This window comes from Pristis pectinata, chromosome 6 (genome assembly GCF_009764475.1).
Source record: "Pristis pectinata isolate sPriPec2 chromosome 6, sPriPec2.1.pri, whole genome shotgun sequence".
Taxonomy (NCBI): Eukaryota; Metazoa; Chordata; class Chondrichthyes; order Rhinopristiformes; family Pristidae; genus Pristis; species Pristis pectinata.
In genome coordinates, this window is record NC_067410.1 from 71,956,517 (window position 1) to 72,028,605 (window position 72,089).

Sequence of the window (72,089 nt, forward strand, 5' to 3'; positions counted from 1 at the left end):
GTCTCTGACTGTCCACTCGATCTATGCCTCCTATCATCTTGTACACCTCTATCGTCACCTCTCATCTTCCTTCTCTCCAAAGAGAAAAGCCCTAGCTCGCTCAACCTATCCTCATAAGACACTCGGACCTGGAGGCAGTAGGAGAATCACAGGTGGCTTGGGTGGAGTGGTTGGTTGAAGGATTGGTTGGGGAGATAATTGGGGAATGCATTGCCTGAATGCATTGAGTGTGGGTAGGTGGGAGTGGGTAGTGGTTGGGGAGAAATGAGTTAGGAGTAATTACCCATAATTAAATTTAAAAGAAACCACCTACCTGGATGAAGATGGTTCCCTTGGACTCCCTGACAGCAGTGCCGATTGGCACAGCACATTTAACTAAGACCTCCACATTCCAGTTAAGGACAAATGTAAAACCTTGATACTCCAGCACCCTTGGGACTTTGGTGGTGCTGGACTGGCCACTTTTCTGGAGTATTGGATGTTATTAATACCCAAACACATTTTTACCTCACACAGTACACGGTAGGATAATGAACTTCCCACTGCACCCAGTGAGCTCAGAGGGAGCAGGAAATATACAAGGGCTCTGGACCCGGGCTCTGGCTGCAAACCTACCCACGTTCCTGATCCCTCGCGTTCCGGACCCAACCCCGGCCACAGCCGCATTCCAGAACCCTGGATCACACTTCAGACTAACGAGTGAGCCAGATGCCAGACCGTCAGGATTTCTGAACAATCAGGTGCCAGGTTGTCGGAGTTTTACTTTACCTGGGTGTAGGTGAGGCTTGTCCTCTTATCAGGCCACATCTGCACCCTGCAGTTTCACGAAGAGGTATCAAAATGAGCCTTAAACACTGCCTCTCATTGCACATGCCCAGTGGCCTCTTTTGTGTATAAGTGCATTTTACATATGAAGGTCCCATACTTCAGTGCTGGAAGTAAAACTTTGCCACACAAAATGCACAATTGTGTCGGCAATCAGATTGATGATAAAATTCCACTGTGTCAAACACAAAGCCGTCATGCCACATAACAGAATAGCTAGGCCACCTTCTCTGACATATCGGACTTCCTCAGACTTCCTCTGAAGTCCCAGCCTGGATAATGTTCTCAAGCCACCGGAGTTGAACTTGAACCCACAAACTTCTAATTTAAAGCTGAGATTGCTTAATTTGCAGATGAGGCTAAATGCACGCTTCAGCTGGGTCAGAGGTCATTTGATGAAACATCCAGGAATAAATCCACAAAGATTTTGAAATACTTGCTGACAAGTTGAATGGAGAGCATTGGTTTTTCCAACAAGTTGCTGTCCAAAATTGATGTCACCCAGAGTAAATCAGGTTAACAGTCATCTCCAGGTGAAATTACGTCAATCACAAAAGTGAAACTGACACTTCAGATGACCTGCCCTGGGCCCAGTACATAGATGCAATCACAAAGAAGACATGCCAGCGTCTTTACCTTCTTAGAAGGTTAAGGAGGTTTGACATGTCACCTAACACTCTAACAAACTTCTACAGATGTATTGTCGAAAGTATCCTGACTGGTTGCATCATGGTCTGGTACGGCAATTCGAATGCGCAGGAATGCAAGAAACTGTAGAGGGTAGTGGACTCAGACCAATAGCTCACAGGCACATCCCTCCCCACCACTGTCAGTATCTACATGAGGTGCTACCTCAAGAAGGCAACATCTATCATCAAAGATCACCACCATCCAGGCCATGCCATCTTCTCGCAGTTACCACCTGGCAGGAGGTACAGAAGCCTGAAGTCCCACACCATCAGGTTCAAGAACAGCTACTTCCCTTCAACCATTCAGTTCTTGAACCAATCAGCACAACCCTAATCACTACCTCAGTATAGCAACACTATGACCACTTTGCACTGCAATGGACTGTTTTTTTTTGGTTCTAATTGTATGTTTCTTGTAAAAATTGTGTACAATTCATGTCTAATTTCTGTTTTTCTTGTGAATGCTGTGTATCTAATGCTATGTGCCTGTGATGCTGCTGCAAGTAAGTTCTTCATTTCACCTGTGCATTCACGTACTTGTGCATATGACATAAACTTGACTTTGACACTACTTTCACTACAATCTGATGCTTTCCTGATTCACACATGCACCTAATGACATCAATCATCATTTGGCTCACAAGAGGACACTTCACAAGGCAACACCCAAAACTCTGTTCCAACAAAAACTTTGTTTTGAAGAATGACTGAGGATTCATTTTATAGAGGCCTCCCTCAGTGGTTTCTCTTCCCATGATCCTCTTCTCCAGCTTGGTGTGGCACTGCGCACAAGGGGCACAACATCCGTGTGGGTGACGCCCCTCCTATTTCTGACAATCTGCAACATCAGCACCCTCAGATCTGAATTGCAATGTTGTGGGTTCAAGCTCCACTTTGGAAGCTTGATAACATAATCCAGGTTGATGACTTCAATGCAATACTGAGGGAGTGCTGAATATCAGAAAGAAGTATAATGTGTTAGAAACAAGTCATTTTCCCCACTAGCACTTTGTTTCAGGTTAGTCAGTGTGAATATACACAGCAACACTTACTTGTGGTCAGAACATATCTCCTGCACGTTTATATTTCAAGACAACCTCAAAAATTAATTCAATTCAGCAACATGCTCAAAAAGCACAAAGTAATAATTTGACTTTTGACTTACAGTCCGAGATAATCAAAAACATAGGATTTTAAAAGAAAAGACTAGTGCCTCAGTGGAAATGCAAGTATTGGTGAAAGTCAGCATTTATATGAGCAGCGAAAATTGAAAAGTAATTCCACAGAAGCAAAGAGAATACAGTTGGGAACCCACAATACAACACTTCTCTCTCAAAGCACTTCAACTATTTTGGAATAACATGACTGGAATCTTGGAGCACAATTGTTTAATGGTTTTGATGAACTTAACATTTTCTTTACAGCACAATGTCAAATTGCATTATTGTAATTTGGAGAAATGTGGTCACAGCTGGGGTGACACAGAATGAGATGCATCAGCAACTTACAGGGACAGATTTTCCACTGAACTGAGTTCAATGGCTGCCTATCCCTAGACTAACATCTTTCACCTGCTATGATCTGGAGAGCTGTCAGCGTACTGGTGAGGTCCAGTGCAGTTTGGGGCAGGTTTAGAGTTGAGAGAAAGACAAGTGAGACCTTGGCCCCAGGCTCATCAGCTATCAAAGCTGCCCCTGTTTTAAATGTTTGTGAAGGTCTTTGACATTCAAAAATCACACAGGACGTGTCAAAAATTGTCAAAACATTTATATTATTAAAAATTATTATATATATTAGAAGACTAAAATACTTAGGAACAATTAAGAACATTTAAAGTACTCCATTAATTCAAACATTTGACTTCTCCTGACAGTTGATCTTTTCAATTTATTGCAAAGGGCCCCTTGTACTTGCTCAAGAACAACCTGATCAAAGTTCAATGGGGACATGTTCCAGATCCAGCTACTTGAGGGTAAATGCTGTTTGAGGAAGAAGTTCAGCCGCGATCTGGTTGAATGGCAGAGCGTACTCGGGTGGCCGAACAGTCTACCCTGTTCCATTCCATTCCTTTTATCCAGACAGACATGTATCAACTTCTCCTTTTGCAGTTGAGGGGGATGGATGTGAGAGAGGAACTCCGAGAGATGAAGAGGCAAGTTGTGCTCTTTGCCTCAGAATCCTCCAAGATCATCTTCAGATCCAGCATCCGCTCCATAGAGCAGGGTGAGACGTGCTCACGTTTCTTCTTCCAAAAGTTTCACAGGGGAGCTCTGTGATCCACAGCCTTAAGGAAGAGGATGGCTCAGTAACATCCTCACGGACAGACACATTGAGGATCTGCAGATCCTTCTATGCCAGTCTGTATGACAGTAAGACCACAGAAAGCACAGCCTCCCAGAATTTCCTGTCCTCTATCACAGAGGTGCTAGATGACAGCAAGTGGGAGAGTCTGGATCAGTCACTGACCCTGGAGGAGCTGACTGGCTCCCTTGGCTTGAATAAAACTCCTGGAAGCAATAGCTTACTGGCAGAGATGTACTCGGCTCTGTGGGACTGGATGGGCTCAGACCTGCCGGAAGTGTACAATGCCAGACTCCACGAGTAAGGACATCATTACCCTCATCAACAAGCAAAAGGGGGAGAAGAAGGACATCAGGAATTGGAGACCCACCTTGCTGTTGAATGTAGATTATAAGATTCTGTCCAAGCCATTGCCAACTGGGTCAAGTCTGTTCTGAGTCCGGTGATCCACCCAGACCAAACCTGTGCAGTTCTTGACCGGAAAAACTTTGACAGCCTTGTGCTGCTCAGCTTGCGTGCAGGACAGAAGGATGGATGTCTGCCTGGTCAGCTTGGACCGGGAGAAAGCCTTTGACAGGATATCACACACATACATGATGAATGTGCACTCCAAAATGAGTACTGGGGAAGGAATCAGGAATTGGATCCAAATTCTCTACACAGCCGTCTGTAGTGTAGTTCAAATCAATGGATGGGAGACAGACAGCTTCCCCATCAAGTCTGGAATCAGACAGGGTTGTCCACTCTCTCCTTTCTTGTTTGTGTGCTCCATAGAACTTTTTGCTGAATCCATCAGGGGGCATGAGAACATAAGAGGGATGACGTTGCCAGGCAGTGGGGGAACCCAGGTAAAAACCTCCCTGTACACGGACGATGTCACCGTCTTCTGCTCGGATCCACGGTCAGTTCAAAGATTGATCAGCATCTGTGACCATCAGGGGCCAGAGTTAACCGTGTGAAGAGCAAGGCCATGCTCCAGCAACTGGCCTGATCGATCCAACTTCCCCTTCACTGTCAGGTCTGACTACCTGAAGGTGCTGGGGGTCTGGTTCAAAGGGGCTGGAGCATGTAACAAGAATTGGCTGGAGTGGATTGGGAAGTTCAAAGAAAAACTGGGTCTGTGGAAATGGCATTCTCTGTCAATAACTGGGAAGAATTTGGTCATCAGGTGCAATGTGCCCTCAGGGCTGCTGTACTTGGTGCAGGTGTGGCCTATTCCCCGCTCCTCCACCTCTGTAATCACCTGGGCCATCTTCTGGTTCATCTGGGGATCCAAGGTGGAGCGAGCCCAATGGGTCATGATGACAAGACCCCAGAGAATGGGGGCAGAAATGTACCCAATGTTGCTCTCATCCTGATGACCACATTTGTGTGTAGTCTCCATCAGGCTCTGGTGGAAGCAAAGTACATAGGCACCAAGTGTCACGACCTGATGAGGTTCTGTCTGTCCCTGGTGTTGTGGAGGATGGATCTGGCCCCATTGCCGTGCAAAGTCAGCTGGACATTGCTGCACTACCTGTCCTTTGTGGAAGATTTCTTCCAGGTAAACACCTTTGGCCACAAGTCCATTAGGCAGTGGTCAGCATGGAACGTCCTGCAGACACTGTGGGACAGGGTCCCTATGGATACTGTGGGGTGGTTCCCCAAGCAAGCTGTCCAAATCATCTGGCAGAATGCATCATCACCAGAACTCACCAACAAGCACTAAGACCTTGTTGTGCTGGCATTGACAGGGGCTATTCTAGTCAGATCCTTCCTGTACAGATGAAATATCACCCCCAAAGCACACCACCCTCTGGACAGCTGGGGTGGGGAAGAGAGGGTTACCCACCTCTTTGCAGACTGTGGATTTGCAAAGAGGGTGTGGAGACGGATGCAAGGGTCCGTGTCCAGGTTCATCCCCAGCAACTACATACAGAGGACTCTCTGATCTACGGGCCGTTCCCAGGGTCACTCACTGAGATAGACATCAAGTGCTGCAGGAAGGTCATCAGTTCGACGAAAGATGCTCTTTAATCTCTCCGAAACCTGTTGGTCTTTCAGCACAGCGAGATGTCCATAAGGGAATGCTGCTGACTGGCACAGTCCAGGCTGCAGGAGTACGTGCTGAAGGACGCACGGAAGCTGGGTGCAGCCAATGCTGAGGCTCTGTTGGGAAGAACCACAGTCTCAGCTCCTTCTGCTACTGCACATGGAGGGGCTGAGTTGGGTGGGGAAGCCCCTCGAACATTGAAAGGGTCTATCACCCCAGGGGGCCACATGGGTCACGATCGTACTATGGTTCAAAAATAAGTGTTAAACTACTGAATGTATTGACTGTTGTGACTGACTAAACTGAGCCACATGGAAGCTGTAACTGGGAGATATAAAAGTCTTTATTAAACACAGCAGCTCCTCTTGAGAGAATCTAGTTCACCACTCCAGACGCAATGTTTTATACATTTTAAACACAAAGACAATAATAAATGATTAACTACAGTTTCAATGGTTGCAATCACCTGCTTAATTTTAACATTTTGAATGTAGACATGTAACTTTGCAGAATTACATTTTGACAATGGTTGCACATCCGAACTAGCAGAATCGCTTTAAATATTCAATACTGGTGGCTGGTCAGCAAGCTTCTCAGCACAAACTCCAGACACCCAAAACTCCAGACTTTTGTTACAGTGTTGAGGTATGGGCCCATGAATATACAAGTAGTTCGAAAATTAAATGACAAAACAGACCTGTCCCTGAACTGCTCATTAAGTGGCAGGCCTTTAACAATGTGTTAACATGGGAGATGGTCACTTAATGCCTTCCATGATTTCATCCTGAAGTTTTCAATGACCACCAACATGAACATTCAGGATGATGCTAGAGGAACAGCAGGCCAAGCTGGAACCTAGATGAAAAACATCTAGCATCCTCCAGCATCATCGTGTTTTTCATCTAGATTCCAGCATCTGCAGTCCTTTGTTTCTCTAACATGAACATTCATCAATTATCTTCCCGTGTAGTTTCAATGGTACAGAATCAGAATATCCCAAGCCCAATGATTGGTTCAGCAGCCTTAAAGTATCAGTTGAAGTTAAACCGTGAACAGGTTTTACTTCCTGAAGACTGGTTCTGCAGTGTCTCTTGTCCTTGTTTTAATTAATATCTGTTATCCATAATTTCATAACTCTGGAATAACCTCCAATATATTGACCATATGACACTAACAATGTAAAAAGTTTTTTTGCACTGTGTTTATTCTTTTATATATTTTATTATAATTAAACTTTATTTTTTAAATGAAAATAAATCCTTTTATTCTTATGTTCCTGTGTCTGCCCTGTGGGTTCTCTGGACGCGGTCTGGAGACCATGGCGTGAGCGATCGCCGATGGAGCGCCTTGGTTTGCACCACAAGCACCATCCCTCTAGAGGGCGCTGTGTCTGGGCTTGAGCACAATGGCCAGAGCGGGCTCTCCCGCTGCACTGCGGGCGCTGCGCCTGCAGAGGGAGGTGCGTCCGGAGGGCGCTGCCCCTGCACTGTGGGCGCTGCGCCAGCAGAGGGAGGTATGTCCGCTGCCCCTGCACTGTGGGCGCTGCGCCTGCAGAGGGAGGTGTGTCCGGAGGGCGCTGCCCCTGCACTGCGGGCGCTGCGCCGGCAGAGGGAGGTGTATCCGGAGGGCGCTGCCCCTGCACTGCGGGCGCTGCGCCGGCAGAGGGAGGTGTATCCGGAGGACCACGGCAACCTCTCGCGAGTTTGCCCAAGTCTCGCCTTTCGTGGCAGAGGAGGAAGCTCCACGTCAGAGACCGACTGACCGAGCGGCCCGGCCCGGCCCGGCATCGGAGCGCAGCGGTTCAGCAGCCGAGGACATGGTGAGTACGGCGCGGTGACAGGTGCTGTTGCTGCTGTGAGGACGGGTCGGAGGCGGCCGGGTGTCTGCGGCCCGACCTGTGCCTGCGGAGGGGCGGCGGCCTGTCCGCTGGTCCGCCGGTGGGGCCCGCGGTTACGCGGAGCTGGTGGGTGACATCGGCGCCGTCCCAGCGCAGCTCTCCGTCGCTGTTGCCTTGAAGGACCGGCCCAAGTCTGAGTGTGGAGGCTTTTTGTACGTCCCCGAGGCCGAAGTGCTACGTCAATGAGCTTCAGTTCTCTGTGCACTAAAGGGTCTTCTGCAGAGCAACGAGCTGTTAATTCCGGATCAGTCCCACCAAGAGGTGTGAAACATGACAGGGCTCCTTGCATGTCCCTTTAAATCCCTTGTGAAGCTACTTTCAGTGTGAAATTTGAAATAGTAACTTTTCAGGTCCATGCTATAAGTTGGCATTATTGAAGTAAATTATGTATTTAGTGATGTTGCATTTCCTTAAATGCTCTGTCTGGAATGGCTATGCAATAACCAGATGCAAGACATCTCACCTTGGCTCCTCTTATTGCCGTTTGTTAAGTTCCTTAATGAAGGTGTAATTCTATGGAAAAACAAACTGGTATTTATGCTGCTATTTACACTGACCGTCCAGGGCCCTAAGTAGCACTTTCAGGTGAGGCAGCGTTTCACATGCGAACCTCCGGCGTTATTTATTGCAGGTGGTGCTCCTGTTGTGGCCTCCTCTACGTTGGTGAGATCGGACGCAATTTGGTGTCCGCTTTGCTGAGCACCTTGTGCCAGTGTGCCCGCCAGGATCTTGCGGTGACTCGCCGTTTTAATTCTGCTTCCCATTCCCAAACTGACACCTGTCCACGGCCACCTCCACTGCCGAGTCGAGGCTAAACACGAATTAGAGAAACAGCACCTCACATTCCACCTGGGTAGTCGACAACCTGGTGGCTTGAACGTCAAATTCTTAGACTTTGGATAACCATTTCCCCCCGTCCCTTTTCTGTTTTCTCTCTCCTCCTAATCCACCTGGGCCCCTATCTTTTCCCCTCCCCCCACACCATCTGCACTCCTCCCACTGGTTCCCCTCCCCACCGTTTTCCTTTTATTCCATGCTTCACCTTCCTCTCCTTTTCAGCCCTTTGTCATTTCCAACTATCACCTCCTAGCTTCAGACATCATTCCGATTCTCCCCCTTCCCTCATCTGCCTATCATCCCCCTCACCTGGATCCACCTATCACCTTCCAGACCTCCACCCCCTTCCCCCCCACCTTTTTCTACTGGTTATCTCCCCTCTCTCTTTGTCCAGATGAAGGGTTTTGACCCGAAACATTGACTCTCTATTTCCCTCCATGGATGCTGGCTGAACCAAAGTTCCTCCAGCACTTTATATGTTGCTTGTATTTATGCTTGACAGATGTTGCCTGACCTGCTGAATGATTCCAGCATTCTCAATAGTTATTGCATTTATGTAGTATCCTTTACAAATTTTGCAAGTCCCAAACAAGTAATCCTGCAAAATAGCAACTTTTCTAATGTTTTAGATTTTGCAAGAATCTGACCTGTGCAATTTTATTTCCTGCTAATAGCTGTTAAATAATCCTTTTATAGTGATGTTGATTGGGATGATATATGTTGGCCAGAACACCAGGGAGACTTCCCCACGATGTAAAGTTAGTGTAATGAATACTTCACAAACAAGTAAGGGGGCAGAGAAAGAGCTGGATTTACACTGATGGCTGGAAACCTTGTTTATGGTGGTGATGCAGCAGCTAAATTACCAAACCAGTCATCCTGATGCATGGATTTACAATGCTGAGACCCAGCTTCAAATCCCACCATTACAGCTGTGGAATTTAAATGCAGTTATTAATCTGACCCATACTTGATTCTATGCCCATGCCAACAGTTGATTCTTAAATACTCTCTGAAGTGACCTTCCAAGCCTACTGTGACTGCTGAGTTAAAACAGAGAAAGAATAATACTGGACGGACCGTCTGGATCAGCCGCAGGCATTGAATTCAGTCAGAGCAAAATCACTTGTAGCCTATTCGATCTGGCAAAGACTTCCTCACAAGCATCCCAGGACAGTTGTCTTAAGTTGGGAGGGCTGGCCCACAGGTGAGACAAGCAACAGCCAGATGCAATCCAACTAACAGAATCATACCTTACAGTTAATGTGCCAGACTCCTGGGTCTGTCTTGTCCCACCAGCAGTTTTTGAGGTGACAATACAGTGGTATACAGGCAGAATGGAGTAGCTGGAGTCTTTAATGTTGACTCCAGACCCCCCGCATCTAGAGGTTCCCCCCGAAGTAGTACACTATCCTGATTTGAAAATATATAATTGTTTCTTTATCATTGCTGGGCCTAAATCCTGGAACTGCCTGCAGTAGAGCACTGTGGAAATAGCCTCGCCAGAAGGATGGAAGCAGTTCAAGAAGGTACCTTGCCATCACCGTCTCAAGGGCAGTTAAAGCTGGACAATAAAATGGTGGCTTTGCCAGCAACACCCACGTCATGAAAAATGAATAAATATTAAAAATGCTGGCCAGCTCCAGTGTACACTTCAGAACCAAGAACCTTCTGACTCAGAGCCAGTGCTGACAATTGCAGCAAATCTTCTTTACTTTCATTCTCCTATTGTCCTTGTCTTCAAACTGGTTACATTGCCTGCATATTATTTAGGTGGTTATGTGTTAAATGGAGTAGGATAAAATGATTACTTGTGGATTTCTTTTAGTGTATTTACAAAAGTACTATTCTTGCAGAAAGCTTTTCTTTGATTACTCCATTTTAAATTAAAGGTTAGTGGAAGCTAATAGCCCAAAGCAGCTATAGGTATGAAGTTGAATCTGATTCCACGATAATTTATAATTTTGTTAAGTATGTCAAGTGCATTACAAATGTAATCATACATATAGTGTCAGTTTTATTTGCATGTCAAACAATGGAAAATGCTGTGCTTCAATTCTCCATTGGAACATCTCTTCCTTCCATTAAAGGCACTTCCTTGTTCAATGGTCCAATGCAGAAATCATAAGAGTTTCTGGTACAGGGGTGCAAGATGATGAGTAGAAAACTGGTGGCTGGAGCCCCAAAGAACCTTGGTGACCGGGCTTGGCCTACAGGAATTTGGAACATTTTTGTTATTGGAATCTCTATCATTTTACTCCTTTAAGGCAGGTTTGGTGGTGTGTGGATGGGCCAACCAAAGTGGACATGAAAGAGCATGAAGTTGTCTACAAGAAAATGGTAATCTCTTGGGCAGTCCGTGATAGTGTAGCAGATGCCAGGGTAGTTCCACTGTAGCGTGACAGCCAGGCCTCTAATGATTTGTGGCTGGAGTGATTTGACCCATTGTATTGTTATTGTACAAAGCTTCATTTTATAACTCATTTAAAAAAAAAATCTGCTATTTGTGCAAGGGTACATATTTCACATAGTAAAAAGGTTAATATATTAATTAGTCTATTAAATCTTCCTTTTCCATTGCCACAGATACTAGTAAACTATTGAAAGACTGTGATAGTGGACTTGTTTATTCTTCATTAGGTGCACCCGCTCAGGGTAAATGAATCATAAATGCTCTAAGACTGGAGACTGAATTAAATTTTGTGGATGAAGATAATATACAGTTGCAAAAGTAAAACAGCTGCCGTAAACCTCATTAATTGAGCCAAAGGAAATAATTTTACCACCAAATTGCCATCACTTTGAGAAGAACCTTTACCAAAAACAAAATTATATTGCGCCTTCACCTTTATAATTGGATACAAATAATCTTTGCCATGAATTAAGTGTTATTTTTGTGATGATTTGAAAATGTTGGAGAATAATTTGTCTTGGCTGAGAGTGCAGTTACTTTTGATGCGGTGTTCATTTAAAAAAAATGTCTAAATTCTGTGCTTTGGCTTAATGTGAATTTACTTTTGTTTTTTAGCCTTTGAGACTAGACATCAAGCGTAAGCTGACCGCTCGGTCTGACCGAGTGAAAAGTGTGGATTTGCACCCAACTGAGCCATGGATGTTGGCCAGTCTTTACAATGGCAGTGTCTGCGTGTGGAACCATGAATCCCAGGTATGACATTTTTATCCTCTTCCTGGTGAATGTTTTAATTCTTACAGAGTGTTAAATACAATATCTCTCTTGTCATGCTAGTTCACTGAGAGTTTTTCCTAAAATTGCTTTGCCATAGTGTTTCTATGTCCTAGAAGTAATATTTGACCTGGATTTTGCAGTTATAATGAAGGAAAAATCATCAGTGTTACTAGTTATAAATTTGACAGCAACATCAAGATTTCTCCATGTATATAGTTTAATGCAGAAATTGCTAAGTTGCTCTCAGTCATTCATTGTACCTCCATAAGCTTGCCTGCTTCACAGCTCTCTGCAAGTCAGCGAGTTGCTAAGTCTCAGGTATTTACTAACCATTCTCACTGCAAATGCTCTTTAAAGAAATAATTACATTTCATTGCAAGAAGTGAGTCCTTTTTTTAAAAAATTTTGCTGAGCCATAATTGTGGTTTTGCTGATTCTCAGCTGTAGTAAGTTCTTTTATCTATATGGGTTATCATTCCCTCTGTTTCAAAACCATTACCTTTTGTTTTAAAGTTCCTGATATTTCAGCTTAATTTTATCCGGATGCTCCAATCTTTGTCATACCTTGTAAGGTGTTTAAAGTATTAGCTCAAAAATTATGCATTTTCTTTCCTGGTGTTTTACCTATGAGAATTCTTTAGTCAGATTGATAGTTCATTCCTTGTGATGGAAGCATTGTTAGGTGCAAGGCATTTCTTTGAATTGATTTCTCATGTCAGAAAAAGTGTGTTCAGGCCACAGATCTAATAGCTTCTTAATGTTAGTATCACTTTCCTTCACTTTACTCTTTCCCAAAAAAAAATCTTTTTGCTGAAAAAGCTGATCTTTGTCCTTGTAAAGCTCTTAGATGTTTTTTGTGCAGCTTACTCTTTTAGTATCAGCTTTAAGCCTTAATAAATAATCAATGAATTCTTAAGTACAATGGAAGTATATCTCACTGCACAAAGTCTCAAAAGATATCTGTTACTTTCTTGTGTGTAATGCTACTGAGTAATAACACATACACGCAACTGTGTTCTTTGTGATGGTGCAATGAAATAGATTATAAATCTTCAATGAAAACTTAATCCTCAAGTGAAAGTTTAGATTCAAATGGATGCTGAGCAAGAATCAGAACAGCTACTGTAAACTGCTCAGATAATATCTGCTTTTACAGTGGCACATGGTGGGAAACACTGAGTAATCTATTGTCTTGTAGCAGGTGCTACTTTGAATATGATACCTGTATGTCAGACTTGTATCCCATCTCTGATATGGAATCCCATATTCAGGGGTGTAGAATACTGTAAGATATTTTAATTCTCCAGAGAAGTTAGTCAAATTAAATGAGTTTATCACTTAAATGTTCATGGATAAATAATTCCAACACATGCATCTACATATTTAATTATCTTCTGATGTGCTCTGACAGTGTGGTATAGGATTTGTATAATGTAAGTAAAAACTATAAATACGTACTATTGAGGTGAATGAATCATTAATAACATTTGTCAATGAAAGTGGGTTTTAAATACGTCATGTTTACATTTCTGTACTATTTGTGTGCACTTTTCCAGACTTTAGTGAAGACATTTGAGGTGTGTGATCTGCCTGTAAGAGCCTCCAAATTTGTGGCCCGTAAGAACTGGGTCATCACTGGAGCTGTAAGTATCTTTGGTTGTGACTGTCATGTACTGCTACCTAATTATGCTTATAACAAAGATGTGAATAAATTCCAAGGCTATGGAGCAATATGGGTCTTTGTTGAGCTAGTGAACATGACCAGGCAAATGTAGATTTGCCTCACAATATCCAGACAAAGGAAAAATTAGAAATGGTTGATTTTTCCTGTCACGCAATACCAGTGTGATAGACCATCTTTATTTAACAGCCTCTCATTGCCAAGGTTTGCATTCGAATGGTTACTTGGTTTGAAGTACCAGATGATGCTGACGACTGTAGAACCAATAAAAAGTCAGCATCCCTGGGTTAAAGGGCATGATTTTAAAGTCAAAACTGATTGATGAAGGAAACAAATTCTTCAAAATACTGTTTATGGTAAGTAAATGTTGCTTGAACTTACGATTTGACCTGACTTTGCTCAAAACATCATTTATTTATATGATACTGCTTAGAAAACACAGACGGTTGTCCATGTCAGGAAGGAAACAGTGGCTGAGGATTTTTTTTGCATGCTACTTTGGTAATATCTTTATTGCATGTTCTTTTTGCCTTGCAACATCTCATCCTGCAGATGAAATTATTAGTCGATCAAAGTTATGCCTACTGTTGGTGCAAGTATTAAGTAGATCATGGAAGAGTAAGAACAAATGGAGTTTCATTTGAAGTAATGAAATGAATTAAGTTGTGATTTTATGGATGTGCATACTGTTATAACTTCATTTGGGAAATAGAAAAGTATTATAATTACTGTGGTCATTACCTATTATTAGTACGGACTTAGGAATTATTAGCGGAAAAGTGTTACAATTAGAAGCAAGACTTGAAGTTCCCACCAAAGACATTTTTAGTATTTATACATCAACTTGGTAATCATTTTGTTCTAAAAGTTGATCTCCTGTTACACACTGTAGTTTGTGTGATCACTGTGGAGTCTGCTCCTCCATATGCTTGTGAGAGTAGAGGTGAAAGATTTAAAAAAAATGTCCAGTTTATTGCACATTTCTTGATTAAGCATCTTCACTTTATTTTGCGGCAGGTGGCCTCAAGCTTGCAAATCTTAAATTTTCAGCAGTGTTTAAGAACAAATAAAGCCAACTTCAAGAAGCTAATAATTTTTTTTTGGAATTTGTGTCATATTTGTTCTCTTGTAATTTAGGATGACATGCAAATCCGAGTTTTCAATTACAACACACTAGAGCGGGTTCACATGTTTGAAGCTCATTCAGATTACATCCGTTGCATTGCAGTTCACCCAACTCAGCCTTATATTTTGACCAGCAGTGGTGAGTGTTCATTATTTCAAACTAACACTAAAGAACAGATTTTTTTCTGAAGACTTTTCTTGCAGTGATTGTAGCTAAAATTATGGAATGATTTCAAAGATTGATTAATGTATTCCTTATTAGATGACATGCTCATCAAGTTGTGGGACTGGGAGAAGAAATGGACATGCAGCCAAGTATTTGAAGGACACACCCATTATGTTATGCAGATTGTCATCAATCCAAAGGATAACAACCAATTTGCAAGTGCATCTTTAGATAGGACAATTAAGGTACATGAGTAAACTTGAAGAGTGATGCAAAGCTATTTGGAAGGAAGAGCTGGGAAACCTTTCATATTATAGTTAAAATCATAAAGAGTAAAAGGGTGTACAGCTAATGTATTGAAAGTAATGAAATATTTATCTTGTAGTCTAAAATATGGAGATAATCAGATTACATTGAAGAAGTGTTGCACAGTTGGTTCAGAAATAATTGTAAAGTTTGTATTTTTATAGCAAATTTTATTTTTATATAGTAAATTGTGAGTTTGTATCAATCTAGGTATGGCAGCTTGGGTCATCCTCACCTAACTTCACCTTGGAGGGTCATGAAAAAGGAGTGAACTGCATTGACTACTACAGCGGTGGTGATAAGCCATACTTGATTTCTGGAGCTGATGATCGCCTAGTTAAAATCTGGGACTACCAGGTAAATATAATTAGATTAGTGAGTGTTTGGTCATAATCATTCAATTTATTTTATTGTAAAATACTAAATTGTATTTAATAACCACAGTTTGATTCTGCTAAATCATATAAACATTTGAAAAGTAAACTGCTTTTATGATAACATAGCCAAACTTCTGTATTGTTAAATTTTTCATTTGGTCAGAAAGCAAAACCTCTAACCATTTGAGCCAATAACTGATTAAACCACTGAACCTGCAGCAACATTCTACCAAAGCAAGGTAAAGCAATAAAGTACTTCAAATAAAATGGCATTCTCAATGTTTGCAAGGAAAACTGCACATTGCTGCACAGTCCAGTGAACCTGGTCGCCTTTACTTTATGCATTGATGGATGCATGTCTGAATCATTGTTAACGTGTATAGTTTTTTTTAGCCCTGAAATCAATAAGCATTGTAAGTTTTAACTATGTCATCCATAGAATAAGACATGTGTTCAGACACTGGAAGGTCATGCTCAGAATGTATCTTGTGTCAGCTTCCATCCTGAACTTCCAATTATCATCACTGGATCAGAGGATGGTGAGTATGATGTTTGTAATTGTAAGTACTAATTACGATGTCCCTAATACCTTGTACTACTTGGTCTTTAATCAAATAAATTAAAAAATTGTCCTCATATGGTAAGAGCTCATCCCAAAAGGGCAGGAAGGAGTTTGTCCCAAATCTGTAAACAAAATAATCTGTTTCAGCAGCAACTTTGTTTTCCTGATGTTTGCACATCTGGCTCACTGGGTCAGGTTTCCCACACTCCCTTTCAAGCTCATTGGCACCTTGTTTTGCATGCTTCATTCAAGCTCACTGGGGCCCTGTTTTACACTCTCCATTCAATCTTACCAGGGCCATGGTTCGTACACTCCTTTTAAGCTCACCAGGGCCCTATTTCACATGCTTCCTTTAAACACACCTATTCACTGGAAAATTTATTATGCCACTGTATAACGGACAAGAAAGGTGAATTAAGTGCATTGGGGTACTAACAGGAGTAACGTCCGATCGTCCAAGAATCCACTACTCCAATGCCACCAAAGTCACAAGGTTAACAGAATATTGGAGTTTTACTGTACTTAATAAAATGGAATATTCAAATCTTATCCTTCATTTAAGAGGACAAACATTTTCAGTGGCAAGGAAAGATGCATGTTCCCATTGGGTTATAATAATAAATTGCATCAGAATATTTTTTTAAAAATGAAAAGTTTGTTGTTTCATTTTTTGAAAGGTCAAATCTTCAGCATTTTTTGAAAATGCTATCATTGTTTTTGCCCATTTTATGTATTCGGAAAAGGAAATTAGTTGTTAAAGCAGCCCTATATTTGCAGGCAGTCGAGAAAGAAGTATGTTGTATTGTAAAGCCAGAGAAATGACTGAGGGAGAAAGGAGATGTACTTAGTGGCCTTAATGAGGCAGCAAGTCAAGTAGTATAGTTTTGCTATTGCAGTAATTATGGGTCTGATAAACAGGTATGGCATGGAGGAGAAAGCAAGTTTAAAAGAAGGACTGAATTAATTCCTATTAAAAAGAGATAAAGGGGCTATAGTTCAAGAACCATGTTTTCTTTAAATAAGACTTTTGGAAGTATGGACAAGAAGAACCAAAGTTCTCCAGCTTGAAAAGGTAATTGGACAATTGTATTTAATGTTTAAAGGTACTGTCCGTATCTGGCATTCAAGCACTTATCGATTAGAGAGTACGCTGAATTATGGAATGGAACGAGTCTGGTGTGTGGCAAGCCTGAGGGGCTCCAATAATGTGGCTCTTGGCTACGATGAAGGCAGCATCATCATTAAGGTATATGAGCTAAAATACATCTGTTTGTACAACAATCTGCAAAGTGGAAATGCAGTTCTTTTATATATGCACCAATCTTTTAATAGTAATTTGAATTTAAGTGATGTTTTTGCAGAGTAAAAGGCTAAACTAATAAGATAAAGTGAAATTAATTTTAAAGAGGTAGTACATATTTACTATCCCCAGTTATGTACCCCAAATGATCTGTTTGGAGTATCTGTTGGATTCTCAATTAGAGTGATATCAAAGGTGGGGTTGTCAACTTTCCATTTATTTCACTAATGTACACAGTTAAAAACAATTTTACATCTGAGTACATGTTTCTTTATGCAGTCATATCAATAGTTATACATATACTCTTATATCTGTGCTCTTCAAAGTGAGGAATGTAGTTGGGAATATAGCATGTTTATACTTTTGGCTCCCAGAGCATACATTAAATATTTTCAGTCAGATATCGATGCAATATGGAAACATGACAACATTTATGTTTTACCAAAAAATATATCTAAGTTACTTCACCAGCTTTGGAATAACTAACCATGCTGCCCCAGTATGAAATTTGTTGTTGCCTTTACCAGGTTATTCTATGCTCTGGGTGGTTAACCAGGTGGTGCACTAGATACGTGTCATGAAGCTATTGAATATCATTTTGTGAACTGCTTCCAATCAAATAAAAAGGAAGAATTTTATCTACTTGGTTTGCATTGAACCCAGAAGTTAGTAGAAAGAGGCCCATGCTAACTCATTGCTCCACAGATCTTCACTCTTCAGCCACAGACAAATTAAATACATTAGAATAGTTTTATCTTAATTAAGTAACTTTTTATTGCATACACTGCTCTCTCTTTGCTTTCAAATGTAAAGGATGAAGCTGGTATTTAATAAAATTTCCACAAATTTTAGCTTGGTCGAGAAGAACCAGCAATGTCCATGGATGCCAGTGGTAAAATTATTTGGGCCAAGCATTCTGAAGTTCAACAGGGTAACCTGAAAGCAATGGGTGATACTGAGATAAAAGACGGTGAAAGGCTACCTTTGGCTGTGAAGGACATGGGAAGCTGTGAGATCTATCCACAATCAATTCAACACAACCCCAATGGAAGGTATGTCTTTAACACCTTCTAGTTATTAAAAAAAACACTGTAGTATAAAATTGATTAAGACAATAGAATATTTTGTGTTAAGCTAAGAATTGGAACTCATCACAAACATGTTTTTAACTATCAGGTGAATAAATAACTTGCTATTTGGAACATAAAACAGGTTATGTTTTTATTAGTATACCATTAGAAATTATCATGTAAAATAATCACATTTATTGTAAAGGTTTTGTTTTTGTCATTATTATCAGGAAATAATATCATTAATAGTAGTATTGACATTTGCTACCTTTTATCTTGTTTCACCAATAAAGCTAAATGAAAACTGGTCTAATGAGGGGGTATAATATTCTCAATGCTGTGATTTGTTTCCATTCTTCAGTGCTAACTGATTTGTACAGATTTTATAAATGAGGCTTAAAGTTGTTGCCTGTCGTTCCAAGTACTACTTACTTTGCATTGATATTTAATCTGAGTGTTTGAACCATCTGTTTTCTTCATGTAAAATTTGTATTCGTAAATCAATTTCAATGTTGGTGTTTAGGTTTGTTGTGGTCTGTGGTGATGGTGAATACATTATCTACACTGCAATGGCTTTGCGAAACAAGAGCTTTGGATCCGCACAGGAGTTTGTATGGGCACACGATTCTTCCGAGTAAGTAAAATTCAAGATGTAAGATGACTTCAACTTTTGATCACACTCTGTGTAAAAAAAAACTTCCTCTGATATCTCCCTTGAACTTCCCACCCATTACTTTAAAGCCATGCCCTCTTGTATTGAGCATTGGTGCCCTGGGAAGGAGGGGCTGGCTGTCCACTCTATCTATTCCTCTTAATATTTTGTACACCTCTATCATGTCTCCTCTCATCTTCCTCCTCTCCAAAGAGTAAAGCCCTAGCTCCCTTAGTCTCTCCTCATAATGCATACTATCTAAACCAGGCAGCATCCTAGTAAATCTCCTTTGCACCCTTTCCAACACCTCCACATGCTTCCTATAATGAGGTGACCAGAACTGGACACAGTACTCTAATTGTGGTCTAACCAGAGTTTTATAGAGCTGCATCATTACCTCGCGGCTCTTAAACGTGATCCCTCGACTTATGAAAGCTAACACCCCATAAGCTTTCTTAACTACCCTATCCACCTGTGAGGCAACTTTCAGGGATCTGTGGATATGGACCCCCAGATCCCTCTGCTCCTCTACTCTACCAAGAAATGAATGAATGAATAACTAATGGATTTGCTTCCCTTTTCAGATACGCAATCAGGGAAAGCAACAGTGTGGTAAAGATCTTCAAGAATTTCAAAGAAAAAAAGTCATTTAAGCCTGATTTTGGAGCAGAAGGTAATTAGTTGCAGTATATATCGCACTTGAGTGTTTTTAAGGGAACTGATGGGCAGAGATAATAAAGGTCATTTTTCCTGCAGAGTTTTGAAAATTGTCCATTCTCCATTCAGTTATGAGCAGTTAATGGAACTTTCCTTTACCCTGTTTCCTCAAAAACAAACAGCATCTGTGTAACATATTTTATAAACTACAGTTGAGGATGTCCTCGCATCACGAGAATGAGTAAATTATATCATCATTTTTTCTGTAAAACCAGAAGGTCACCATTCATTAGGAATATAAATAAAAGATGTTGCATTTTTCTCTGTATGTACATAGTCTGTAATATGCATGGTGATTACGATTGAATGTAAAGAGGTTTTCTTTTTCACATAGAAAAGTTGATTTCTTTGGTGACCTGTATAGAGTGCTTTTTAATAAGTAATATGCTATTCATCAACTATGTAGCATCTTTAACTGCATTTCTTCAAAAATGTGAAGTGGATACTGAATGGTAGAAGACATCTATTTTATAGATGTGCTCTGAGTTGTATGAAAGGGGAAGCTGAGCATACGTCATGTTGATTGAGAGAAGATTACAAAGTCGATACAGTTGGAATGTATGTAGGCCAAGATGTGTAAGATATGGGATCAAAAAATGGGGTGTAAGAAGCAAACTGTGTCAGAAGAAAATACCACCATGTCAGCCTTGAATTTTTTTTCTGTCTGATTTCTCAGTGGCTCTAGCATGATGGCATAAACGCATTTTCTTCCAAATATTTTTACAAGCCTTTTGCCTTTATTCATATCCCATATTTTTTTAATTAAGGTCTAACGCTCTTGAACGTGCTAACTTCAAAGGTTTTCTTATTCATAGGTATTTATGGCGGTTTCCTCCTGGGAGTTCGGTCTATGAATGGCCTAGCATTTTATGACTGGGACACCACTGAACTCATACGTAGAATCGAAATACAGCCCAAATATGTAAGTGACATATCCGAACAATTGGGAACCACCATTAGTGACCAATAAGCGAGAATGCTCCAAGTTGAGAGCAGTGTCCAGCTCCATTAACTTATTGGGAATTTTAACTGAGTATGTTTCCCTTGGGAGTTGAGCAACCTACTTCTTAAAATGTGAATATATTCTGAGCTAATGATGCAAGTTGGTTGATATGATCGCTTGACAGTTGCAGCACAAGAGCAATTACCAAGTTGATTTATTGCTGAAGGTTTCTTAAATTGTTTGCCTTGTGCATCCTTGTCTATAGTTGGAGCTTGTTGGGCACAGTTGCTTACATTTTTCAGCCATGGGTGCTGGTGGGAGCCCAAGTGAAATGGATGGACTGTCATTGGAGTTGTGGCGTGAATACCTAGAGTGACCTGTGCACGTGATTGGAATTGCGGTGGAGAAAGAAATTGAAAGGAGAAGAGAGTTTTACTTGAGGGAGAGAGTGGCATTCAGCATGATCAATACAGCCTCTGAATTTTTGTAAATTATTCTGGATTTAACAGAAGTAGAGATACGTGATTGGTTCCAAGATAAATGGAAATGACCTAACTTCTGCATGATATTAAGCAGTGCGTTAAAGACATTCTCTTGCAGTTCTGGAGAGTGAGCTTAGGTATTTGCTACAGATTTCATTGGGTTATTGTCTGCCCTCTACCTTCTATTTTTCTTCCTTCTTTGAAAGAATTGATACATTTTAGAATAATGATTTATGGAGAGAGGGAGCATTCCCTTCAACTAGTCTTAACTGGCTCCCTTCAATCCAGACAGTGAGTGTTTGTCTGCTATCGGGGGCATCTTGGTCAACGCTGATCATGTTTTCACTTGTACATGTACATTTCTCTCAGAATCACTGGATAGTATCACAGGTAGAAATTCAAGACTGGTTTTCTCCATTGCATGGGCACTAAGAGTATTCAAACTGGAATTTGTGGTTTATATCATTTGATAGTACATTTTGTAGTAATGTTAATTATTTTGACACCAATTAACAAACTAGTTTTTTTTTCAGATATTCTGGTCAGATTCCGGTGAACTGGTTTGTATTGCCACAGAAGATTCCTTCTTCATATTGAAGTACCTTGCTGAAAAGGTGGCTGCAGCACAGGAAACACATGAAGGAGTTACAGAGGATGGCATTGAAGATGCCTTTGAGGCAAGTTGGTAGCATGTTAATGTAACAAATAGGAACTGACTAAAGTGAAAACTATTTGAATGGACTCTATTCTCAGTTACAGAAGACTGTAATTATGTTGCATAAATCCTTGATGTTCTTAACGTTTTGTTTTAATACTGAGGAAGGCTTTCATTGTTAAGTTACCAGATTTGTTTATTTCTTTGGTCATACCTTTTCTAGGTTCTTGGTGAAATTCAGGAAATTGTGAAGACAGGATTATGGGTTGGAGACTGTTTTATCTACACCAGCTCCGTGAACAGGCTTAATTACTATGTTGGTGGAGAGATTGTCACCATTGCCCATCTTGACAGGTGAGTTGCACAGTTTTAGGAAAGTTGTATGGAATTAATATTTTTTAAAAATGTCAAAATATTTCACAATATATTACGCAGAATGCTTTTACTAGTTTGGAAAAGGCTCCAGAGTACAAAGGGGTTGTATGCAAGCCCAGTCCTATTTTCACCTAGCTTTACTCACTTGCACTCTCAAGGTGCAGCAAATAATTGGGAATGCTAATTGAATTTCAGCTTGTATTGCAAGGGCTAAAGAGAATAAAAGTAGGGAAGTATTGCCGTAACTTTAAAAGGTGCTGGTGAGACAGCACTCAGGCAGGATATACTTGTACTAGAGGCAGTGAAGGTTACAACATCCTCCAATTTCAATCCCCAACCCCAGGAATCAGTCTACTGAATGAAAATCATACTCCCTCTAAGGCAAGTACATTGTTTCTTGGGCATGGAAATCAAAACTACACACCACATACTACATAGGTGTTCTATTAAGGCCCTATATGTTTGCATAAGTTTTCCCTTTGTACTATATTCCTTTGTAACAAAGGTTAGCATTATTGTTTGTTTTCCTTATTGTTTGCAATACCAGTGTGTTATTTGTTGGAAAGCACGGGCCACAGAAGGTTATCACTTTTCTACTTTTACTTGACTCATCCCACTAGGTTGCATTCCATGATTTCTTTAAAAGACCTCATCATTTGGTTTATAAAGGCAATGGTCCTTGTCTGATTTGAATGGAAGTAGTCCCAATAAAACAGATGTCTCTTTCCCGAATACTGATGCCACTAGCCCATGAATCAAATCTTTGTTTTCCACGCCATTCTTTCTCCTAATTTTTGAGCTAAAACTACTTTCCTCCCCTCTTGGGTAAAAATTTGGACATTGCTTTTAAAATCTGCGTTATAACTTCAGTCCTTGCTCCAAAAAAATCTCTCCTTCATTCTATGGCACTGATCTCCCTGCCTTTGCTCAAGCCCACTTTCATAAGGACCTATCCAGATTGTATAACGTTACAAAGTTTGTAACTTCAGATTGGCAATTCAGAGAACAACATCTCCCTGACAATACTGTTCCCTATCATGTACCTTTTCACCTCCAATTTGAATGACCTGCAGTACTTTGATATCCTGCAGACTTTTCCCTAACCAATGGAGACATCGAGATCTTTGTACCAATTGGAAAATGGCAAATACCTATAGAAAATTATTTACAAAATTCAGAACACCCATGTTTTTCATTAATTACTTATGTTAACACTATAATCCTACTTTCAATATTATCTTTTCAGGACTATGTATCTTCTGGGTTATATCCCAAAGGACAATCGATTGTATTTGGGAGACAAGGAGTTAAATATTGTCAGCTATTCACTACTGGTCTCTGTCCTTGAGTATCAGACAGCAGTCATGAGAAGGGATTTCTCCATGGCTGACAAGGTTCTTCCCACAATTCCAAAGGAGCAGAGGACAAGAGTGGCACACTTCCTAGAGAAGCAGGTTAGTTGGTACCAGACTATAGAAGTTGACCATGAACTCTCTGTAGATGCATTTTGTTTAACAGTGTTACTTCTGAGCAGAAATGGTACACCGCTTTCAGCCTCTGACTAGTTTATAACTACGTTAGAATAAAGAAGCAGTGAAATTAGTTCTTGTTGCTGTGGCTGCTGATAATTCTATATGAAACAAATGCAGAGTTTTTATTTGTGATGATATTATTAGTTATTTTGAATTGGATGATTTGAGGTTTTGTTCTTAGAAACTAAGGCTACCTCATTTCCAAAGACTATAAATTCAAATACATCTCACTGATTATTTTAATGGTTTAGGAATGGTTGATAGGGCCATTTAGTATCCTACCAAGAAATTAAGCAGTCAAAAATGAATGGAAAAGCTTGTTTGTGTTCATCCAGATTGTGTAAAGTAGTTTGGGATGAGGAAATCTAGATATCCAAGGCACAGGATCACAAAGATTCATATTTTGTTGTGAATTAGTTTATTTTGATAGGTATACCTGAACTCTCAAATCATTTCATTTTCGAAGTAGTTAGCCTTGTGAATCATTTTGCAGTATTTTCTTATGCTAAAGGTGTAATGCAAATACAAATTTTTTGTCTTTTAGGGTAAGGTAACTTATTCATTTATGCCCATGTAAATAAAAATGGTAGTTAAGGTCCAGAAGAATATAAAATAATGTATCAGTAGATTCTGCTGTAGAATAAATCAAATCTGCTACTTTTAGTCTGAACAGGAGCAAGACTGATAGAGAATACATCATTGGAGTTCACCACAATAAAAAATTCAGCCTGAAAGATTTCTTCTTTGGTATCTTGGGCAGGTTTGGAAATGAGAATGCATTTCTCACAAGAATCTTCAACTTGCTTTCTTTTCCTATTCACAGGGTTTCAAATCACAGGCTCTTGCTGTATCCACTGATCCAGAACACCGCTTTGAACTTGCACTACAGCTGGGTGAACTTAAGATCGCATATCAATTAGCTGTGGAAGCAGAGGTAATTCATGTCCCGCTCCTTTTATACTTATTAACACCAGAATTTGCAGCCACTTTGGATGATTGAATTCAATCAGAATATATACATTCTTATATGTTTAATTGCATTGCATTGAGCTAAATTATCATGCATTAATTATATTGTTTTTAAGGTAGTTTAGTACAATATCCAGAGAGCAATATTTGAACATTGGCGGTTCTGGGTTGCAGGAGGATATTAATGGACTTGTTAGGCCAGCACAGAAGTGGAATTCAGTCTGCAGAATTGATGTAATGTATTTGGGGATGACAGACAATATTTGAAGAGCAATCATATGTACATTGGACTCCATTTTTATATATAACAAAATTGGGGGTGACACAGTGGCTCAACGAGCAGAGCTGCTGCCTCACTTCTCAAGCAACTCAAATTCATTCCTGACCTAAGGTGTTGTCTGTGTGGAATTTTGCATTTTCTCCCTGTGAATGCATGGGTTTTCTTTTGGGTGCTCTGGTTTCCTCCCAAGTCTCATGGGTTGGTTGACTGATTGGCCACTTGTAAATTGCCCCTAATGTGTGGGTGAGGGGTGGAATCTTGGGGGATTTGATGTGAATGTGGGAGAATAAAATAGGATGTGTAAATAAGTGCTTGATGGTCAGTGTGAACTCGGTGGGATGAAGGCCGTGCTTCAATGCTTTATAACTCCAATACTCTATTGCTCTAATCTCAAAGCAAACATAAATTTTTAACCAATTATTTTCATGTTGTCATTTGTACAACTTCAAAATTCTCTTTCTAATTCCTTTGCCAGTTCTTATTTTAAGTGCAAATTTAGAACCATGGAACACTACAGCACAGAAAACAGGCCATTCGGCCCTTCTAGTCTGTGCCGAAACTTTATTCCATTAGTCCCATTGACCTGCACCCAGTCCATAACCCTCTCCCGTTCATGTATCTATCCAATTTATTCTTAAGAGTAAGCCCACATTTACCACATCAGATGGCAGCCCATTCCACACTCCCACCAGTCTCTGAGTGAAGAAGTTCCCCCAATGTTCCCCCTAAACCTTTCCCCTTTCACCCTAAAGCCATGTTCTCTCATGCTTATCTCTCTTAAGTACGTAAATTTAAAAACACACAATAGTTAAGAAGTTGTAAAAAAAAATAAACAAAAACAAGCTTAGGTAAACTTGCCTTTTAAATTAAAGTCAGTAACCACATTCAACTGAATGTACATAAATTTGTTAACTTTTGTCTGGGTTTCTGCCGATAAATTCACCTCAGCTCAGTAGCTTTGATTGTAAATCTATGTACGAGAACCTTGATGTAACATTCTGAGGTGTATTAAATCAATTTCATATTAACTCTTACTTTGTGGTGGGAAACATTTAGCTGGTTATTCAACGTCTGTACTGAGGCCGGGAAATGTTTCAGTTGCACAGCAAAATTTATCACAGATTAATATTATTTAACAAACAAAAAGAATGAAGGGAGGCAGCACTTAGATAAGGAAAATGTGACAAGAAGCATGCTGCTTAACCATAAAACAAAAGGTTAAAAGGCCTAAATGGGTATTAATATGAAGAAGTTCAAAAGGAATCACAACCAGTGTAATTAAAAACAATGCACCCAGAATGTGTGAATGTTTAGGATGGGGATTGTGATTAAGATGTGGAAATGGGAACACAATAAAAATAGCGTGGCCTAGGAAACTGGGAATTAAAGAATGTCGTTGGCAAATATGTTGTCATTTCTGCCAGTGCAGTGTTCCGGCTGAGGGTACATGCCTCAGCCAGCAGCCCCATGTAACTTTCACGTATCATTTCAGGCCTGACTTTGCACGATATTTCTGAAAATCTGCATAAACTACCAACAAATGTCCCATTTTGTCTTCACAGTCAGAACAGAAATGGAAGCAATTGGCAGAGCTTGCAATTAGCAAGTGCCAGTTTGCCCTTGCCCAGGAATGCTTACATCATGCTCAGGATTATGGTGGACTGTTGCTGCTGGCCACCGCTTCTGGCAATGCTCCAATGTTTAACAAATTAGCAGAAGTAGTTGAAAAAGATGGCAAAAACAATGTGGCCTTTATGACTTACTTCATGCAAGGAAAGTAAGTAATCTGGCTTATTGGCCTTAACGCTTTTTCTGTGAACAGACTTTTTTAAAGCTGCGGGTTATTTTAGAATGGTAGGTGCATTCATTTCATTTATTTTTTAAATACTAAGTTAACAAAGTATGTGTTACTGGGGTGTTATCAAAACCATGAACCAATGATTTCCATGGCTGTGTAGATCTAATGCTCCCTTTATCTGGATACTCCTATCAGAAATATTTCTGTCTACCCTTTCAAATTCTTTAGATGTTTTAATTATTTCTTTGATGCTGTGGTTTTAAATACCACTGTCATAACATCCTTGGATCTCTTATTCTCAAGGGAATGTGTGTCAGGTTTATACAAACTGGTGGTGAATCTGTTGCTTCACACTCAGAATCAATGTATTTTTTATGTTTGGGTGTCCGAAACTAAATGCAATACATAATGAAGAAGATGCAATACAGAAACAGACAAGTCTCAACTAGCTTCTGCTGATATTTATGGTGTGATGTGTGTAACCAACTCTTGAATTCCAGCCCAATTTGAGATGTGTTCATCATTCTTACCTGTATGTCTCCTAAATATCCATTCTTTATGAATATACCTAAACTAGTGGCAACCCACAATGACTTGACCCAGGGATGAGAAATTTCTGACATCTTGACAAATTCCTTCCTTCCATTGAATTTCAATCTTGTGAAGACTTTCTGACTACCTGGTCTGCCGTTTGTAGCTGTGGATCTCTCTGGGACTTGCCATCTTTTTCCCATCTGGCTGCTTACCTTGTTATCTGCTTTAGCTCATCTTCTGGGCCCCGAGTCCAGATTTCGCATCCAGCTCCAGGTGTGGGTACACTTGTACAGCTGGATGCAGATCTGTCACACTGGGCAATGGTACTGATGGCACATGTCACTCATTGGGAGTAAGTATGATTTCAAAGTGCTGATGCGAGCACAGTGGACTGCTAGGTTCTTTGAAGTGACATCCATCCATGTTCTCTCTTCCAGACTTTAATTTAGCCAGACAGGTACATGCACATGACCTTAAATACGGTAGTTCTTTATGATGGACAGAAAGGAAATGGGCTGGATTGCACTGACAAATACCTGGTTCAGCAGAGTGCCAGCTTGTTTTAGTGAGCAGGCCAGGGTTGTTCCCGAACTTTGCTTTGGCACATTGCAATATAGAAATGCAGAATGCACATCTGCCCTTCACCCTGAACACCATTGAGCTCAGGGACATTGCGTAGCAACAGATGTGCTTCTGTTGAATGTGGTTACTGAATTTAAAAGGCAAGTTTACCTAAGCTTGTTTTTGTTTATTTTTACAACTTTAACTATTTTGTGTTTTTAATTTTGTTTTATTAGTTTTAACTTTTAAACTCTCTATGGCATATTAACAAAATAATGACTTAGGCCACAAGTTGTATAAAAGCATTCAGGGTGATGCTGGAGGAAGGGCTTCAGGATCATGTCTAGAGGCCTAATTGCCTCGTGCATCCCACTCCACTCACGAGACAACTTCAAAACCAAAGCCTGGAGTTTATTGGGAGTTGTTAGGCTCCAAAATTTTAGTGCTGCTAATCTGGTTCAGTGTATCCAGCTTCCTGACTTGAAGGAGTGGGAAATGATTGCCCTCTGAGAGGAAGGCACAAACAGCTAGCACTTTTAAAAAAAAACACACTACCTTTCTGTATAATTTAGAATGGCTTGGATAAAATGTGTTTCTCATGAATGGCCCTTAGAAGTACTTTAGATTATAAATTTTGCCCTCCTGACAAAATAGTTTGCATTTTTGCATTGTGAGAGTCCTTAGCCCAGGCTGGGCTGCAGTGCTCCTGCCCACCACTGTGCTCAATCATACATGTTCAGATTTCTCTGCCTTAAGCTACTCTCAGCCAGGGCCTTCTCTGACGTCAACGTGTACCAAATGAACAGGCCACTTGATAACAAGCAAAAGTGTGAACTCTTTCCCCCTCCTGTCTGAGCTTCCTCCAGACTCTCTCCTCATCCTGCTAACAGTATTGCCCATTAATTTGTAGTTTCTCTCAAATGAACTAACTCCTTAGACTGTAGGGACTTTATGCATTTAATTTTTTTAATGATTTTATATCAAATTTTAATTAAAGTGTCTAAGTATGCCTAGGCACTCTGTATAAACTATTTTATCCATTTTTCTAAAAATCCACATAGGCTTGACAGTTGTCTGGAATTGCTGATAAAAACAGGACGCCTCCCAGAAGCTGCTTTTTTCTCGAGAACCTACTTGCCCAGTCAGGTTTCCAGGTATGAGTTACCAGATATAGTTCTTTTATACCCTAGTATAATACGTGTTTATGCACAAAAATGCACAACAAATGCAAATAGGTTCTGCTCTGATGTTCATTTTTCCCCTTTTAGAGTTGTGAAACTATGGAAGGAGAGCCTCTCTAAAATAAACCAAAAAGCCGCAGAGTCGCTTGCTGACCCCACGGAGTATGAAAACTTATTCCCAGGGCTAAAGGAGGCATTTGTGGCTGAGCAGTATTTGAAAGAAACCAGCAACACTAAACACAGACCTGCTCGGGATTACCCCCTTGTCACTGTAAATAAAAGCAGTTTTTTACATTTTAGAAATGCTGTGAATTTGAATTTGTGGACTTGCTGGTGTTCATCTTTTCCACTATTTTTGTTCATAAGCCAAATGAAGAAAGGAATGTTATTGAAGAATCAAAAGACTTCGTACCATCTCTGCATGGAACATCAGTGGAGGTAGCTGGATCTTAAATACTTGAGTTAGAAACTAATGTAAATTAAGTGTAAAATCGAAACCTATAAACCAAACCATGATTTTGAAAATATATATTATTTTGTGGTTAGAACTGATTCAACCTGAGGTTGGAAATACACTCTGTGATCCAGAGCCTGCAGGTGTAAGTTAAGTGGCTTAGTATAGGCTTTCAACTCTCAATGAGGCACACACAACAAACTCAGTGAGGGTCTCTGGTGGCAGAAACTGAGCCTTGCAGGATTATATATGCAGATAATTTTTTTTTAAAAAGTATATATATATTTGGACCTTTGTGTTATAAAATAGCTTCCTATTCTAGATGTATGCAAAATTACTTGCTAGTGATAAGATTACAATATCACCACATGATATAAATCTTTGATATTACAGAAATCTTCCATTGAAGTTGAAGAAGCAGTACCCGTAATGTCCACACTAATTACATCAGTGATAGCGGAAGCAAAAGCAGCATTAGAATCACCAACCGCTTCTGTGCCAGCTTCAGCTGACTCAGTGGACCTTCAAACTAAAAAGGTACTAAGCTGGAATATTATATGTACATATCTCATTTAAGCTATTCCTTGGATGTATAGATTTGCGAAGGCTTGATTTGGTGGGAAACATTGCAAACAAACATAATTGGCTAACAGTGGAAGTGGTACAGTTACTATAGCTGTGTTGATTTTTCAGAAAAGGATTTGACAAGGTGCCGTGCAGTAAGCTAAAAACTTCAGTAAAAATTGTCATTAATAATCTTGGTTTTACTAGTCACAAAAATTTAGTATGATGAAGGCATCAGGCAAAGCTGTCTACAGCTTCTCAAATGATATCATCAGTATAATGAATTAAGAGCAAAATAGATAAATGGATTATATGTAAATGTTCTTTTGATGCTTCTTTGACCTGAAATGTTAACTGTTTCTCTTCCCACAAGTGCTTTCTGGCCTACTGAGTGTTTTCATCTGTTTATTTTTTATTATTATTTCAGCTTTCTGGAGTTGCAGTTTTTTTTGATTTTCATTCATTGTTGTATTAACTGCCATATCTAAGTGTAATGGGGAAATAGACTTGCATTAGGCAGTTGGAATCTGGTATTGGAGGAAGTGTGTTAGCATGGAGTAAAAACTGATTATCATATCGAAAACAAGTTGGAAAAATTGGGTCTCTTTCAGATTGAAAGAATGTAACTAGTGGAGTACCCAGGGATGGGTTCTCAATTATTTTTGTGTGTGGGGGGGGGGACAGAATGCAAATTTGCTGATGATGTAAAAATGGGGGCAAGGGCATTTTGTCATGAGGATATTGTGATTCTGCAATGGGATAATGTGTGGCAGGCTTCTTCAATTGGCAAATGTATGTTACTCAAACTTAAACTGGATTAAATATCATTGACATATTGAACAAATTGCTGGCACATGCATTGAGTGTGGATTCATTGCAGAATCCAAAAGGGAGCTTGACAAAGTACAGAATGTGGGTAAAATAACTACATGTGGAGATAACTGTTAGAGAATGTGCCTCCCACTATGGTTCCCTTAAACTGATTCCCTCAGAGTAGGAGAATTCAGTTAAATCAGCTTGCTTTTCTCAAGAGATTGAAGCAATGAATTGGAAAATATTAGATGTAGTTGTCCTATTTGCAAGTTATGCCAGCTGTCTTGTTTTGTCCTTTTTGTGAAAATGCAATCCTGAAAATTTATTTTGTGGAGTAGATTTCATTCGAGTACAAATAAATTAGAGGTTGGGGAGTTATTGAAAAAGATTCCAAGCAATAGGATTAATCTGCACCTGGAAAGGCAGGGATTGATCAGAGGTAGTCGGCATAGCTTTGTCAGGGGGAGTTCCTATCTGCCTAATTTGGTTGAATTTTTTGAAGCAGTAACAAAGTATATTGATGAGGGCAGTACAGTTGACATACATGGACTTCAGCAATGCCTTTGACAAGGTCCTACATGGGAAACTAATCCAAAAATTTAGAGTCCATGGGATGCAGAGCAAGTTGGATACAAATTTGCCTTGATAATTAAGAGGTGGAGGGTGCTGGAGAGTTTTTTTTGGTGCTTGGATCCTTGCTGGTTGTTAGATACATTGAGTTTGGATATGAACATAGGAGGAATGGTTAGTAAGTTCCAGATGACGCAAAAATAGGTAGTGATAGTGAAGGTAATCTTTGGCTACTGCTGAGTTGATAAGATGGGCAGAGCAATGAAACAAATCCTTATTGTGAGGTGTATTTTGTGAAGACAAATAAGGCTAGGACATACGCAATGAATAATAGGTCCTAGGGACTATTGAGGAAAAGAGACCTTGGTGTACAAATCCAAGGATCCCTTAAGCTGGCAGCACAGGTAGATGAAGTGGTGAAGAAAGCAAATGGGATACTTGCCTTCATTAGTTGGGGTGTAGAATATAACAGCAGAGAGATTGTAGTAAGACTTTATAAAACATTGAATATTTTGGCTATGGCCATCACCAGAAGATTAATAGGAGATTTGCTAGGTTGTTGCCGTGTGTAGAGAGACTGGATAAACTGGGCTCGTTTTCCCTGGAGCTGAGGCTTGATAAAATTAAGCATAGATAGAGAATAGATAGGAGGAAACATTTCCCCATAGCAGAGGCATATAAAACCACAGGTTTAAGATAGAGGATAGTGTTTAAATTCAGAAGTGCTAACAGCTGCTGTCCTCTTGAAGTTAATGGAGGAGAATCCAGTATAGATTTTTTTTGAGTGGAATCCTCATCAAAAATACTACAGTGTTGTCACAACTTAATGCTCTGCCAACGGAATTCTGCAAAGCACAAATGGCAAAAAGCCAGATTGCACCCTTGAGACTTCTGTGTCTGTCCAAGTCCTGCCCACTGAAATACCTTTACTGGTGTCTGCAGACTTGATCATGCAAGCCATCTCTTTCTCTGTTAAGACTTGAAAAAATGGTTTTGATTCCTTCTGTAAATGTGAGCACAAGATATTTTTTTTTAAATTGTATTCTCTTGTTTTCAGTCTCTTACTGAGCTTGATGATGATTTGGATAACTTGGAGCTGGATGACATTGATACTTCTGATGTCAACTTGGATGAAGAGTTCCTGGATGATTAAGTTGAAAATCAATAATTTAAAATGACCAAATTTCTATTAAATGAATGAAAATTTGCCATTGCTTAACGAGAGATTTGCTAATTATTCAACTTTGGATAGTTCGAAAATTGTAAGAGCTAAGTTGGCAGCAATGTGACATGCCTAAGTGTATTTTGTCCCACACAATAGGTAGTGCTGTTGTTGGACCAGTTTATAAGATCACAAAGGTTGCATGGCTGCCATTAACCTACCTGTAAAGTAGTGGATTTAGTGTTTCATAACTGAATAGAAATGTTCATACTGCTGTGTTGTATTAACTCCAAATAAAAGATTACTTTTTTTTTTAAAGTGACTCTTGCATATTTGTACTTGTTCTTTTGGAGTATAATCTTCATTCCCAAAAAATTGAGTTGGTTTTCAGAGAAAAAGCCCGTGAAAGCACTTAACAGTAAAATTGATATCAAACTGCACTTAAGTCAATCATGCTTTTTATAAAATACCATCGTGAAATGTTTAAAATTAAAATTCTATAGGTATTTCAGGAAAGACTAGTCCAAATTTGCTGAAACAAATACGAACAAGTCTTTTGGAAAATTGTGCACCTTCATGATGATTTTACTATACATACATTCACCACTGATCTAAAACTCCTAAAACAGGCACTCAGGGCCAATTGTTTTTTTTCCAAGATTAGGAGAAACTGAATTGCTTCAGTCCATTTGTACATGCAAGTCGTGACACTCAGTTGTAACTCTACATTTAAAATCAATTTACAGAATAATCAGCTCAACTGTCAAATTACAACAATAGGCCAGACTGCTCTGCAAAACCAATGTTGAACTTTTCATACAATTATTTTTAAAAACAAAGGGCAACACTGTCCAGCCCTAATGATTGTAAACACAATCATGACTCCCCTGGCTCAATGTGTCCACTGACATAGGAAGGGGTTCAAAGGCAGCCAATAACAGTTAAATATTTATTAAATCACTTCCCCTGCAATAGAAAACCTTGAATTTTATAAGAAGGTAATGTCTGTACAAGTTGACCACAATGTTGCTACAGTGAATGATTTTTTTCCAAAAGCAAGTGGAATGGAAATTAAATGTTCTGCCATCAATTGTTTTCACAGGATCAAAACAGAGTAAAGTTGGATTAGATTAAGAGCAGTTTTGTTCTTCACTCCTGTGTAGATCCTGATTAGCAGAGCCGTTGAGTGTTTCCTGATAAACTTGCAAAGCTAATTCAATATAGCCTCCCTTCTTGGAATCAGTTTGTGAAAATACCTGGAAAAAAGAGTTTATTATGGTTTAATATGCCAGCTTTTCTTACATAATGTCTAGCAATAATTAAAGATCAGCTTTGAAATTTTGCATTAATGATTGTTTCACAAAAGGAATAAGACAAATAATCTCTAAAAAGACAACCATAATTACAAAAAATTTTCAAACTACTGCATTGGAACCTCAAGTCCCTGCTGTTGAATTTTGGAACCAATTTAGTTTCCTGTTTTTCAATAACTTTTTTCTATTATAATATTGATTTTTAATTCAACTTTTTAATTATACTTTTTCCAATAGGCACAGGCAAAGCATTTGCACAATTTTTGCTGTTTGGTGAGGCAATATCTCCATATATGTTTGTATAATGTGCAATATTTGGGCATCTAAGAATGGCTCAACTGCCTTGTTCCAAATAGTCTCCAAGTAAAAGGAAGTAAAACTGACATTTCAGCTGTCCAACTTAGTTAAATTCAGATCAATGTTCCTTTTCTAAAATCCTAATATCATGCCTTAAGTCAACACCTTTACCCTGCTTTTGCAATGGTATAATAGTACATTTCCCAGATTTGTACTCATGTAGATATTTTCAACAAAAATAATTTTCTTTGAGTCTTTTAAGTACCCAGGGGAGAAGACTTTCACCCCAGACAGACCTACGTTTGAGATTTCTATCATGTAACATGCAGATTGCCACTTAAAAAACACGATTCTACAATCTACAATAAATTCAGCATAGAGGAACTTTATAAAACTACCTTAATCAATTCGCTACCCTTGGCTTGCTGTTTGTTTGCCTCCTTTGCTGACTGGCACTCTGGATGGAGCAAGTGATACAGCCAAATCACACTTACAGCATCATCCATTCTGTAAAAAAAATATTCAGTGATTTAAATCTTTTACAATGAATTACAACAAAAGAGACCCAATATATTAAGTTTAGGAGAAATTCAACTATCTGTAGATCCATACTACAAAATTACAATTAACAATTTTGTTCCAAACCATTTCCCCATCTCCCACCCCCAATTCTTGATAGACATTATTAATTGTCCTACTGCTCCACAAGCTTCATCATATTGATCCATCAGCCAAGAGTCAGCATTAAAACATGAAGATATGAAATTGTAGGGTGCACTCCAGAAAGTGATTTGCTCATTCAAATGCATTTTAATAATATTAAATCTCAATGACAAATTTCCCGTCTGAAAATTTACAAAAACTAAATCACAATCTATCAGTTCTTAAAAATTGTTGGAAATTTAACTTGTATATACAGTACTTTCTCAAACCCATAGTTCTTTTGTTTTCTCTGCCATTTTATATTGGATATTCTAATGCAGTTCTGGGATTTTTTAAATCACTGGATTAAGAGGCACTGTTGCTTGATCAACAGATCACCTGTGGAGGTCACCATGCTGCTTACATATGTTGTTGCATGAAAGCTCACAAAGTCTCTGTATGAGTAATTGTGGGCAAAGGGAACGGCAAGCATGGTTAGTCTGCAGCAGCTGCAAGTTCCAGGACAAAACATATGGTCTTACATATTTGCCAAATAATTATCCAAACTTTGTTTGAAATGTTTCTCCCACTAGATGCTGCTGTTGCTTTAAAATAAATGCCTAAATTACTGTACCACTTTAGAATGGATAAAAAGTGATAATTTTGCAATTCTAAAGAAAACTACAAATTGTTGCATTTCAGTTCCATTAGTCCATAACTCAAATCTGTAATTCATTTGCATTCACTTTAACCACTTCCATTCATCATAGTTATTTGCTAAAATCGACCAGATCAACCCTATGCATATCACAGCTATAAACCACTTAGTAAGGTGGGTAGGAGTATGTTTATGGCAAGGCTGCTTGATAAACATCTGTAGGTCAATTGTGCTGCAAACTAACTGTACTGCAAGCCAAACCAATCTCCATGTTATGAAGGTCATTATGACTTGATGGTCCAACATGTTAGAAGTACGTCAAATTGGCAGATTATGACATTAGTCAGGGAGCAGTTTTGATCTGATACTAGCCAGGCCAGATTAGACTAAAACAATGCAGCTGAGACCCCTGTTCTTTGTGATTTTTATAAATGACTTGGATGAGGATGTGGAAGGGTAGGTTAGTAAGTTTGCCGATGATACAAAGGTTGGTGGTGTAGTGGATAGTGTAGACGGTTGCTGTAGATTACAACCGGATATTGATAAAATGCAGATCTGGGCTGAGAAGTGGCAGATGGAGCTCAACCCGGATAAGTGTGAAGTGATGCACTTTGGAAGATCGAATTTGAAAGCAGAATACAAGATTAATGGCAGGACTCTTAGCAGTGTGGAGGAACAGAGAGATCTTGGGGTCCACGTCCATAGATCCCTCAAGGTTGCCGCGCAGGTCAATAGGGTTGTTAAGAAGGCGCATGGAGTGTTGGCCTTCATTAGTCAGGGTATTGACCTCAAGAGTCGCAAGGTGATGTTGCAGCTCTGTAGAACTCTGGTCAGACCACACTTGGAGTGTTGTGTTCAGTTCTGGTCGCCTCATTACAGGAAGGATGTGGAACTGATAGAGAGGGTGCAGAGGAGAGTTATCAGGATTGGAGAGCTTGTCTTATGAGGATAGGTTGAGTGAGCTCGAGCTATTCTCTTTGGAGAGGAGGAGGATGATCAGTGACTTGATAGAGGCATACAAGATGTTAAGAGGCATAGATCGAGTGGACAGTCAGAGACATTTTCCCAGGGTGACAATGGCTAACACGAAGGGACATAATTTTAAAGTGATTGGAGGAAAGTATAAGGGGGATGTCAGGGGTAAGTTTTTTTTTTTACACAGAGAGTGGTGGGTGCATGGACCGCACTGCCGGCAGAGGTTAAGGGGGCAGATACATTAGGGACATTTAAGAGACTCTTAGATAGACACATGAATGATAGAGAAATGGGAGGGAAGGGTTAGATAGATATTAGAGCAGGATAAAATGTCGGCACAACATTGTGGGCCGAAGGGCCTGTACCATGCTGTAATGTACTATGTTCACACTGTTGTTTGTGGCTGAATAGCTGGCTGAATGTGCAAGCCGTGAGATATGGGTGTGGGGGGGTTGGAGTGGTGGAATGTGAGTAAGGATATGCTGAGTTATATGAAGGTTAAGTCCCAGCCCTCATTGATGGCAGTCATTGGTAGACGAGTGATGTTGGTGCAGTGCACTGATCAATATGTAAGGTTAGAAAGTAGCTGGTAAGCAGCATTTGAAGATACTTTTAATGAAACTACAAATGAAAGCACCAAACTTTTTGCAGCACTGTATTAAGCTCTTTGGATCTGGACTCCACATCTGTCTCCTCCTACTGATAAAAGGTCACTAACCTGAAGCATCAACTCAGATGCTGCCTGACCTGCTAAATATTTCCAGCATTGGTGGTTTTTGGGTGGTAGAGCAGCTGCTTCACAGCTCCAGCATTCTAGGCTCAAGTCTGGCCTCTGAGCAGTCAGCGTGACATTTGCACATTCTTCCTGGGACAGGCTGGGTTTCCTCCAGGTGCTCTGGTTTCCTCCCACATCTCAAAAATGTGCAGGTTGGTCGGTCAATTGGCCAGTGAATTGCCTCTGGTATAGATGAGTGGTAAAATCTGGAGGGGTGAGGCAGGGGAGTTGATGATAATATGGGGAGAATGACCTAAACTAGGTTAGGGCAGATTAGTATAGAAATGGGTGTTCGATGTCCGGTGTGGGCCAGAGGGCCCGGTTCTGTGCTACATCGCTCTGCAGGTCCTCCCTGGATTACGAACGCCCAACTGATAGACACTCATATGTACGAATCAGTGCTTGGGTGACCGGCGGGGTGGATTTGCCAGCTGCTGCTGGGCTGCAGACATCTTCTGCTAGTTGGGAACGAGGCACTTCCACTTGCCTTCTCTCCTCCCACCCCAAGCCACAACAGACGGGAGTTGGGTTGAGCCAAGCCTACTTACTTGCTCACTCACTGAGTAAGAAATCAGCTGATGGCCACTCAGTTGTTTCTGTAATCCTCTCCCGTGTAATGTTTTTCATTTCTGACTTACGGACAGTCTGGGATACGAACAGTTCTCAGGAACAGATCCCTGTCGTAACCCAGGGGACTGCTTGTATGACTATTTTGCAGTATTTTGCTCCTGTCTCTTCCAATTGTTGTGTGCCTGGAGGGCATTCCTGGTCCCATGGAAAGGTAAACCTCTCCCCTCCACATCAACCAAGGCCTCAGTGTGAGAAAATCTGGATGTCCAATTTCTGCTACTTCTGGAATGATTTCCATTCAATAGTTGCAGCCACAATGTGCCTTTCCTTTTAGGCATGGAAGCCGCGAGCTTGACTTAGTGCTAGCCACTTGCAAAACTGGGCCTCATGGTAATACACAGAGGCAAACAGGGAAGCTACTTAAATCACAATAACGAGCATGCAGCATAAAAGCTTGTGCACAGCCAGTACTAGATTGATTGGACATGGGTTAATCAGATAGTAGAAGCATAAAAAGGTGCTCAAGCCTGAATCATAAGATCATGGTGATTTGATCATTGGCCTTTACTCTACTTTCCTGCCTAATCTCCATAATCCCTATATCCTCTGCAGTCTAATAATCCAACAACAGCCTTGAATACACTTAAAGATTCAACATCCACCGCACTGTGATTTCTGCACACTTCCTAGTGCTATTGAAGTTAGCCCCCTCATGGACTGTGACTGGGCACCCAGATTCCTTCTTGTCAGAATATCCAAGAAATTCTGTGGAGATGATAGCCTGCTTGCATTCTATGCACTTAACTCACAATATTGTGTTCAACAGTGGAACTTTGGTGGGGATGTTCTAAAATGTAATAGTGTAGCGGTTAGCGTAATGCTCTACAGCGCCAGCGACTTGGGTTCAAATCCGGCCACTGTCTGTAAGGAGTTTGTACGTTCTCCCCGTGTCTGTGTGGGTTTCCTCCAGGTGCTCTGGTTTCCTCCCACATTCTAAAGACATACAGATTAGGTAGTTGTGGGCATGCTATGTTGGCACCAGAAGAGTGGCAACACTTGCTGGCTGCCCCCAGAACACTATGCAAAAAGATGTATTTCACTGTGTATTTCAATGTACATGTGACTAATAAAGATATCTTATCTTAAATGTACTCAATTTAACCAGAGTTGATATATTCAATGGCAGGACTGAACTCACCCGTTTCAATTCAAATTCCAGCCCCTAAGTTTCCTGTTAATTTAGTGCGATGCCACAGTTCTTGGGAAGTTCTGGGGACAGTGTTCAAAAATGTGTTCTTAGTTAGGATGCATTCTGCATCTTTTTTTTTGCCAATATTTATGGGATACTATACAAAGTCAACCAAACTCTGCGGAAGAAATCGTGACAGGAACAGATGTCTTGTCTTAATGGACCACAAGTTACATACCATGGAGCTTTACAACATGGCATGTGAATGATCTAACATTCCCTCCTTCATTAAGACTTTCTAATTCAACGCAAACAAGGAATTAGATTTGGCACCTTTTGGTTTCTTTGATTTAGTAATAGTAGTGTCTTTTATCACAAAATTCAGTAGGCCCTTGGTTCTTGCCTTCATGAACTGTGACGGGGACACCATCAAGACTTGTGTATCATTCGTATGCTTTAAAATGAATGATCTATTAATATTTTTTTCTCAGATTGTTTATATTAATATAATTTCCTTGGAGAATTCGTCAATTAAATGAGGCAACAATACTGCACACTTCTTCCCCTCCTTTCCCTAAAAAGAAAGTCACCTTTTTCAAACTCTTGAGGGTTTAAAATTCAAATGGAATGATTTTCAATGATCCACATACAAAAGGAAAGAGAACTCAAGTTAACTAGCTGTATGCATCAAATTTCTGGGCTAAATGGAATAGTCACAGTGCAGGGAGAAGAAACCAAAAGGTACTTTATTTAATAATTCTGCACAATGTTAATTTCAAGCATGCTATAAAAATCTTTGTAGATCTGATGATGGAAAATTAATTGGAATGATACTTACAGACCTCTTTGAATCATGTCTATTAATAAACCATCAATTCTCATCCTGTTGACCAGGTACCACACCAAACCTCCAAAGTGTCTAGTTGATCGGAGAAGATCATACTTGCCATGCTTATCAATATATTCGTATGTCTGGTGGTGAACCTGATGGAGATTTACAAAGTCAATTTGTTTTCCATTCTTATGACTATTGAAGTAAAACATTTGCAAATGTAAGCATACTTAAGATGAAACAATCTTAAGGTAATACCTTGTAAGTCTATTATCTGTGGAATAATTTTCTTCCTGCTCCCCAGGCTACATCATAATTGCAGCTGGTCAGGTGGTCCACTCTGAAGTGCCCAGTAATGTTGGCCTGAGGGGCTTCTTAACATTCTTCCTCATGGTAGGAAGGTGCACCTCACCTAGTCCCAGCTCATAGCGTAGGGAGAACACTAAACAATTCTATAACTCCACACACAACTTCACTAAGATTTAATGTTCAAACAGCAACCTGGAATATAGAATACAATACAGAACTGGGACTCTTATGTTGAGATGAGTCCTTTACTGCATTTTAGTGCTGTTCACTGTCTCTGATGAAACCGTGATCTATTTACCAATTTGAAATGATTTTGACTTCCACAGTCATTATACATTTTCCATAGCTATTTCATTTTCTGTTCGCATTTAATCTGATTGGAGGTATACTCACCCTGATGTAATCAGCAGAATTTGGCTCAAATTGGACAATACAGAGATCAAGAATGTCTTCAAGATGATCCTGAGCAAAAACAACCTGCAACAGGCAAAAGTACTAACATTAAAACTAAAATATAACAAATTAATTAAATATTATCATTTTCATACACACAGAAAATTACCAGCTGAGAGTGCACAGGGAGGGGAATGCAGTTTAAATCAGAAGGATCACACATTTTTTCAGATGTTTTTGGACACATATATTTTGTACTTTGACAGTGGTTCTTTTGATTAGCTTTCCATATGAGATTCAGATGGATGTAAATCTTCAATAATATAGTCCCTTTCTCATTTACATAAAACAGTGGGATTGATTTGAGTTTGGATCAGGTAGAAGTAAAGTACTGCATGCTTTGCATCTGCCTGTTCCAAAATCTCTAGTTCCGGCCTTATTTTAATGATTTCAACAAACTTTCAGTTAATACATGTTACTTGGAGCTTTCCAGAGTGATGCTGGGCAGATTTAATAGGATGTAGCTGTATAATCAGGCAAAAGGTGATACTCCTCAAAGTGACTGTAAATATTTTAAGTGATGCAGCAGATTTTTTAAATGTCAAAAATAGATTTTATTCATAATAAAAATGTATGCAAAAGAAGAAACAGTGCAAAACTTCTACATTCATCGTCATTACATTCAGTAATATTAACTTCTAATTTTTTTGTTTAAAAACCATAACACCATTCACCACTCATGTGGCCCCCCTGGGGTGGTACACCCTTTCATTGTTTGAGGGGCTTCTCCACCCGACTCAGCTCCTCCATATGCAGTAGTGGAAAGAACCTAGACTGTGGTCCTTCCCCACAGAGCCTTCGCGTTGGCTGCACCCAGCTTCAGTGCTTCCCTCAGCGCGTACTCCTGCAGCCTGGAATGTGCCAGTCGGTGGCATTCCCTTACGGACATCTCGCTGTGCTGGAAGAACAAGTATCGGGCAGACCAAAGGTCGTCTTTCACCAGCAGCACTTGATGTCTGTCTCGGTGTGTCCCTAGGAACAGCCCGTAGATCAGAAACTCCTCTGTTACGCAGCTGCTGGGGACGAACGGGGACAAGGATTCTTGCATCCTTCTCCGCAACCTCTCAGAAAATCCACAGTCTGCAAAGAGGTGGGTGACTGTTTCTTCCCCACCCCAGCTGTCCTGAGGGCAGCACACATTGGGGATGATATGTCATCTGTACAGGAAGGATCCGACTGTGAGGGCCCCTCTCGTTGCCACCCCAACAAGGTCTTGGTGCTTGTTGGTGAGTTCTGGTGATGATGCATTCTGCTAGATGATTTGGACAGTTTGCTCAGGGAACTACCCCACAGTATCCATAGAGACCCTGGCCTGCAGTGTCTGCAGGATATTCTGTGCTGACCACTGCCTGATGGACATTTGGTCAAAGGTGTTTACTTCGAAGAAACCTTCCACAAAGGACAGGTAGTGCAGCAACATCCAGCTGACTGGGATGTTGCGCGGCAACAGGGCCAGGCCCATCCTCCACAACACCAGAGACAGGTAGAACCTCAACAGGTCGTGACACTTGGTGCCCACGTACTCTGGATCCACACACTGCCCAATACAGCCACACACGAAGATGGTCATCAGGATGAGGGCAAAGTTAGGTACACTTTTGCCCCCATTCTCTGGGGACTTGTGCATCTTGGACCCTCAGATGAACCAGAAGATGGCCCAGGTGACTACCGAGGCAGAGGAGCGTGGAACAGGCCACACCTGTGCCAAGTACAGCAGCCCTGAGGGCACATCGCACCTGATGACCAAGTTCTTCCCAGTTATTGGCAGAGAACACCATTTCCACAGACCCAATTTTTGTTTGACTTTCCCAATCTGCTCCAGCCAATTCTTGTTACATGCCTCAGCCCTTCTGAACCAGATCCCCAGCACCTTCAGGTAGTCAGACCTGACAGTGAAGGGGACACTGGGTTTGCTCGGGCCAGTTACCGAAGAGCATGGCCTCACTCTTACCATAGTTGACTCTGGCCCCTGATGCCAAGTCAAACTGGTCGCAGATGATGATCAATCTGTGAACTGACCGTGGACCTGGGCAGAAGGTGGCAACATTGTTCATGTACAGGAAGATTTTGACCTGGGTGCCTCCACTGCCTGGCAATGTCACCCCTCTTATGTTCTCATCCCTCCTGATGGATTCAGCAAAAGGTTCTGTGCAGCACACACACAAGACAGGAGAGAGTGGACCACCCTGCCTGACTCCAGACTTGATGGGGAAGCTATACATCTCCCATCCATTGATTTGAACCGCACTACCAATATCTGTGTTGAGCAGTTGGATCCAATTTCTGATTCCCTCTGCAAAACCCACTTTGGCGAGCACGTCCATCATGTACGTGTGTGACATCCTGTCAAAAGTCTTCTCCTGGTCCAAGCTGACAAAGCAGACATCCCTCTGACCTGTACATAAGTAATGGTATCCCTGAGCAGCGCAAGGTTGTCAGATTTTCCTGCCAGGTACAGCGCAGGTCTGGTCCTGGGTCACTTGTCACAGAGCAGACTTAACCTGGTTGGTGATGGGCTTAGACAGGATCTTATAATCCACATTCAACAGTAAGATGAGTCTCCAATTCCTGACGTCTTCCCTCTCCCCCTTCTGCTTGTTGATGAGGGTAATGATGCCCTTCCTCATGGAGTCTGATATGCTGTCAGCCAAAAACATATCGTTATACACTTCTGGCAGGTCTGGACCCACCCAGTCCCACAAAGCCAAGTACATCTCTGCCAATAAGCCATTGCTTCCAGGAGTTTTATTCGAGCCAAGGGAACAGATGGAACCAGCCATCTCCTCCAGGGTCAGTGGCTGATCCAGACTGTCCCGTTTGCTGTCGTCTAAGACCTCTGCGATAGAGGACAGGAAATTCTGGGAGGCTGTGCTGTCTGTGGATTGCTGTCATACAGACTGGCACAGAAGGATCTGCATATCCTCAGTATGTCTGTCCATGAGGATGTTACTGAGCCATCCTCTTCCTTAAGGCTGTGGATCACAGAGCTTCCCCTGTGAACCTTTTGGAAGAAGAAGCGTGAGCCAGAGCTTCCCCTGTGAACCTTTTGGAAGAAGAAGCGTGAGCACGTCTCATCCTGCTCCACAAAGCAGACCCTGGATCTGAAGATGATCTTGGAGGATTCCGAGGCAAAGAGCACAGCTTGCCTCTTCACCTCTCGGTGTTCCTCTCTCACATCCACCCCCCTCAAGCAGCAGATGGCACAGCTTTAACCGACTTCTAACTGTCTACCTTCATGGCCAGGAAGGGTGGGTGCTATTATCATTGTGGATTAACCCTATTCAGTTGTGGTGACAGCTGATCTCCCTATTATGCATGAACAAAGGAAAAAAATGCAATTTGCCAAAGGAGGCCACACTGAACATAGCTCCTAGTGCCCTGCTCTGGTGCATGCTGGCTTGCTGTAAATATTGGTGTTGAGAGAAATGCCTGCAGCTGCTCTGCTAAGGATCTTTTTATTCTGACATATTCTTGGAAAGAGTTTCCGTACTGTTTCTCTGTGATATTGAAAACAGCAAGTGAGTCAGCTGCTTTTCATTACATAAATAATTTTGGCACCATTGTCTTTCCCTGGAAAACTCAGGAAAAATACAGAGAATATTTGCTGAAAAAAATAATCATATACCAAAAAGTAAAGTAATGTCTTTTCTAAATATTATTTGGAACAAAATGGCCCCCAGCTTTTTTGAAATATGATTTGTCACGGCATATTAGGAGCCTCTCTGAACTTGCCAGATTGCCTTTTGGGATGGAGGGAAAGGGGTGGGTTGCAGCGGGTGTTAAAGAGGTTTTTTGAAAGAAGATTTCCGAATTGATTTCAGGTCTACATCTGCCTTTCCCAAGAGTTAAACAAGGGACAAAGAGTGGGTGACTAACTCCACAAAGACATGGGGAAAGCAAATCGAGAAACAATTTAAACAGCCAATCATTAGTTAAGAGAATAGAACCTTTCAAATAAAGTTGTGCTAAGGATTTGGTCTAAATGCATCTTGTACGTTTTTTTAAAATCAAATTGTATTTGAATAGGGCGATTTGACATAATCTATCATTACTTGATTTGACAAACAAAATTAACAGTACACTTCATTTTGCTTTTGGTTAAAAAGATAAAACAATGAAAGAATGAAGTTATTGTTATATATTTCCTACTTCCGTCATAATTATTGACAGGCATCTGCTATCTTTGCAGCAAAAGGATAGCAGTCCTGCTTACAGCTGCAGCTGTTGATGGATCTCTCTGAGACACCCAGAGTACCAGCATGTACAGCACACATATACATACACCAAGAAGACAGCTTTGAGCAGTTATATATTACTTATTTACCCCGAAAAAAATTGGAAATCTTTGTCAAAGGTGTTCAGCAGCTAGGATAACTAATATATTGTTTAAGACAGATTCTACCTTCAGATCTAGTAGTTGGACACGTGGCTATATAATCAGATAATCCTAATATAGAAGAGCTGGTATGCAGATACTGCATTGTGGTTCTGTATAATCTACCAGTCTCCACATAATTTGGGAGGACAAAGCAAGCAAGTCATTCACATCTAGATAAGCAGCAGACCGTCACCTGAAGTTCTTTGTTTTGTTCTGCCACAGTTTTGATAAAAGGCCAAAAGGTGACACCACAGGCGGCACAGTGGCGTGGTTAATAGAGCTGTTGCCTCACAGCTCCAGTGACCTAGGTTCAACCCTGACTTCCAGCAATGTCTGTGTGGAGTTTGCACATTCTCCTTGCAATCGGGTGGGTTTACCCCAGGGGGCTCCGGTTTTCTCCCGTATGCCAAATTGATAAGTTAACTGGCCACTGTAAATTACCCCCAGAAATATAGGTAAGTGGTAAAATCTGGGAGAATCAGATGGGAATGTGGGGAGAATAACATGAGTTAGGGTAGGAACAGTGTACAAATGAGTGCTTGATGGTAAGCATGGATTTGGTGGGCTGAAGGGTCTGTTTCTATGCTGTTCTCTATCACTCTATGATGTATTCAAAATGTGGGCCCCTGTTGTTATCATGTACGGCATCTTCAAATGAGGAAGTTTCAAGAACTGCTACAGAAATTCATAATTTGCAAAGCAAATGTGGCTTGCTATGAAAAATTAACAAACAACTTTTTTCCATGTATTTTGCCATGAGTTCATATATTTGGATCAATAGCTCAGAAAATAAGTGAAATCTGGACTATGTAATAAGCTATTGAGAAACCAACAGAAAAGGAGCAGGGTCAGGCAATTTAGGTGCTCATGCCTTCTCCACCATTCCATTAGATCACAGCTATCTTTTACTTCAGAAGCACTTTCCTGCGCTGATCCCATTTCCCTCGATTCCTCAATATCAATCTAGTGATCTCTGTCTACAATATAAACAGAAAATGAGTCTTCACAGCTCCTTTGCGAAGAGAATTCCAAAGATTCACAGCTCTTTGGGTGATGAAATTTCTTCTCTGTCCACAATGAGTGTCCCCTTATTTTAAGACTATGACTCCTGCATTTAGATACCCCAGCCAGGAAACATCATCCCTGCATTTAATGTCAAGCCCCCACAAGAGTTTTGTGTTGTAATTAGATAGCCACTCACTTTTCCAAACTCTAGAGAGCATAAGCCCAATCCGTTTCATCACTCCTCACAGGCAAAACTACCTTTCCCTGGAATCAGGATTGCAAACTTACATTCCCTCAACTGCAAATATATTTTTTTCTTTAAGTAGGGAGATGAGACCTGTACACCTGGTAAATTAATTGCCTACCGTAAATTGCTCACAGTATTGGCATGTGGCAGGAGAATAAGGGGGCACGTGAGAGCGAATAGGCTACAGGAAAATAGATGTGTGAACAGGACTGATGGAAATACTCCATCAGCCAGCATGAGACTCAGTGGGCTGAATGGTCTCCTGTTACAGCATGAGAAAATGCGAGAAAATATTCCAATGCAGTCTCATCAGGATCTGATATAACTGCAATAATAAGTCTCTAATGTGTACTCAAATCCTCTTGCAATAAAGGCCAACATAACATGCGTCTACCCAATTGTTTTTGTATCTGCAAATGAACTTAAGTATTTCACGTACACTCTGAACATCAACACCTTTCATCTCTTTCTACCAAAGTGAACGGCCTTGCACTTTTCCACATTACATTTCATCTGCCGTATCCTCAAGCATTTGGTTGGCCCATCAATATCCCCCTGTAGTCCAGATGCCATCCAGCTTTGTACTAATGACTATTTGAGGGGATTATATAATTTGTTGGGTCACTTAGTAGGCTGTTAAATATTAATCACATTGGTCTATGAAAGCAGTACAAATAAACAAAACCAGGTAAGTTCCTTGCCTAAAAGAGGAAGTTGGACAATCCAAGAATATTGTGGTCTCTTTTACTGTCACCAGCTTCTTATTTTCTTATTGTTGAATATCGAATTCAAATTCTCAAGCAACCACAGTGGAATTTGTAAACAGTCCCTGGATTATACAGCTCAGTAATACACCTTCCAATAATGTGGCCTGATCATTAATTACAAAGAAAAGTGAATACGTTAAATTATTTATTCCAATTATTAAACACTATTTAAGGTAATATAATTTACTATTCAAGAAAAGGTAGGAGAAAGGAAAACGAAGATCCAATCCCTAAGTTTATATGTACATTCTCGGTTGACCCAAATGCTGCAGAATGCATAATGTAAGCAAATGTGCTTTGTTTAAAAATTTTACTGGACGTAACCCAAGCAAACCTGAACAGAAACAATAATAACTTGCACAACTGTTTATGTTCTATATAGTCAATAAATTAACACTAACGAAAGCAAAAAAAATTGTAGTTCAGCTCCTGCAGACAAAGAGAGTCTGCAGATGCTGGGAATCTGGAGCAACATACATGAAATGCTGGAGGAACTCAGCCGGTCAGGCAGTATCTATGGAGGGAAATGAACAGTGGACATTTCAGGACAAGAGCCTTCACCAGGACTCATTGCTGAGTTCCTCCAGCATTTTGTGTGTAGTTCAGTTCCTATTGCTAAATATATTGATCAAAGTAGTGTTAGGATATAGAAAAAAAAAGCTTTACCATAAGATTTTCATTCTTAAAAATTGGTGGTGGAATGATTCTGCGACCTTCGCGAGGAAAGTAGACCTGGATCATCCTATCCCGTTCTTCCCAGGTTGCTTTGCGCAGCACCCCATTAGGTTCCCTCACCACAATAAATCGCTCCTTGGAAAAAGAATAGTGGAACATTTTTTTAATATATCAACTACAGGACATGAGTGGGGAAAAATGCAGCACCAATAATGCACGGCACTCTCTCCCTGTATTTTTAATTTGTACTTGTCAAGCAGGAAGTCATAGCGTATGGAAGATAAGCGATGTCTATGTCAGGCATTCTTCAGGAATAATAAATTGTTAGCTAATCTCTGGTCAGGGACAAAGTAATTAAAAATACATTTTAAAATACCAAACAAAATATTTATCCATTAACTATCATTTGTAATAGTCAATGGATATCATTGCTCTAGATATGTTATTAAATGTATTACTAGTTAATCTCTTGCAGTACTGCATCAAGGGTGAAGACCAAGTATGAGTGTGAGTAAATGTAATTTACCTTCATCTTTTGGTCATATACTATGTTCTAATACAATATGTATTTTGACAATTAAGACGATGGACTGAAAACTGAAAATGCTAGGAATACAGAAGGCAAGGTTGAATTTGTAGAGGGGTTAATTGATTTTTCATTATTGTGGGAAAAATGTAAGAGGTTCAGGTTCAAACAGGTTCAAACCAGGTACACAGATAGAGACTGAGACAAAGGTGAAAGAGCAAAAGCGGAAGTTTCTGAGACAGGACAGAGTGTAGAAGAGATTGAATGACGGAAGTAATGATGGTGCAGAAACACGGAAGGACTGGAGGAGGTGGAAATGGCAACAGCAGAAGTATCACCAAATTGTGCTGTCTAAAAAAAATGGAACAATGATTACAATTAGAGAGTGTTGAACGAAGGATGTAAAGGGCCTTTTGCTTGCATGGTCTACCTTCATCCTTTGCCTACATTGTCATCCTGTTTGTCAAGAAATTTCTTGCAGGGGAGCTATGTACAATTAGAATTATTTGCTTGCATGAAGGCTGTATGCAAGCACAGTTAATGGTAAAAGCTATGTGACAGTGATATGTGACAAGACCACATCGGCAGTATTGACAGCAGATTTCCATGACCCCAGAGAGAGTGCAGCATAGATTTACCAGAATGATGCTTGGTCTCGAAGAGTTAAATTATGATTAGAGATGACAAAAATTTGGATTGTACTTTCTGAAATGTAGATGGTTATGGGGTGTTTTGATTGGTGCTTCCTAGATATTATGGAAATCATCCAGAAATCAACCAAAACAGTAAGAGTAAATCAAAACTATTTCAGTTGAGTTCTGGATGATTAGTCCAGTGTCAGGGAGAAAAGTCACAATGCCAGCCTTCTAGGTGTGAAGCTAGGAACCAACTACGTGCAAAGAACAGCAAGGGACTCTCTTACACAAACAGCAATTAATGCTGGGTCAACTTTTAGCTTCAAAATAGAGTTTGATTATTTTGAGTTAACCAAAATTATTAAAGAATATGGTGCAAAGCTGGTAAGGTAAAGTCATTTGTGATCTCATTCCATAGCTGAACAGGCTTGTGAACAGGCTTAAATGGACCACTCCTGCTCATGTTCCCTAGAAAACAATTACTGAACATGAAGGGTAATATCCTCATCCAACACACTGAATGAATTAGTTTATTTGGACTATTGATTCTACAGATTAACTTAATCATTAAACCAAACAAGCTAGCTTATATTAACAAACCAAAACCCCTCTCTAGCAGCACAGACATGACATGAAATTCCAATGTTTCAATATACTCCGACAATAAGCAGTATATTCTATTCTTAACTATGTATAAATTACTCTGGTCCCAATAGGTACTCATGTTTTCAAACTCCATTAGCAATTTCATAGACTTGATAAGTTTTAAAAAATGCAAAAAGAGGCAGTGTAATATACAAGTTAGCAGTAGGAATGTTATGCCTATTCATACCCCAGAATACTACTTACTCTGTGTGGAATGTCATATGTTATATCTGTGAAGACATATTTAGCCATTTCCAAACCTTCAAGAATCTTATCTTCTGCAAGTACGTCACAAATTGGTTCCCTTTCATTCAGGACTGGTGGCATGCGGAGGCGATCTTTAGCTGCTTCCTCTGCTTTACGCCGAGCCTGGAGAAGTTGCAGCACAATTATTTCAGTGATGTTGCCTCAATTACGAGTCGCCACCTTACCAAATCTGTACCATTATGCACAACTGGTGAACGTGGCTTACACATGCTATTTTGTTACTCAGATGTCTTGCGTTCACTGAAAATCCTGAACAAGACTTGTGTTTCTCTGCCTTCAGATGTCCTAGAAGCAGGTTCCATTGTGACCTTCTTGAAGGAATTGGATAAGTATATGGTGGAGAAAAATTTGCAAATTTACAAAGAGGGCAATGGCTGGAACAGAGAGTTGCTCCAAATGCTCTGCTTCTGTGGTGTAATCAATCTATACTGCTTTGAATTCAAGCTACTGACAAAACAATCTATACTTGCTGCTTGCCTGATGTAGAAAGTTCACACTCCTCAGATATATAATCCATTGACTTAGTGAGATCTTAGACTGAGGACAGTCATGACTTGACAAACCCAAGCAGGGGAACTGCAGGATTTTAACCAGAAACCACAGTTTTCATCTCAAAGCATCGGTTAAGCTCCCGAATTTTCATCCAGGCAGGTTTACCACAGCATCAGCCTGCATAATGAGTGCAAAGAAACTCAGCTTGCAGTCACTTACCAACTGCTGCTTGGTTTCAATCATACTTACAGTACTGTTGTATCACAAGGTTCATATACTGAATTACTGTGTTTGTCAAATCTGATAGGTCATATTAAATACAAAATAAATAAACCAGTGAGAATAAATTATGCAACAAATAGCTACTGTTGTACAGCTGTTTTCCCCCATAAACTAAAACAAAAGATTGTTACCATTCGTCTTGCATAATATTCAAAACAAGTGCTATCTAAATGGAAAGAAGGATTATCTCATCTTCTCCACAAATATTTGTGTTGTTAGAACAATGTGAATATGCATTTGCTCATTTATTGAAACACAAATCAAAGACCAGAATTGGCAACCTATGGTAAATGTACCTCCTCAAGCTGCTCATTAGTCAGTAGCTTGTACTGAGGTGGCGTCAAATGCTGCTTCATAGGCTTGAACACCTTCTCCAGATTCAAGCCCGTTATTCTGGTAAGAATACTCTGAACATCTTTATCCATGAATTGAGGTTTTCTGATACCTGCAGTTTTCACTCCTGAGAAACAAGGGGAGGGAAGAGAACATAAAATATGTTTTATTTCTTGGTCTGGGTCCGGTGAAATGTTGTCAGAACACCTCTGTAAATTCCTAAAGCAAGACATCATGCCACAGATGAACAAATACCTCTCCCACACACATTATTAATCTGTGATCACCGACATTAATGACTAAATTTGCACCATACATGATCAAAGCATCAAATCTTTGTCAAATCTAGAAACACATTAATCAGAAATCACATGCTGCATAGAAGTTTGTATCAAATGCTGAATGAAAATATAACCCCAGGTCCACAAAGGATGCAACATTTTGTCATTAAAAAACAGATGAGAGCATATTTAAAGCATAACACACTGAAAACTGCTACTTACTTTTAGAATTTTATTTGTACAAAATGCAAACTCAAATTGGGGTGGGCAGCCTTTTAGACAGTTCTACCCCACATCTTTGGTGTGCTCAAGTGTCAGATTGAAACAACTTATTCTCGTTGGGTTTCCACTTCATATCTCAATTAGCATCAATCATTTCAAATTGGAGGGCAGTGGCAGTGGAAACATAGCATAAATCACTGCACCTTTCGAGTGTTTCCCTTACCTTCAGTACACATAAAAAAATCCCTCATCACTCAAAAACAAGGTGTGCAAGAAAGGTTTTGATTTACCCAAGTACAATTGCTTATAGAGACACAAGAGACTGCAGGTGCTGGAATCTGGAGTTCATCCAGCAGACTGTCTATTGCCTGTGGTTGGGGAATATGTAATCAACAGGATTACTAACTCAGAGTTCTTGGAGGTGGCATCAGACAGATCTCCAATCCTATACAAACCGAATATACAATTTCCCCTTCCTAATCTATTCTTCTGAAAAGCAAAACTTTCAAAAGAAATTGCAAGAAAAAAAAACACACACACAATTTGTTTTCATTCATTCCTCCCTGGGTTTCTACCAATAATCCTTGGGAATCAGTTTTCTACTGAGGAAGTGAGGGGAAAGATTGGGATATTTAAGAAGAGCATGGATTACTTTGCCACAGGGAGTAACATGGACATGGGGAAGCAGCAAATGAAAGAGTCGTCAATAGCCCTTGACCCATTCACCAACAAATGCAGTTTGAAGGCAAAGTCTGCTGAATCAATCCAGGAAACAGACCATTCTCAAGAGAAACACAAAAAACAATGCTCTTGCGTCCCTTTTGCTGTTTCAAAGCCCTGGCAACAGCACATGTAGGCATATCTTTTTTTATTATGGTCCTCGGCACCACTTCCAACTCCAGTCCAAAAAGTTCTCTCAATCCAAAGGCAAAATCATTTTTATACACATGATCAAGTACTTCCTGTTACATGACAGAATATTATAAAAATCAGCTTTAATCAAGCCATTTACGACATTAACCATCACCAGACCAGTGTTTTGGTTTAAATGTCAGCTGCACGTGCTACAAAGTTTTGATAAACTAAATAGAATGTATATCACTACTCTAAATCTATTACAGTGTACTTGCTGTTTTCCGCATCATACCACAGCACCACTGACCAGAAACTTAAATCAGACCAGCATATCAACATGGCTGAGGAAATAATTTAGAAGTTGGGCACTTTGCAAAGAGTAAATAATCTGCCTAATTTTTCCACAAACAAGGCTCATATCAAACAGGATGAAATATTTCATCATTGCCGTGAAAGACAGCAGCCTCACCAGCACTCAAGATAATGTACACTATCCACAACAAAACCATTTCCACTCATTTCTCTTAACTCAATATACACCCCATTCAACTGTGGCTTTTAAATTAGTCTACTGTGCCCACAGCAACTGCGAGCATTATAGCCTGGATCAGCAGGGACAACAGAATCAGCAACAAAGGCAGCACAATCCCCTATGAGGCACACAATATTCTTACTTGATGATTTTCTTTCACCACTACTGGGATAACATTTTAACCTGGGATGAGACAATGATTGTGCAAACATGAAGGACTTTTGGCAGCTCAAAAAGGCCCAACACTACTTTCCCAAAGCAACTAATCTTGGCCTATAAATTCAGTCATGCCAGTGCCATTTAAATCCTGTTACTGGTTTGGTTTCAGGGGAAGACAGTGGATCAGGAGAGACAACAGGGCAGAGGGTTCACTTTCAATGGTCTCCCAAAGGTCACCATTGAAAGTGAACCCTCTGCATAGAGAAAGAATAATAATGGAGAAGTACTCCAATCAGATAAGTATTCCAAATACTGAATATTTACCTGGAAACACAGTGGTTCCCTTCTGAAATAGTTATACAGTCCACTTATTGGAGTCTTAAATCTTAGTTACTACAACAGATGCATGGAAGGTACATATTGACAAAATCAAGGCACAGAGAAGCCCAATTTATGTGGGACTGCTGCACAAACTAATCAGCTAAAACTGTACAACTTTTCAGCACAGAAGATTCATTAGGCTTGTCCATCTCTGAGCATTCTATCTATCCCCTCACCCCTTTCTCTGCAATTTGTTTTATTTCTAACTTTTCCTAGTTTTAATGAAAGGCTGATGGTCTGAAATACTAACTGTTTCTCTCCCCAAAGATGCTTCCAAGCCTGGTAAGCAGGCCCAGCATTTTCTGACTTTAAAAGCATTAAAGATCTTGGGAAACAGTATCCAACAACTGAAACAGAACTATTTCAACAGTGGGTTAAAAACCCATTGAATTATTTTAACTCTCATGTGTCCCCACTTCATTCAAATGTTTAAGTTTTATTTTGTAAAGATCCAAAGCCTTGTACATGTTAATAGCATAGTGAATACAATAGAGTACATTTGTATAAGTTTTGCTTCAGTACGTCTGGATGTGAACTCGGAGCAGGCTACGTTTATGAGTGGAGGCAGTTCACCTTTCCTCTAACTTAACAATCTGCAACCCCTGCACTTCCTCCTATTTTCATCCCATCATCAGGCTCACCCCCTTCTTCACTGATCAATTGCCCCTTCAAGTCTCAGGTGGCATTAGCAACAGCTGGTTCAGCCTGGGCAGCAGAGCTCCTTCAACCCAGCTAATCACAAACTCCAGAATTTTTACATTATTTTTTTTTAAAACTTTGGCAACAGCCAGTGTGTAAAAGTAAGTCATTTCTAAACTCGTCATTCAATGTTGCAACTCTTGCTCCACACCCACATCCTTAAGATAAATAAATGTATAAAGACAAAGCACTGCATTTATAAAAATACATTTACATTTCAAAAATTTGTTTAAGTTTACTGTCTGAAAAAAATAACAGGGATTCTTCCTATTTACCTGCACACCCTATCCATCCACCATTCATTACCCTCTAGGAATTACTGTGAGGTCAACTGTTGTCTTGTAATGCAGAAAAACACAGCACCTTGTTGAAAAGTCTGCAAAACAAGCTTGATGTGGAATATTTCTTCTCCCATTAGGAGGCATTCAATTTAGTTAAGTGAGGGGATGGTTAGCAGAACCAAGGGCGATTTGTGTTTGAATGCTGCTGGAGCTTACCGGCTAAAACCACGCAGCTTTTCAGCACAGAGCACCTGCAGGATTCATTCTGCCTGACTAACATGGGCATCCTACTTGTCAGTGTATTAGACTGTATTTAGCTGAAGTAAAAAGAATCCCGAGACCAGTCACTACTTCAACTTCTCTGGCTCTGTTAGAGAACCTGACTGGTTAATTAAGCAACAAACTATCGAAAAGTTGAACTTATCTACCTTAGGTTCAGTGACATTGGGAAGATTTAATATCAGGTGTGAAAAAAGGAATGGTTGCCCATTTTACACACTGCCTAACTGAATTTTCATTGCCTTCAAGACCTATGAACTCAAGATGGACTACTTAGTCATTTTTGAATGGCTATTAGGTACACTAATTTCCTGGTCACCTGTTCATTCCCCTTTTAGCACTTTTCCATGCAATAATAGGAGATACAACAACTATCCTTTTGCTTCTTCTCTTCCCACCATCAAGGGACCCAAACTATCTTTCCAGGTGAATCAGCAATTCTCTTGCACTTCTTCCAATCTAGTACTACTACATTCAGTGTTCACTAAATGGTCTCCTTTACACTGGAATGACCATATACAGATCAGGTAATCACATTGCAGAGCAACTGCATTCTGTCCACAGAGGTGACCCCAAGCTTCTGGTTGTCTGCTACTTTGATCGTTCATCCACTCTCAGTTTCAACTATCTATCTTCGTTCTCCTGCACTTTCACAACAAGACCCAACACAAACTTAAGGAACAACACCTCATCTATCTGGGCACACTGCAACATACCAGATTCAACATCCAATTCTCCAACTTTAGGTGACTCACTCTTTCTGTATCAGGACTGACCATTTCTGATGCAAGTCATCTATCCGTGATTTTGGCTTAGTTTTTCTCTCTTCATTTGTCTAGCCTGACCTGCTGGACACTTCCCACAGTACCGCTAGTAGCAAAACATACAAAAAAGCATAATCACCTTCTAACTGCTCCAAATACCCATATGACCTAGTCTCACCATATCACAGCTATTTTCTTTGTCCTAACTATCCCTCTCCCCACCTACTCTGCAACTTAACATTAACTTTTATTTAATCTCTCTTTTCCAATTCTGGCAATAGGTCTCTGACCTGAAAAGTTAACTGTGTCTCCTTTCACGGATGTTGCCTGACCTGAGAGTTTCCATCATTTTCCGTTTTTAATACAAATTTCCTCATGTATGGAATTGGGAACAGCACTGCTTGTGTGAGTGCATGGTCATTACTCCCTTGATTATTGCATGCTATCACCAAAACCCCCAAAGAACTGGGATAAAATCCTTTGAAGCTATTTATCTCCTTCCAGCCAAATCATGATACCATATAGTCAATGATGTAAAAGGAAGTCTATGACCTAGGCCTAACTATCGTCAACTGCTTCACCAGAGGTCAGAAGTGGGGATGCTTGCTGATGATCCCACAGTGTGCAATTCTTCAGAAAACCTGCAACTCTTCAGAAAACGCCTTGCCTTGCCTGCACAAAGTAAGACCTAGACAACATTCAGTCGGGGTGATTCTGCAGTAATTCAAACTTTTCGAAGGCAATTAGGGTGAATAATATAGATATGATAAAGAAAAACTGGTACTCTGGAAACACCACTTGCTCTTGGTCATGGAAAGAATCCAGTCAACAGGTGCAAGGTGCTCATGTTACTTTATTTGGCACAGGCAAGACCCACATCTCACAACTGCACTGTAGCAGCCACATTTAATCTGGGGCTCAGAAATGGATCACGCATGAAATACCTTAACACATAAACCACCAGAAAACAGAGGAAAAAACTGTAGCCAATCTACTCCTATCATACTGATGGCTAACTTTGTGATTGGGTATGCAAAGAAGTGTCACTATACTTTCAGATTCTATCTGTCCCCAGTGTTGTGAAGGGAGAGTACAGCCACATTGCCTTGGAACGCAGCTTTTAGTTGGATCATTCTGCACCACCTGTCCTTTGTATACTTTATTCTGAAGTACACTTTTGATCACAAATCAGTTAGAAAGTGGTCTGCACAAAGTGGATACAATGGATACTGTTGAGTGATCGATCCCCTGAGAAGACTGTCATTTGACAGAATGCCTCATCGCCAAAACTTTCAAAGAGCACTAAGATTTTTTTTGGCCGGTGGTGAGGAGGTTCTTCCTGTCAGATCTTTCATGTTTGGATAGAACAATTGCCACACCACATGATGGCTGTACTGGAAATGAAACTGTTGTACACCTCCTTCAAGAGTACTCTTGCTAGCAAAGTCTGGGACAAGATGCAGGGGTATTGGTCAAGGTTCAACCTGAAAAACTGCATTACATGTGCGACACAGGCTGTTCCCAGGAACACACACGAAGACAACTATCAACTGCTGCTGTAAAAACATCAATATGGCAAGAGATGCTCTCTGAGATAAACTGATCGACACTAGTCTTCCAGAACTGGGTGCTGTCCATGGCTGAATGCTGCAAATTAGCACACTCAGGTTGAAGATTATGTGCTGCGCGATGTGCCGAAACTGGCTGCAGTCACTGCCAAAATCCCTTGGAGGAAAAAGGCCACCATTTAGAGGCCTCCTGTAATTGCACACTAATTGATTGGAATGTGTGTTAAAACCCCATGAACTAGTTGCTGAATAGAAATTATTATTGTGATGTGATAATATTAAGTAATTGTAATAACATAACCTGTGATGAAAATGTTGACTTGAACATCGTGTTTTATATATATTTGTTTTATTTTATGAAGTATATTTTGAAATAAAGAAATGCTAGCCTTGCCAGCAACAACTATTCCTGTAAAATGTCTTCCCATCCCCAGCTGCCAAACAAAATTTAATACCAGTTTCCTAACTGCTATTCTTACAGGGCAGGCATCACCAGTCAATTGGAGGACAACAAGGAAAGCAGCAGGGCTCAGGCTGCCCCTCTGAAGTAAACTCCGCTGCTTCAATTTAAACCTCAGTTCCAATTTGATGAGCACTTTTAATGAACAGAACTTCACATTTTAAAGAGGCTTGAGACGGGTGTCATTCTAGCCGGTGATAAAAATCTTACCAACATTTCCTTGATGTTAACAAATATGTAAATTTCCACGCAAAACAACGTGGACTGGAGAGTTGCTGCGTTAAGGGTAAGTGCACAGGCAGCGTCAACTCACCGAGTTCCCCGGGGCTCTGGGTGCACAGACCTCTAATGCACGGCTGTTCCGTGTTTGCAAAAAGCCGGGCGCTTTGGATAACACACCGCGTTGTCCTGAGCGCAGCCATGTTCGCCTTCACCCCTGCAAAGGCGGGGCGGGGCGGGGCGGGGAGGTGACCTTCCGCTTTGAGAAACGCTGCAATGCAGCACTCTGGGAGATGGAGTTCTTGGAGAGAGTTTGTGCCGATGCATCTCAAGTGCAGCTGCAATGCATACTGTTTGACACGGGTCAAGTATAAATTGGTGGCTTGTTTTACCGGCCCAACTTTATTTTTTTTATGTATAATTGAAAGTAGAAGGTCCACTTAAACTATTGTTGCGGAGAATTCTCCAGCAAATGTATTGTGACTCCGCGAATAACTTTCTGAAAAAATGATCCATCGTCAAAAACTTAAATATAAAGGCGAGAATTGGTGGAAGTGTACTTTATAAACACCCTAACTCAAATCTTCCACTTTTGCAATAAACTGGGTGGTATCATGGCTAACTTTCCACAGCCGGACCGTCCTAATAAGTCCTTCAGTTGCCACGTTTTCCTATTCCTTTATTTCTTAGTCCCTTCGATTTTTATCTGTGATTTTTTTCATTATCTTCTGCAAGTTCTTGGATCACCAAGGACACTCAGCAATCCTCCACCAGGATAGTCTGAGGGTCCTATCACCTTTTTCCACCTGGCTGAAAATTGTTCTCATTATCGAGCAACTAACAATTCTTTTAGAGTCATAAAGTCGAAGAGAGATGCAGCACAGCCCTTTGACCCAATATGACCATACTTACCATTGAAAACCCACTTACACAAACCTATCCCATTTTATTCTCCCCACATTCCCATCAGTTCCTCCAGATTCTATCACCCACCTATGCACTCGGGGTAATTCACAGTGGTCAATCCGTATGTCCTCAGAATGTGGGAGGAAACTCACATGGTCACAGGGAAAATGTGCAAACTCCACATAAACAGTAACTGAGGTCAGGATTGAACTCGGATGACTGAAGCTGTGAGGCAGTGACTCTACTGGCTGTGCCATTGTGTCACCCACTTCCTCCAAATAAAAAGTTTTGCCTCATGTGGGCACTGCCTTTTACTGGGATAGGTAGAACTTTCTTTGTTTCAGTCCTACTTCACTCCCATCCCTCACCATTTTGCCCAGAACATTTGTGACTGTTTTGGTGCAATCTCCTTTCTTATTGTCCTGAACTGGAACATTTCATCAACTTTGCTGCCAATGTCCTACCATCCCTCAGCTTCATGTGGCCCATCTCTAACTAATTTCCTTTTCTCAACTCCCTATCTTCATTCAGATAGGAAATCTGTGGCCATCATCACATACAAGCCCACTGGCTCCTATAGCTTTTTTAAATCTGCTTCTGTTCAACTTCCAGTTAAGGAGGCTGTTCCATTCTACCTGTTTCTCAGTTCTGATGGTCACTTTCTGTGCAGTATTTACCTCATCTGCATCTGTTCTAATTTCCAAACAAATGCTTGCAGCTTTTCCCCCTCCCTACCAGAACAACAACTTGTTCTCATCGTCCACCCCAGTCACCACATTTAATGAATTATTCTTTGTTATTTCCAGGAGGGTTAGAGACAAGAGAGGGTTAGAAAGGGAATTTCAGAAGTGGAGACTTTGGCAGCTGATGGTCCATTAGTTAAGCAGGGATGAGAAAGGGATCAGGCTTAGAGGCGTGCATATTTCTGGGATGGTTACATGAAGTGGAAATGGAGTGGAGGGGAAATCCTGTGCCTGGACAGCTGTCCTGATGCTGATCTAGTTCCCACATTGCCAATGAAGGGAACGTTGCAGGCTCAAGTAAGCTGGGTGTGCCTTTGTTGTACCTAAGTCCGATCACCCAGTTGAAACAGGGGGGTTAGTCTGGTTTTACACTAATTTACCTTTTCTGCTATTTGTTTGATGGATGGTTTCCTAGGCCATTTCAGAGGACAGTTAAGCAACCATGTTGCTCTGAGTCTGGATTCACATGACCAAACCATATAAAGATGTCAGGTTTCTTTCCCTGAAAGACTTGAATGAACCAGACAGGTTTAAACAGCTGTCCAAAGGCACATCATGTTCACAATTGCTGAAATTACCCATTCATTCACTTATTTGATGAATTTATATTGGCACCTGAACTCCAATCTCTGGATTACTACCTCAGCTCCTGACAATCCAAGGCTTTTTCATCATTTTGGAAATAAGTCGCTGGTCCTTCATTGTCATTGGATCTAAGTCCTGTAATTCTCTGGGCATCAGTACTGTGGCTGTTCCTTCACCTGAAGGACTGCAGCAGTTCAAGAAGGCAGCTCATCACACCTTCTAAAGAGCAATTTAGTGATCATAATACCATAAGATATAGGAGGAGAATTAGGCCATTCGGCCCATCAAGTCTGTTCTGCCATTCGATGAGGGCTGATTTTTTTTTCTCTCAACTCCATTCTCCTGCCTTCTTCCCATAACCCTTAACCCCCTTATAAATAACCTATCAATCTCTTCAGTAAACATGCCCAATGACTTGGCAGCCACAGCCCTCTGTGGCAATAAGTTCCCCAGATTCCTCACCCTCTGGCTGAAGAAATTCATCATCTCAGTTTTAAAGGGACCTCCCTTTATTCTGAGGCTGTGTGCTTGGATCTGAGACTCTCCGTCTAATAGAAACATCTTCATAATGTCCACTCCATCCAGGCCTTTCAGTATCCAGTAGGTTTAAATGAGATCCTCCCTCATCCATCGAGTACAGGCCCAGAGACATCAAATGCTCTTCATAGGTTAAGCCTTTCATTCCTGGGATCAATCTTGTGAAATCTCCTCTGGACCCTCTCCAGGGCCAGCACATCTTTCCTTAGATACAGGGGCCAACTTCTTCCAACTTCACCCACTAATTTTATAATTTAAATTTTACTTTAAATTTATCTAAGTAAATCAATTTCTTTTGGTCTGTATTCACTTCGTCTACAATAAATCATGTCCACTTGTCACCAATCATGTATTATTTCCAATTAACATGGTTATGCTTCAAGCATGTTAACGGATAGGTTGTTTCAAGCAATCATATACATTATTTCCACTTCTAAGTATCGTTATAAACTCGTAAGAGTACATACTAAAGCAAGTTTATAATAAATTGATTTTGGAAAAACACCCTACCTGTTCTCACTACAAGAGCTTTAACAAGTTCTCCAGAATAAAATCGTGTCTGGATAACTGAAGTAGCACAGAAGAGCATGTGCCTTTTGTGCTTTGCTGGACTGTAGATTTCATCATGTTCTAAACCTTTTGAAGTCTTAACTGGATTTGGCAAATTGATTTTTGTTTAAGGAACACTTTCACCTTAATGGCATAAAAGAATATTTAAAAAAATTACCATCTACCCTAACCTTCATTATGTCCAGTTCCTTAGAAGCTAACTGTTGTCACTCAGATAAGTGGAAATAAAATTATGATTTTTTTAAGGGGCTACTCGAACATTATTATATTCCCTGCCTGATTAGTTCAATTTTAGATCTGTTTTACATATAATATTTCCTGCAAACAAATTTAAACTATAAATAATTAATTTCTATTTCAAATCCTTGTAACTAATGAGGTCTGGAACCAATTACTGATAATTAGATACTTTCACTAAATGGAAAATCTTCTCTTTGTATAATTAATTTAGTTCAAATAAAACAATTCCATCTTAAGTATTGTTGAACAGCCAAGTGTTGTCGCAATTCTTGATAGTTATGTGGTAATTTGTAAGTTTGTAAAGTATATTTCATTGGAGTTGTAGAGCTATACATCACGAAAACAGGCCCTTCAACCTAACTCATCTATGCTGGCCAAGTTGCCTAACTGAGTTAATCCCATTTGCCTGCATTTGGCCCATTTCCCTCTAAACCTTTCCTATCCAAGTACCCGTCCAAATGTCGTAATAATACCTGCCTCTACCACTTCCTCTGGCAAACCGTTCCATGTGCTCACCACCCTCTGTGTGAAAATGTTGTCTTTTAGCTCCCTTTTAGATTTTTCCCCTCTCACTTTAAACCTATGACCTCAAGTTTTGGACTCCACTACTCTGGGAAAAAGACTTCAGCTATTTATTATATCTATGCCTCTCGTGATTTTATAAACCTCTGTAAGGTCGCCCCTCAGCCTCTGATTCTCCAGGGAATAAAGTCCTAACCTATCCTGCCTCTCCTTAAAAACCAAGCCCTTCAATTTTGCTAACATCTTTGTAAATCTTGTTTACATCCTCTCAAATTTAATCTGATGGTGATTGTCAAATATACAGTGTAACAGCATCACTAATTTTAAGCAAGTGGAATGAACTGTGTTATATTTAGAATTGCCCTTTTTGACAAGTGAAGTTAGCAGTTAAATTAGACATTAGATCCCTTAAAGTTGCTGTGCAAGTTGATAGGTTGGTTAAGAAGGCGTATGGTGTACTGGCCTTCATTGGTCAAGGGACTGAGTTCAAGGGCCGTGAGGTAATGTTGCAGCTCTATAAAACTCTGGTTAGACCACATTTAGAGTATTGTGTTCATTTCTGGTCATCTCATTGTAGGAAGGATGTGGAAGCTTTAGGGAGGGTGCAGAGGAGTTTTACTGGAATGCTGCCTGGATTAGAGAACATGTCTTATGAGGAAAGATTGATGGAGCTAGGGCTTTTCTCTTTGGAGTGACGCAGGATGAGAGGTGACTTGATAGAGGTGTATAAGGTTATGAGGGCCATAGATAGAGTGGACAGCCAGCACTTTTTCCCCAGGGTGGCAATGGCCAATAGCAGAGGACATTTAAGGTCAGAGGAGGGATGTTCAGGGGAGATGTCAGAGGTAGGTTCTTTACACAGAGAGTGGTAGGTGCCTGGAACGCACTGCCGGGGGTGGTTGTAGAGGCTGATACAATAGGGACCTTTGAAAGGCTCTTAGATAGGCACATGGAAGTTAGAAGGGATATGGGCTGTGCAGGAGGAAAGGGTTAGGTTGATCATGGAGGAGGTGATCATATAGTTTGGCACAAGATCATGGTCCAGAGGGCCCATACTGTGCTATACTATGTTCTATGTTCCACGTTCAGTTTCCATCACCAACTATGTATGTTGTTTGTTTCCCTTTGTACTTAAACAGAATTATGGAAGTATCTATTAACACTGAATTAGTACAGCTACTTTTTGTTGAGCTGTTCTGACATTAGCTTGTCTTATCTGATCTGTTCTTTCTTTAGTTCAGTAGTTTTGTTTAATAAGAAAATGTGATATTTCCTAGTCAGACAAAATTCATTATTAATATTGATATAGGTACTTACCATTCAGACATATAATTCCACATAGTTCCAAATTCATCCATTTCCTCTTTTCTTTTGTTCAAGTGGAACATATAATAAGATGGCTTTTGACTGACAGTAACACATTCCAAGATTCAAATACAAGCCTTGCTATTGCAGTTTTAAGGTGTTGTCAAAATATCTATTCTCCCAAATGTAACCAAGTTAGAGGCTGGTAGTCATAATGATCCTGCTGATAGTTATGATCCAATAAATGTGATTTTGCCATTTGAAAAGTTGATACAATTATTGACATTTGATTGTTCTCTGGCTAAGTGGCTGTCCATGATCTCAATCGTGTCAATAAAAATTGAGCTCAATATTCACTTATTTATAGTCTGATGAACTGATATTGGTTGATATTGGTTGTCAAGTTTTCACTGATGCTGCAATGTGTATTGGATACTCTGGGTTTCTTGTTAAACGGTCTGGTGTGAAATAGCTTAGTGGGGGTGATGTATTAATCTGATCTGTATTCCACTTGTCAAAGCAGTGTTGCTAGTGGATTTTTTCATTATGTGGAACTAGATTTACTCTTTAATAGATAATGTTTATATTTGTTTCTCATAACTGTCATTATTTTGACTTGTGTAGTGAAAGGATCAGACTTAGTAAATCTCCAAAGCAGATTGTTGACCTGAGGCTTTTTCCTCAGGACTCATAGTTTACAGAATCAGTTCAAGAGATGTTGGTTGCCAGACACTGTAAACTCTGTGAATTGCAGCAGTTCAAGGAATGGACCCAATATCTTCCTGAGGAATCAGTTCAAGAGATGTTGGTTACCAGACACTGTAAACTCTGTGAATTGCAGCAGTTCAAGGAATGGACCCAATATCTTCCTGAGGAATCAGTTCAAGAGATGTTGGTTACCAGACACTGTAAACTCTGTGAATTGCAGCAGTTCAAGGAATGGACCCAATATCTTCCTGAGGAAACTAATAATTGGACATGTTGGGCATGAGATGTGTGGAAAGCAGCAGTTCCTGTTTTGCATGTAGAGGCAGGGAGGAGGCTGAAAAAAGTACATACAGTAAACTTTTTTAAAGAAGTGACATAGAAGAACCTTATCAACCAACAGCTTCTGCTTTCTAGGGAGTAATTTTTTGATGTATTATCAAATAAGGCAATTCAGAAAGTTCAAGAACAGGCTGCGTATATATGGTTCCAAAAGAGAGGCATGCATGTGCTTTTCTCACAATCCTAATTTGTTATTAATTTTGAAAGCACATGCATTCTTCCTGGCTGTGAAAAGAAGTTGTCTGTTTCTTGACTTCTGCTTGTCCCAAGACACGTGGGTTAAAATTTCCCTTAAACATTGTTTTCTTTGAGCATTTGTCAATGTGGTTGAGCTTGGGAGTTTTTGCTGTGAGGACACAGGCTATGCACATTCATCGAAATGCTATGAAAAATGGTGAATAGCTGTGCTTCTGCATACTGTTCTCCTCCCAAAATATTCAATTTTGAAGTCATGTGGAGAAAGTCTTATTCGTTCCAAGCCTCTAAACATTTTCTAGATGTGTGAGGGATTTGTTTTTCACCCCGTAACAGTTTGTTCATAATTTCATGTCCTCCCTTGGTATAACATACTTGCATCTGTTTTAGCAATTGAAAAATTAGGACCAAATGATGCAACTGAATCTCATAGCTTTGTTGATGTCTATCTCAATGATGTCAAATACTGAAGGAATTACACAAACACCACGAGTCAGGGGTTTATTCAAAGTTTTTGGCAAGAAACAGATGACCTTGGTGGAGGTACTCTTAAAGTACCTAAGCACAAACATGTGCAGAGAGGAAGGGAATAGCTAGAATTAAATATGAAAGGGTTGAGGTCCCAACTGAGCCTGAAAATATCAAATTTTAATTGTTAAATATGTTCTTCACTGATTTCAATAAGAAAGTAAGTATAAATAAAACTACTAAAGGAATACATTTCCATTAGTTTTCTAATATTTTTATTAAGGATCAGATTTTAATCATTTCTTTCTGTTTCAAATCCTTATATTTGCCATGTAAAATTTTCATAAAATTTATAATCTATTTATAAGTTTCAATGTAGCGGAATACATTTCCTATTGCACCATAAAACTCTGTCCTCTTATAATAATTCTACTTCAGAATTCTTTAAAGTATAACTCAATCTATTTCTTAAAAAAGTTCACCTGATTGTTTTGATCTTTGACATTTTCTTATCATATTTCTGTGCAGTATCTTTTGGATATCCAAAGTTCAATTAACTTCTCAAATAAAGGTTTTTCTCAGCATATTTTTGCATATTATGCAAGCAGATAATATGTTAAAAATTCAAACATGGAGCCAATATAAATGTAAATTCAAACAAGGCAGATGCCGGAAATCTAAAACAGCAGAAAATGCTCGAAACACACAGCATGTCAGGGAGAATGAACATGACATTTTAAGTCCAAGAAAACTTTGCCAGAGTTGGTAGATAAGGCAGATGAAGAGCATTAAAAAAGGGAGTAGAGCAGGAGAAGGGGAACAGGAAAAATTGCACATGTTCAGGAAGAGAAACAGCATGACCTGGTTGCAAGGAAAGCAGGAGATGATTAACCAGCAGGAGTGGTGTAAATGCAAGATAACAGGAGGCATTCTGAAGAAAAGCAAAAACAAAAATAAAGACCTATATGAGACATAGAGAATGAATTAATAACTAAAAGGAGAGGTAGATGAAAGAGAATGATGAAAAACAATTTGTGCAGCATATTCAAGTTGCCTTATAGCCTAGAAGAAGAAAATAATGCAAGTTCACAGAAAGTATGTGAAACCATTCTGTCACTGCTTAGGGTGAGGATTTTCAAAGTCAAAAGGTTCTAACATGCCAATCCTTCAAAATGCAATTTTCTTTCAGTTTCGGCCACTCATTCCTGAGAACTGTTTGATTTGAGGAGGCGTGGGCTAACTCAATAAGAAGAAGCCAGTATTGTCTTGTCATGCATCATGGACATAGCTTGTCTCACAATGAAGCAACAGACATGGCTGGTTGACGATGGGGAGATCTGGCTAAAATAGAAACAAAATTATTTCCAAAAGTTTTGCTTTATTTAAAGGGGCAATTGGCCAGGAAATGCAGTGGGAAGCCCGAACCACTTTGAAGAGACCCACATTTAAATTGAGCCTGTGAGCTCTTGCTCCAAACAGGATACCTGCTGTCCCAACTGAAGACCCTTTGGTGCATTTGAAATGCACCAAATAATATTGCATCTGACATGTGTCGGGTGTTTAAAGAATAACTGCACAGAGTACTGGGCAGGTATGTTCCAGTAAGAAGGAAGGATAAGGATGGCAAGGTCGGGGAACCTTGGATGTCAAGAGAGGTGGTGAATTTAGTTAAGAAGGAAAAGGAAATGCATGTAAAGCTTAGGAAGCTAAGATAAAACAGAGACCTTGAGGATTATAAGGAAGTCAGAAAAGAACTCAAGAAGGGAATTAGGAAAGCCAGGAGGGGTCATGAAAAGTCCTTGACAAGTAGGATTAAAGAGAATCCCAAGGCATTCTATACTTTAAGAGCAAGAGGATAACTAGGGAGCAGGTATGACCACAAAAGCTTACAGGAGGGAACATGTGCTTGGAAGTGGAGGATGTGGGTGAGGTCCTAATTGAGTACTTTGCATCAGTATTTACCAAGGAGAAGGATGTGGAGGATAGGGAGATCAGTGCAGGGCATGCTAATTTGCTTGGGCACTTTGAGATAAAAAAGGCGATAGTGGTGGGTTTCTTAAAGAGCATTAAGGTGGATAAGTTCCCAGGACCTGATGGAATATACTCCAGGTTATTGAGACAGGCAAGAGATGAGATTGCTGAGGCCTTGACCAATATCTTCATGTCCTTTCTAGCTACAGGTCAGGTCCCGGAGGACTAGCGAGTAACTAATGTTAGATAGACACATGAATGATAACAAAATGGAGGGCTACGTGGGAGGGAAGGGTTAGATAAATCTTAGAGCAGGATAAAATGTCGGCACAACATTGTTGTCTGAAGGGCCTGTACCATGCTGTAATGTTCTATGTTCTATGTTAACGTTGTTCCATTATTTAAGAAGGGAAACACGGATAATCCTGGAAACTATAGGCCAGTGAGTCTCATGTCAATGGTAGGGAAGTTACTGGAGAGGATTCTTAAGGATAGGATTTATGAGCATTTGGAAACCATGGAATAATTAGGGACAGTCAGCATGGCTTTGTGCGGGGCAAGTCATATCTTACTAACTTGATTGAGTTTTTTAGGAGGTGAAGAGGGTGATTGATGAAGGTAGAGCTGTGGATGTTGTCCACATCGATTTTAGTAAGGCATTTGACAAAGTCCCTCATGGGGCGGCTCATCCAGAAGATTAAGATGCATGGGATCCATGGTGATTTGGCCGTTTGGGTTCAGGGTTGGCTTGCCCATAGGATAGTGTTCGATGGGACTTATTCTGACTGGTGGTGATCCGGATGATAACGTAGATGGGTGGGTTAGTAAGTTTGCAGATGATACAAAGATTGGTGGTGTTGTGGATAGTGTAGGAGACTGGCAAAGGATACAGCGGGATGTAGATCAGTTGCAGATATGGACGAAGAAATGGCAGATGGAGTCTAACCCGGCCAAATGTGAAGTGTTGCACCTTGGAAGATCAAATGTAAAGGGACAGTACACTGTTAATGGCAAGACCCTTAACATTGTTGATGAGCAAAGGATCTTGAGGTCCAAGTTCATAGTTCCCTGAAAGTAGCTACACAGGTTGATAGGGTGGTAAAGAAGGCATAAGCATGCTTGCCTTTATTAGTCGAGGCATTGAGTTCAAGAGTCACAAAGTTATGCTGCAGCTTTATAAAAGTCTGGTTAGGCTGCATCTGAAGTATTGCATTTAGTTCTGGTCACCCCATTATGGGAAGAATGTGGAGGCTTTGGAGAAGGTGCAGAAGAGGTTTACCAGGATGCTGCCTGAATTAGAGGGCATGTGCTATAAGGATAGGTTGGACAAACTTGGGTTGTTCTCTCTGGAGCAGCGAAGGCTGAGGTGAGATCTGATGGAGGTTTATAAGATTATGAGAGGCATAGATAGAGTAGACAGCCAGTATCTTTTCGCCAGGGTTGAAATGTCTAATACCAGAGGTCATGCATTTAAAATAAGAGGGGGTCTTTTCAAAGGAGACATGCAGGGCAAGTTTTTTTTACATAGAGAGTGGTGGGTGCCTGGAATGCACTGCCAGGGGAGGTGGTGGAGGCAAACACAATAGGGGCATTCAAGAGGCACATGAATGTGCCAGAAATGAAAGGATATGGACATTGTGGAGGCAGAAGGGATTAGTTTTGTTGGGCATTTGATTACTAATTTAATTAGTTTGGCACAACATTGTGGTCCCAAGGGCCTGTTCCTGTGCTGTACCGTTCTATGCCTATGCTCTATGTTCTATGCATTCTTGCATTCTATTCTAGTATTAAGCTTTTCCTGAACAAAACACTTAAGAATTGTTAATGATTGAAATGTGGCGGCCCCGCACACACGGGGCTCGAACCGCCATCGGGAGCCGCGGGCAGACACGCGGTAGTGCGTTTGGAACTACCCGCTCGGGGCGGACCCTCCGGGAACAGTCGGACGTCACGTCCGCCCTGCGGGTCGCGGGGGCCCATGGGATGGGAGATTGTAAGTGCGCGATTTTGAATGAGTAAAGAGTTTTCCTTTGAGTTCAGCACTCTCTGCCTCCGTGTGTTCCTTTAGTAGCGCGTCGCGTGCGGCTACAGAAAACCCTATTTTGAAGTGTAATGGTATGAGTGCCCTTTGCTTGCTTTACATCATAAAAACATTAGGTGGTGCTGTTGTGTCACAATGACTGTAATATGAGAATACATTAACAGTCATGCTGGCAGTCATTGTTCATACTGATACCAAGAGTTTTTGATCATTAAGAACAATTTGCGGTTACTTTGTATCTTTAATGAGGAAAAGCTTCTCAAAATACTTCACAGGAAAATAATTTTTTAAAAAAAACAATAACCCTAAGAAGTGGGTATTTGCATATTAGCACAGGTTAATGAAAGTGTAATCAAAGAGAATTTAGGCATGCTATAAAAGGGTACAGAGTGGCAGCAAGTTTAGGAAGAGAATTTTAAAGGGAATGGAGATGTGCCAAAGGTCAGAGTTGGAGGAACGCAGAGTTCATGGAAGGTTACAAAAGCTGAGGAGGCTACGGAAGTATGGGTTAGCAACAGATGTGCCTCCTTTACCAATTTTTCAAAAGAACCACAATAGGCAGGTGTAATTCTTGACTTAAATCTTAAAACTGGCATCAACAATGTTATTGGTGCAGTGTCAGACTTTTACATTATGAATCTGGAAAACCTGCAGGAAGTCAACTTTGATTTCTCACCCCACGGTTCAGATCCACAGAATAATTTAAAGAGAACAAAGTAAGTTTGGAAAACATTATTTTTTTATTGAATCCTTGCTGTCTAGTGCATGCAAAGATCCACCCTGCAGATATACCTCCCCTGCCGGCAGTTCTCACACCTCCCCTCCCCTCCCCTTCAGCCATAATCATTCCCAATTCCCCTCCCTCCTCACATACTACATTGTCAGGGATAGTTTCAGTGGGTCCCCAATGGTTGCCTGCTATCCACCTCTTTCAATTCTTGCTCGCTGGGCTGTCACTTGCAATGGCTTTGGGCAAGTGTTGGTTTTGGGCTGCTGAAATGAAGCCAAAGAAAAATCTTCCAGGCCTTGCACTTTGGGTTTGCTGTTGGCTATGTAGCTGTACCCACAATTCCTAGCTCCTTTTAAAAAAAAACATTCAATTCTGAAAATATTGAAATGAAGCATTAGAGGCCGGGATGCTGGAAATGAAAGCCTCTGTAAGTCTGAATATTGGCATTAACTTTATCAGGGAGTATTTGATTCCTAAATTGAAAATCGAGAGAGAGAGAGAGAGATCGAACATTTTTTGCAGAAACCTCGTAAAGGTTACCATGACTCAAAGATTCACTGGCACTTAAAAAAAGGTCATTTTTCAATTCAAAACTTCAGTTCCAGCAGTGACTAAAATGGTGGACATATTTGTGCAAGAGATCCAGCAATATTAAAATATTCAAGTTACTTCAGTAAATCCAAAGGAGAACTTTTCAAATAATTTAAGGCAAACAACCTTCAGCCCATTGAGTCTGCTGGCACAGAAGGGAGGAATCCCTCCAGTCCCATTGCCTGTTCTTTCCCCACAGTGTAACAAATTATTCGTTCTCGTGCCTGTCTGATTCCCTTCTGCAGGCACTGATTTATTCTAAATCCATCATCCTCCTGACCAGTAAATTCCAGATCCTAACTGCTCGCTAAGTAAAAAGGTTGCCCTCCACATTCCCCCTGCAGCTTTTAGCCAACGTTTTAAATTTGTGTCCCTTGGTCCTTGAACTATCTGCTAATGGGAACAGTTTCCATCTTTTTACCCTATCCAAACCAGTTATGATTATGTACACCTTTCAAATCTCCTCTCAACCTCTTAACCCCTTCAAGTACCATTCTCCATGAGCGAAGGGAATTAAAACTGACATCTTGGCTGATGATCTGATTCCTTAGTTATACAAAATTTTCTTTGATTTACTACTGATGCTATTTCTTACTGACATTAAAGTGGAAGTATATCTGCAGTTTTAGACTTCAAGGTTCAGGATGTCAAAGGTGTGGGCATTTCTTTGTATGTATATTTCTTAAAATGAACCAGAGCTAAAATGTTCAGTGTGCTCTTACTGTGCAAAACCTAACTCCCTGCTTTCAGTTAAGTAAATAGAAAGGAACTTGCAGTGCACAAAGTCTAAAGAAGAAATATAGTTAATGTTTGATGATGAAGTAAATTGCCAGCAGCCTTCTCTTTCATTCACTCACCAAAGCACTGGAGAAAAGTCAGTAATTTTAATGAATAATGTGTTTATTAAAGGAAAGAACTTGCAAAGAGACAAGCAGCATTCCTACTCCATACTTACACCAAAACATTTGCAGAAACTTATGGACATCAGTTAGTAACATGCTACAATTTATAGAAGTGTACAGACTTAATAATACATCTTGTGTACATTACATCCCCTATTTCTAATTATAAAACACAGAAAGAGAAATGAACCTTGTTATCCTCAATGTCTCAGGCCATAATGGTTTTATCTCTTTGATAACTGTTTTAGTAGTGTGCCTATCTTCTTTTGGATGCCTCCATTTATCTTCCAATACAATTGGGGCTTTTGGTTTCCCTATTCTGTGAAAAGACATCTGCATATTCATCAATGAGTTGTGTGGCTGAAGTAATTACTTCAATGCACACCATCTTCTTTATCCTGTCATGATGTGCCTTTACCAATTCCATTTGCAGAATTATACTACTTCCGTGTCTATTTTTGACATCTTTCTGGTCTACCACAATTGATTCTTTAGATTCAGCATTTTCAGAGAGCATTTCTCACATGTTTTTAATGTACACTTGTATATCAATGGCTTATGAATTGTCGGTTTTAACTGCCCCAGCTTGATACTGATGGCTTGGTAACTACTAACCAATTACAACCAATTACTTGATACTTTCAACATCGTGGCATAGGTTTATTCACTGGCTGCTCCTTCCATAGAATTGATCTTGTTTAGTACTGGATACCTTGTGTTCATCTGGTACATTGAATCTGACCCTGTCTCTGTCCCTAAACAGTTTATCTTCTCCAGTCGATGGACTTCTGATGATCTCTTCATTTGTGCACTGTTTGTAGAAGTGAATTACTGAGACACAATGCACATACTCCATGCAGGCCATTTCATTTTCAACCATTCATATTGCTGTCCTCAGAACTTCAATAGCGACATTGGCTTCACCTTCCCTTTTCTGCTTTTGCCTCTTACCTTGCCTCATGTAACTCTGTCCATTCACTGTCCAATATCTCTAGCCTGGCTTTGGACAGTTCTGCAGCTTTGCATGTCCATATGTGCTTTTCTAGAGGTAACTCTTGTCTTGTATAGCAGCTGTTTCCTCAGGCTGGGATTCTGGATTCCATCAATAATCTGATAATTTATAAGTGAGTCTTTCAAATCTGCGAAACTGCAATTATCTGCTAACAGTCATAAC

General features: G+C 40.2%; 2 protein-coding genes across 2 annotated transcripts; one reads left to right on the plus strand and one right to left on the minus strand.

The window, feature by feature from the left end:
- Positions 1–7,516: 7,516 nt before the first annotated feature.
- Positions 7,517–32,919, plus strand: copb2 (COPI coat complex subunit beta 2). The gene is made up of 22 exons (XM_052018516.1): positions 7,517–7,666; positions 11,610–11,747; positions 13,325–13,411; positions 14,587–14,713; positions 14,837–14,985; positions 15,257–15,403; positions 15,863–15,962; positions 17,089–17,231; positions 18,138–18,337; positions 18,879–18,989; positions 19,592–19,680; positions 20,540–20,646; positions 21,683–21,826; positions 22,028–22,158; positions 23,426–23,633; positions 24,535–24,645; positions 26,523–26,737; positions 28,915–29,007; positions 29,122–29,305; positions 29,401–29,472; positions 29,882–30,025; positions 32,493–32,919. The coding sequence occupies exons 1-22, from the start codon at positions 7,664–7,666 to the stop codon at positions 32,586–32,588; spliced, it is 2,799 nt and encodes a 932-aa protein (XP_051874476.1). The 5' UTR covers positions 7,517–7,663; the 3' UTR covers positions 32,589–32,919.
- Positions 32,920–33,384: 465 nt separating this feature from the next.
- Positions 33,385–57,784, minus strand: mrps22 (mitochondrial ribosomal protein S22). The gene is made up of 8 exons (XM_052018318.1): positions 57,657–57,784; positions 50,826–50,989; positions 49,693–49,857; positions 47,674–47,817; positions 40,551–40,634; positions 39,855–40,000; positions 34,606–34,714; positions 33,385–33,853 (listed from the first exon to the last, which is right to left on the minus strand). Exons 1-8 carry the CDS (start codon positions 57,763–57,765, stop codon positions 33,728–33,730), a joined length of 1,047 nt encoding a protein of 348 aa, XP_051874278.1. The 5' UTR covers positions 57,766–57,784; the 3' UTR covers positions 33,385–33,727.
- Positions 57,785–72,089: the final 14,305 nt, after the last annotated feature.

Coding starts and splice junctions, on each gene's coding strand:
- mrps22 (XM_052018318.1), bottom strand. CDS start 57,765: ATGGCTGCGCTCAGGACAACGCGGTGTGTTATCCAAAGCGCCCGGCTT. Junction 49,858..50,825: donor CTAATGAGCAGCTTGAGGAG/GTACATTTACCA, acceptor CAACTTCTCCAG/GCTCGGCGTAAAGCAGAGGA. Junction 34,715..39,854: donor GACATGATTCAAAGAGGTCT/GTAAGTATCATT, acceptor TTTTTTTTACAG/AATGGATGATGCTGTAAGTG.
- copb2 (XM_052018516.1), top strand. Junction 14,986..15,256: donor CTTTAGATAGGACAATTAAG/GTACATGAGTAA, acceptor GTATCAATCTAG/GTATGGCAGCTTGGGTCATC. Junction 29,306..29,400: donor GGGATTACCCCCTTGTCACT/GTAAATAAAAGC, acceptor TTTGTTCATAAG/CCAAATGAAGAAAGGAATGT.